The sequence below is a fragment of the Arachis ipaensis genome, chromosome B1, assembly GCF_059453495.1.
Source record: "Arachis ipaensis isolate K30076 ecotype BB chromosome B1, ASM5945349v1, whole genome shotgun sequence".
NCBI classification, from domain to species: domain Eukaryota; kingdom Viridiplantae; phylum Streptophyta; class Magnoliopsida; order Fabales; family Fabaceae; genus Arachis; species Arachis ipaensis.
Window position 1 is genome coordinate 22,815,315 of NC_142436.1, and position 72,089 is coordinate 22,887,403.

At 39.2% G+C, this 72,089-nt stretch overlaps 2 protein-coding genes and 2 non-coding genes across 4 annotated transcripts; 2 read left to right on the forward strand and 2 right to left on the reverse strand.

The window, feature by feature from the left end:
• Positions 1 to 1,650: 1,650 nt before the first annotated feature.
• On the reverse strand, positions 1,651 to 3,078 carry LOC107648226 (uncharacterized). Its single transcript, XM_016352191.1, has one exon. The coding sequence runs from the start codon at positions 3,076 to 3,078 to the stop codon at positions 1,651 to 1,653; it is 1,428 nt and encodes a 475-aa protein (XP_016207677.1).
• Positions 3,079 to 7,698: 4,620 nt separating this feature from the next.
• LOC107648237 (uncharacterized) lies at positions 7,699 to 8,739 on the forward strand. Its single transcript, XM_016352194.1, has one exon. It carries the CDS (start codon positions 7,699 to 7,701, stop codon positions 8,737 to 8,739), a length of 1,041 nt encoding a protein of 346 aa, XP_016207680.1.
• Positions 8,740 to 42,293: 33,554 nt separating this feature from the next.
• Positions 42,294 to 42,401, forward strand: LOC148575951 (small nucleolar RNA R71). The gene has a single exon (XR_015903121.1). It is a non-coding gene; the product is annotated as a small nucleolar RNA R71 (small nucleolar RNA).
• A 7,868-nt stretch (positions 42,402 to 50,269) lies between these two features.
• Positions 50,270 to 50,377, reverse strand: LOC148575952 (small nucleolar RNA R71). Its single transcript, XR_015904472.1, has one exon. It is a non-coding gene; the product is annotated as a small nucleolar RNA R71 (small nucleolar RNA).
• Positions 50,378 to 72,089: the final 21,712 nt, after the last annotated feature.

The following is a 72,089-nucleotide window of genomic DNA, read 5'->3' on the forward strand; positions in this document are numbered from 1 at the left end:
TTGATCTTTTACCTAAAAATGTCCTCTTACTTGCTGTACGACGAGCTGTGAGTCACAATAGACCTGGAGGTGTGTTATATTTAGTAATTGTGCTAGTCGTAACCCGGTGAGCAATGCCTCGTACTCGGCCTGGTTATTGCTTGTTTGGAATGAGAATCTGATTGATTGCTCGGTTTGAAGATCGTGTTTGTTGGTGAGGTATACACCTGCTCCTGATCCTTCCGCATTTAAGGCGCCGTCTACATATAGTTCCCAGGTATAGTCTTGGTTTGGCTGATCTGTAAGTTCTGCTAGGAAATCTGCTAAGAACTGAGCTTTGATAGCTGACCTTGGTTCGTAGATGATGTCAAATTCAGAAAGCTCTATGGACCATTTGGTGAGTCTTCCTGAGACCTCGGGTCTTGTGAGGATCTATCGCAGGGGCTAATTTGTTTTGACGATGATTTGGTTACTTTGAAAATAGTGCCTTAATCTCCTTGCTGTGAGTATTAATGTGTAAGCTAGCTTCTCCATTGGTGGGTACCTCAGTTCCATGTTTTGCAGTGATTTGCTGACGAAGTAAACTGGCTCTTTCTTTTCTTTGATTTCTGTCACAAGTACTGAGCTAACAGCATTAGAAGATACTAATAAATATAGGAGTAGGGGTTTACCTGAGCTTGGTTTCTGTAGGATCGGGGGAAAGGATAACATCGTCTTCAACTTTTGAAAAGCCGTTTCACATTATGTATTCCAATTAAATCATGTTTGCTTCTTGAGTGTGTTGAAGAAGTGTTGGGAGTGCGTGGATATTGCTGGTATGAATCGGGATAGTGCGGCTAGTCTCCCATTTAATTGATGTACTTCCTTTATTGACCGAGGACTCCTCATGTTGATAATCATCTCGCATTTCTCGGGGTTTGCCTCAATGCCTCTTGCTATTAGCATGAAGACTAGGAATTTTCCCCCCTTGACTCCGAAAGCACATTTCTCTGGGTTGAGTCTCATATTGTGTTCTCTTATCTATTTGAATACTTCTTCTAAGTCAGCGTCATGGATGTGGTCTTGTTGAGACTTGACGACCATGTCGTCAACGTATACCTCCAAATTCCTCCCTATTTTCTTGCTAAAAACCTTGTCCATTAGCCGTTGATAAGTAGCACCTGCATTCTTAAGTCCAAAAGGCATAACTTTATAACAATAGTTTCCTAGTTCGGTTATGAAAGCTCTTTTGTCCTTATCTTTTGGGTGCATTAGAATCTGGTTGTATCCAGAGTATGCATCTAGGAAACTCAAAATATTGTATCCTGATGCATTATCTACCAGTTTATCTATGCATGGGAGTGGGTAAGCATCCTTAGGACATGCTTTGTTTAGGTCAATGAAGTCTACACACATTCGTCACTTACCCGATGTTTTTCTTACCATGACCACGTTTGAGAGCCATGTTGTAAATCGTAGCTCCTCTATGAACATTGCTCGTAAGAGTTTTTGGGTTTCTTCCAAACACGCCGCTCTTTTCTCGTTACCCATGTTTCGCTTCTTTTGGGATACTGGCCGAGCTTTAGGATCAATTTGTAGTTTGTGGCATATGAGGCCTAGGTCAATTCCGGGCATATCCGCGGGTGTCCAAGCAAACAGGTCAGCATTGGCCCGAAGTAGTTTGATGATTTGTTATTTAGTTCCTGAAAGAAGAGAACAACTTATATAAGTAAAATGGTCGTTGTTGTTATCTAATTGTACCTTTTCAAGGTCGTCTGTTGGTGCGGGCCTGTCTTGAAGATCCTCTCTGGGATCGAGGTCGGTGACGCCGACGACGTTGGTGATATCATATATTCCCTTGTTGGGATTGGCTTTCTGATTGTTTTCCAATCTTATCTTCAGGCTCTCGTTGTAACATTGTCGGGCTTTGATGTGGTCGGAGTGTATAGTGGCTATCTCATCTCCTTGTACCTGAAATTTAACACAAAGATGAATGGTTGAAACAATAGCCCCAAAAGAATTTAAAAAAGGCCTGCCTAAGATGATATTATAGGGGTTGTTGCAGTTGACAACTGAGAACTGCACATCCTTAGTTTTGCTGAGGGGATGGTCTCCAATGGTTATTTGTAACCAAACGCTGCCGAGGATAGATACACGTTCTCCCAAAAATCCGACTAGCTCTCCGGAGGATGGTAGCATGGCTTGTTCGCTGAGCTTCATTTTCTTGAAAGTGGAGTAAAAAAGTATGTCGGCACTGCTGCCGGGGTCGAGTAGAACTTTCTTCACGAGGATATCTCCTGCTTGGATAGAGATTACGACCGGATCGTCTAGGTTATCCGTCCTCACTTGGTAGTCGGATTGTTTGAAAGATATGTTCGGTGTTTGTGGTTTGTGGGTTGTTGCCTCGTTTGTTTGTTGCATTGTTAGCATTTCTCGGAATCTGCGTTTGCATGCCGAGTTGGTTTGACCACCACTCGCAAATCCCCCTGAAATATAATTTATAACTCCCCTTGGCGGCGGAGGTTGTGTTCTGAGCTTGTCTGGTATATTGGGAGTTCGCTCTTGGTGTCGGTCACTTTGATTTTCTGAAGTTGGTCTTGCTTTGTCGCTTATGTATTTATCTAGGTGTCCTTGTCTCGCCAGTCTTTCCAGGAGGTCCTTGGCAATTACGCATTCATCGGTTGTATGCCCAAACTTTTGGTAAAAAATACAATGCTCTGATTTGTCAACAAACCTCTGGTCTTGGTATGAGCCGGCTCTGCTTGGTGGCTTTATTAGCTTGTTATGTAGTATTTCTTTTAGAATGTCTTCTCTTTTTGTATTGAATCTTGTGTATGAGTCAAACTTCGTAGTTAACCTGAAAGGTCTCTTAGAGTCCCTTGTCTGAGGTTTGTCCTCTTCCTTTCGGAGTGGTTGTTTCTCGTTCCTCCGAGTTTCATGCAGCTCTTCGATTTCGATATGCCCGATTGCTTTGTCTCGAAATTCCTCCAATGTCTTTGGTTTTGCGACGGCTATGGCCTCCTGGAACTTCCCTGGTCGGAGACCGCTCTTGATGGCATACAACTGTACCTCGGGATTGAGGTCGGGGATCTCCATGGCGGCTGTTGTAAAGCGTGTCATGTAATCTTCAAGCTTTCATATTGTCCTTGTCTAATCATGCTAAGGTAGTCCGAGTCTCGCACATAGATCTTAGAGGCTGCAAACTGATTGATGAACAACTTAGAGAAGTCGTCGAAGCTGGTTATTGACCCTGCAGGTAAATTAGAGAACCATAATAACGCAGCACCATCTAAAAAAGTGGGAAAAGACCGCCATAGAATAGGATCGGAGTCACTATTGAGGAACATCATAGATTCAAATTTTGTGACATGGACTTTAGGATCTTCGATCCCTTTGTACAGTGCCAAAGTCATAGGAAGTGTGAAGTTTTTAGGCATCTTAAAACTCCTAATTTCTTCAGAAAAAGGGTTAGTTCGTCGTCTCCCTGTTTTCGGGGGCGTTTTCCCTGTTTTCGCATTGGATTCTGATTGGTGCTCCTCATGTTGTTCGGTATTTGCTTCTTTGTTGACATTCTTCCTTTCGCCACCATTTGGTAGCATGGCTAACAATTCGGCCATGCGCTGATTCTCTGTGAGCAAAACAGCGTTGGCCGCCATAAGATTGGCATTGGTGCGAGGATGTGGTTGAGTATCCGACTGGTCCGTCATGCTTTGATTTCTGAAAAGAAAAATAGAGCACGAGGCATGTGAAACAGTGTTATTACTAGAAAGAGAAATGAGGGGGGTGGTCTCACGGTGGGCGCCAAATGTTCCTTGTGAGATAAAACTCCCGAAGTTTGATCGGCTACAGGATCTGTCAGGGGCTCGGAAGTATTCTCCTTGGAACTGGTGACCTCGGCGTGGAACCTGCAAAAAGGACTCCGACGCTCAAGTTAGTGCTGGATGAAGAACGAAACTCTCGCGCGATCTAGAATTTTTGCAAATAAATTTCCGTTGTAAGTATAGCTTCTAGATCGACAAGAATTCCTTTCTTACAAAAACTTTGGTTGTCACAAGTAACAAAACCCAATAAAATTTATAACCGAAGTATTTAAACCTCGGGTCGTCTCTCAAGGAATTGCAGGGCAGTATGATTTATTATTGGTTATGGAAAATTGTATGTTTTTGGGTTTTCGAAATAAGGAGCAGGTAATTTAAATGACAAGAAAATAAATTAATAATTATAAAAATCTCTTGGCAAGGTGTAAGAAATTGAGGTCCTATCCTAACTATCCTTATCAGGTGTGATGAGAATTGGATTTTGCTCCCACTTTAATTAACCCTTGCTAAACAAAGGAAAGTCAAGTGAACAAATTAATTTGATCCTCAGGTCCTAGTCAACTCCTATGGAATGACTAGAGTTATTGGAGTACAAATTAATCAGCAAAGAATTCCAATATCAATCAACAGCTGAGTTTGATAACTCAAGTGTTACTAATTACTTAACCAAGGTCAAAAGGGAAAAATATCTTAAATTAAATTAAAATCATTCATAAATAAATTAAAGTAAAATCAAATCTGAAATACCTCAAATTGCATTTAAACATAAATTCAAATCCTAACATGGAAAGTTTGTAAATCAATAATGAAAAGATAAATGACAATTAAAGTAATGGAATAAATAAAAGTAGAAAATAAATTTAAGGAATATTGAACCTGTGATTGAAGAGATTATAGCTTAAACATAATAGAAATCCTAAATCCTAATCCTAAGAGAGAGGAGAGAGCCTCTCTCTCTAAAACTACATCTAATCCTAAAAATATCGATATTGTATCTATCACTCAGTTGTTAAGTTGTTTGATTCCTTCATTCTCTCGTTTATATCCTGTGTTTCTGACTTGGATTTGGGCTGAAAAAGGGTCCAGAAATCACTGGGGGCGTTTTCTGCAGATTCTTGTACGTGGCGTCAGTCACGCGTTCGCGTGGGTCACGCGTTCGCGTCATCTGGGAGTTTTTCTTGTCACGCATACGCGTCGATGCCATTTCGCGCTAGGCATGCGTTGCGTCGCTGGCTTTTCTTCAAAACTCCATTTTTGTGTTTTTCTTCCATTTTTGTATGTTTTCTTTCTGTCCTTTAAGCCATTCCTGCCTTATGAGACCTGAAAATACTTAACACACAAATCACGACATCGAATGGTAATAAAAGGTAATTAAAATTAATATTTTTAAAGCATAGGAAACATGTTTTTAACATATATCATAAAATAAGGAAGGAATAGTAAAACCATGCAATTTATATGAATAAGTGGGTGAAGAATTGATAGAAACACTCAATTTGAGCACAAATTATATCATAAAATATGGGTTTATCACTGGATTATATAAACTTTAACCAGTAAAAGTAAAAATAAAGGATTTGCAGGGTTGATGCTATGGAGTGATTTTCTCAGTAGCTTATGGTTTTCCTTCTCGCTTGCCCTAGACGAGGTTTGCTCGTCTGTTTAAATAGACTGCGTGGTAGGGGAAGCTGAACGTTTGAGTAATGTTTAGTTTTTCAGGGTTTGTTACCGGAAATCATCGTATGAGTTTGGTTAGTGCGAGATTCTTGGTGCCTGTGATGTGTTTGACTTGTTCTTGGTTATGAGTTTGTCAGCCGAGGATATCGGAAAGGTACACTATACATGACAGGGATACGGGAGAGTAGAATTGTTTTACAAATTTTCTTTCCAAAGTACCTTTCATCATGAATAAGCCATAAAAAAATTATTTTGTTAACTACAAAAATTAAACACATAATCTTTTGGTTTTAATATAGAATTCTGACCCAACGTGATATATTCGACTAACGAAAGTAAGTGGGCCAAAAATAAACGGGCATGTGAATGGCCATTGCGAAAAATACATATATATAAGAGACTCTGAAATCAAAATTAGCATGTATATGTGTAAAGTGTAAGTTACGTAAATTGAAAATGTTACCTGAGGAGTATTTATAAATAGTTTGTGGTTTGATGTTAATTTGTTGGAACTGTCCCGTTATTAGGTCATACAATAATTGCCGTTATTGGCAGCATAGTCAATCGTGTAGTGGGAGGTTAGAATCCCATTTGATGCTTAGGATCATCTCGTGATTAGAGAGATACGAATGCGTTCCCAAAATCGTAGGGGTGATCACGGATCGATTTGGTTCGAGTTTAAGGTGAAACTAAAACTGAACTGATCAAAATATAATTAGTTCGGTTTAGTTCGGATTTATATTTTTTTGTGTATGTACCCGAACTAAACCAAATCGATTAAGAACGGATTAGTTCGGTTTGGGTAATTGGGTACTCGATGACTTTGAAATTCATAAAAAAACCAAATTTTTATCTTAAAAATTCAACAAGTACAATAAATATGGAACATTAATATAAATAATCTAAACATCTTAAACACCAAATACATTAAAAACTAAACTCATTAAAATCCAAACATATTAATAGTGAATAATCTCACTAAAAGCCGCTAAAAGTCATATATATATTTTTATTTTTTTATTTAATTAATATATGATTGGGTTCACAGGTTGGTTCGGATTTCGCACCCCCAGAACCGATACCCAAACCAATCACTAACAAAGGCCATTGGTTTGGTTCGGGTTGGACCCGATTACCCGTTGGTTCCAGAACTAATTTAATTGGTTCGATTCGGGTTCGGATAGGTAATTGGGTACCCGCTACCCGTGCTCACCCCTACAAAATTGGGTCAAATGACGAGTCGACCATCTCCGAATGATACTTTGATAAGAAAAAGGAAAGATAAACAAAAACATGAATTGAAACTAAATAAAAAGAGTAATTACTCAAATCAATTTTTAAAAGTTCCAAAAATTTTAAAACACGATGGAGGGGCTGATGGGATACAAGGAGTTGTGGGCGCGGAACACTATTTAAAAAACGGACACAGTGATGTTGATGAATCTAAACAAAATAGTGAAGATAATGAAAAAATTGTTAAGTCAGGGTTGGGAATGGAAACAATTGTTGACAGAAATATTCCAATTCTTAATGACGGAGATGGATATGACGATGATGAAGACAACTTGGAGGATGCAGGTCAAACCAATGGTGATGAAGCCAGTGACAATGAGGGTTTAACATTGGAGGAGTAGCGTTTAGAAAACAAAAGAACTTGGGACTTAGCAAAGGAGTCTGGAGCAGTGCTGTATAATGAGGAAGACGATATTATGGCTATCCTCTAACAACAGAATGAAAAAATTACTCAGAAAAGAAGATTGGCGAAACAGAAGGCAAAAGCAAGGCAGAGCAAACCTAAAACTCTTAAAAAGGTGTGCAATAATTTATTGAAATAATTTTTAGTTATTGGAATGTAAAGGTGTCGAGGGGTGACGGGAAGTTGAGAATGGTAAAGGACCTGAAGAGAAAATATAGACTAAACATGTTAGGCTTGGTAGAAACTAAAAGACAGTTAGTGACTAAGTTTGATATATCAAAAATTTGGGGGAATAGTTGTGCAGGGTGGGACTATGTTGAGTCTGATGGTGCATCTGGTGGGTTGTTGTTAATCTAGGATGATAATTTTTTAAAAATAACAAATAGTTATAAAGGGGAGAGATGGTTGTGTGTTGAAGGGGAGTTGTTGAAGAATAATTTTAATTGTGCCTTTATTTTGGTCTATGGTACACATGCTAGAGATGAGAAACTTGTTGTGTGGGAGGAGTTGAGCTATATAGCTGGGTTATGCCAGGTTCCCTGTTGTTTCATGGGGGACTTTAATGAGATTGTACAAGTGGAAGAAAGACGCGGCACTGATAGTTTATCCTTGTCAGCTGAAGACTTCAAGAATTGGATACATGACATGGGGGTGGTAGACTTGCCGATTACTGACCACAAGTTTACATGGTTCAGAGGTCGATCCTGCAGCTCTATCGATAGGGTTCTAGTTAGCCTGGAATGGCTTGAGAAGTTTCCAGAGACTCGGTTACGAGGTGGTCCAAGGGGCTTGTCTGATCACTGTCCTATTATAGTGAAAGATAAGAGGCAGAGAGATGGGCCGAGGCCGTTCCGAAGTCTTGACTCGTGGTTTACACATGACGGTTTCCTCAGGATGGTCAAGGAGGAATGGAGAGGACTAGGTAACACGCAATTCACAGATAAATTGAAAGCCTTGTCAGTAGCCCTGGGAAGATGGCATAAAGATTATTTTGGTGATATGGACAAGAAAATCATGAAGTTTGAGGAAGAGATTAAGAAGACTGATGACATGGTGGGTGAGGGTGTTTATGATGGAACAATAGAGGCAAGAAGAAAGGCACTTGTGGTTTGCTGTGAGAAATGGTATGTAAGAAAGGAACTACATTGGAAGCAGATGTTGCGCTATAGACATGCGAAGGACATTGATAAGAACACGAGGTACTTCCACAACTTAGCTTTTGCGAGAAGGAGAAACAATAGGATTGATGCGCTGCTGATTAATGGAAGTTTGATAAGGAATCAAGGTAGAATTAAGATTGCGATTAGGGACTTTTATAAGAACTTGTATCATCAGGAAGAGTCTCCTTTGGTGGGGTTCAGGGACGGTCTGGTGGAAATGATTGGTGAAGAGGATGCTTTGGTTTTGGAGGTACAACCGACTCCTGAGGAGGTTAGAGAAGTAGTGTGGGATTGCGAATCATCCAAGGATCCAAGAAGTGATGGGTACAACATGAACTTCATAAAGAGGTGTTGGGCCAAAATTGGCGGTGAACTTACAACAGCAGTGTTGGATTTTTTTCCTCACTTCCAAGTTACTAGCGGATGCTAATCTCACTTGGGTGGCGCTGGCCCCTAAGTTCACTGGTGCAAAGGAAATCAAAGACTTGAGGCCAATCAGCATGGTAAGTTGCGTGTATAAAGTCATTTCGAAAGTGCTGGTTAGGAGGATGCGAGCAATTATGCCACGACTAGTAGGCGAGACACAGAGTGCTTTTGTGAAGGGGCGAAAGATTCATGACAGGGCTCGTATCGCATGTGAAACGGTTCAATGTATTAAAATGAGGAAGAAGGAAGCGGTGATAATAAAGCTAGACTTCCAGAAAGCATATGATAGAGTCAAGTGGAGCTTTGTATACCTTGTGTTGGAAAAGATGGGTTTTGGGCGAAGATGGAGGAGTTGGGTTATGGAGTGTGTAAGTACGTGTTCTATGTCAGTGCTGATAATCGGCTCACCATCTAAGGCATTTAAGATGGAAAGGGGTTTGCGACAGGGTGATCCACTGTCTCCATTTCTATTTGTACTTATCGTTGATGTTCTACATAGGTTGTTTGGGGAGGTAGTAAGAAATAGGCGCATCTCGCCGTTACTGGTGGGTAGAGATCATATTGAGTTGTTACATCTTCAGTTTGTGGATGATACTGTTCTTCTGCCCCTCAGAGGAAGAGACCATTAAGAACTACAGGAGGATCCTTCGTTGTTTTGAGTTAATGTCGGGGCTGAATATTAATTTTGATAAATCTAGCTTGATTCCAATTAAGTGTGATGATCAGTGGGTATATCGTATGTGTAGTGTGTTGGGCTATAAGGTAGCGTCTCTTCCTGTGAGATACTTGGGGATCCCCCTAGGAGCGAACCCGAGGCTGGTGAAGACTTCGAAACCCATTATAAAAAAAGTGTAGGAAAAGCTGAGCATATGGAAAGTCAAGGTTCTCAATAAAGCCGGTAAATTGGTGCTCATTAAATCTGTATTGACTAGCCTCCCTGTCTATTATTTAAGTTTATATAAAATGCCAAAGGCTGTTGCAGAGAAACTGATTTCTTTACAAAGAAGATTTTTGTGGAGTAAGGAGGATGGTAGGAATGGTATGGCAATGGTCAGGTAGGAGGTGGTACAGAATCCCAAAAAGTTTGGTGGATTGGGCGTTGGGGATGCTATGGTGTGTAACACAGCTCTCCTATTTAAGTGGTGGTGGCGATTTTCGAAGGAGGATTGTCCCCTATGGAAGAAGGTGGTTTGCTCTTGTAACAACCTGAACCCAAATGTGATGCTGTCATCCCAGGTGTTATCTCCCCGGGAGGGGGGGGGAGGGGATGGAAGGATATTTGCCATATACAGTTCAGGGACCAACAAGCAAGATAGGAGGTAATTAATGGGCTGTCTATGGAGATTGGTGACGGGAGAGGGACTCGGTTCTGGGAGGATGTATGGCTGCGTGGTGGTTCTCTGAAGGATCAATTTTTGAGGCTCTTCTTAGTTTCAAACCAAAGAGGATCTGTTATAGGGGATTGTGGGTTCTGGGATAGGTTAGAGTGGAGATGGACCTTCCAATGGAGGCAAGAGCTATTCCAATGGGAGTTGGACTTAGTAAACCAATTCCATGAAACTTTAAGACTGGTCAAACTTGTTTATGATAGAGAGGATAGAATTGTGTGAAAATTTGATAAACAAGGTATATTTTCTACTAACTCCTTTGTGTAGGTGATGCAGGTGGAAATCATTCCGGAGGATATAACAAGTTATAGCTTTACTAGGACAGTTTGGAAATGACTAGTGCCACCAAGAGTTGAACTGTTTGTCTGGTTTGTTTTGTCTGGAAGAGTCAATACGAAGGAGAGACTGAGTCAATTTAGGGTGGTTAGCTAGGAAGATGTTGTATGTGTGTTATGTAATAAAGGTGTTAAATATGGTTACCACTTGTTTCTTGGCTGTGATTTTTCTTGGCAGGTTTGGTGTGCATAGTTGTCTTTTGTTGGAAGGCAATGGTCGTGCCCAGGGACGCTAAATGAACATTTTCAAAGTTGGACTGAGCTATCAACTAGTAAGGAGGGGCGAAAGAGGTGGATGGTGCGTTTCTGTGCGATTATCTAGAACATTTGGCTAGAAAGGAATAGAAGGATTTTTCAGAATATAGGAAAAGGGGTTGAAGATATTGTTCATCAATCCTTTATGAACTATAAGGAATGGTTAGGTGTGGATCCTTTCTGTTGTTGATGGCAATGCCGAAGATGACAGGGGATATCTATCAGTGTTCTTTGCGTTGGTTGCTTTCTTTTAATTTGTTTGTTTGATTCAGTTTGTTGTCTTCTTATGCTCCACTTGTTGTGTTGAGCTTCTCCTTTCCAAAAAAAAAAAAAATTTAAAAGTAGATATTTTAGTCTTTAAAAAGAATTAATACACAAAAACATTTTTAAGATTTTATTCTGGTAGACAAATTAGTTTTCAGTTCATTTTTTGGTAGAATAATTATCCAAATCAATCATCAAGAATTTTAAAAATGAACATTTTAGTCCCCAAGAAAAATTAATACATAGATCAATCTCAAACATTTTTTTATCATTCTCAGGTCTATTTTCCAGTATGGCCCACTAAATTTTACAAATATTTATTAGAAAAAGAATATTAGTAGATATTATAATCAAATTAAATTTTAAGATTAGTGTTTTGGACAGATAGTAACATAACGGATGGCGACTAAAAGAGAACACTTTATGAATACACATTAAACACACCACAACGGCAACATTGCTAAGCATGAAACCATCGAGTCACGACATTAATGAAGAGTGAAGAGAACCATGGTGGTGACACACACACACACACACACACACACACACACACACACACAGAGAGAGAGAGAGAGAGAGAGAGAGAGAGAGAGAGAGAGAGAGAGAGAGAGAGAGAGAGAGAGAGAGAGAGGTTGGACTGATGGTGAATGAAGACCAGCGACTGACTGTTGGAGAGAGGTTGGACTGATGGTGAATGAAGAGAGGGGTTGGACTGTTGGAAACTTCCATGTTCCACCACAATGAACAAACCAAGACAGTTGTGCCTGAGCGCAACGGCTAACGGCAGAAGAATGGCTGAGCAGAGGACGACCAATAACTCACGGCATGCTCGAGAAAGATGCACCGATTATTGAATGAGGAAGAAGTGCGGAGCTATGAACGTAGGCTTGTTGAACAAAAGGCAGCTCTAAGTCTCTCCTTGTGACGGTGGAGGAGACTGTAACCTAGGGTCAAGAGTTGAGAGAGGAGAGACTGAAGATTGGGGGAATGGCTCAAGAGAGATTGAGCGGGGAGGATGAGGATCCGATTTTTTTATCCCTAAACATAAAACGAGTAAATGATGACGTTTCATAAGAACCAGCCGGATCCCATTCGATTTGACGATCGGTTCAACAGTTTAGAAGCAGTTTTGAGTTGGACGGTTTTTTATGTTAAACCAAACCGTATTGGCATCTAATTTGTAATTGAATTGGTCCGATCGGCCAGTTTAGTCCTATTTTCAAAACCATGACTAAAAGTCAATCATCAAAGTAGTTGTTATGTATTTTTATAAGTATATTTATATACGAGAAAAGGACAAATAGGTCCCTGATCTTTTGTCCCGCAGACATTTTCATCTCTGACCTTTGAAAAATACTTTTAAGTCCCTGACCTTCACAAAACATGGACAGATCAGTCCCTGACTGAGGCATTTGGACGGATCAGTCCCTGACGGAGGCATTTGGACGGAGGGACTGATCCGTCCAAGTTTTGTGAAGGTCAAAGACTTAAAAGTATTTTTCAATGGTCAGGAACAAAAATTTCATATATATTCAACAAAATAATTAATTATCAAAATAATTAAATATTTTAGGATAAAATAATTAAATCTTTTTATTGTAGTATAATTAAATGTTTTATAATTATTAAATATGTATTTTTATGCCGTAATTATTTTTTATGTTTATGGTTGTTATTTTATAGATAAATTCTATCCTATGCTCTTAATTATAAAAAGTAAGTTACCTCTTATAATATGTCATATTATTATTGAATAAAATAAGTTGACTTATCATAATTAATTTTAACTTTTTATCTGACTTAAATTTTGATAACTTAACCAATTAATCATGGTATATTTTTTTTTTTTTTACAATTTATAAAAATATTTAGAGAAGTCCCATTTTTCTTAAATCACATATCTATTAATCACATTTTCAACCATTTGAAAAGATTAAAAAAAAAGCAAATAAAAAATTTAAGAGAACCAAAAAATAAAAAATTCTCTTTCTTGATAATTCTCTCTCTTCATTTTTTCAAAAAAAAAAAAAAATTCATTCATCCCGGAAAATCTTTGTTATCATTTTAGCTATCCTTTCTTTTTTTTTCTCCGTGTGAAGAATTTATGTGTTGCATGAAGAAAAGCTATAAAATCTCATATAGCTGCCACTGAAAATATAAAATTTTCATTACATAGAGCCTATCGTATAACATCCTTTTTTTTTACTTTTTTTTCTTCTACTATTCATTTAATCTCTTTTTAATTCAATATGCATAATTTCTGTCTTATTATTGCGATAATATAAGGGTTTACCAAGTTATGATTTGTGCATTGATTTCTATTTAATTTATGTCTTATACCATGTTATTCTTCAAATTCCAAAAGAACTATACCATAGTTAATTAGTTAGGTTATTAAAATTTAAATTTGATAAAAGGTTAAAATTAAATATGATAAATTAATCCATTTCATTTAATAATAATGTGCCATGTTACAAAGAATAATTTATCTTTTAAATTGAAAAAGTTTGGTAGAATTTATCTATTTTATATGATAAGGTTTATAAATTAATTATTAAGCAAAATTAATGTAAAAGGTTGTAGTATGTATAATTTGAATTGAACTTTCGGTCTTATCTTTGCTGGCGTTGCCAATGTATAATTCAACTATTGATGGCAATGTAGTATTCTAGAGATATCACATGTAACGATGTAAGCAGAATTCTGGATATCTCAGCAAATAAAATGTCGATGTCAATTCCAATATTTTCCGTGTTGTTGTTCTTAATTGTTCATCTTTTAGTTTGAACTTTGAAGGTTGACTTGTCAACTACGAAATTTATTATAATAAGGAAAATTGAAGAGTTTTTTTTTTTTTTTTTTGTCAAATAGATTCAGCACAATTTTTAATTTTAAGTACCACAATACACTCACACTATATACAAGTATACAACACTAAAGGACTCATATTTAACACCATTCGCCAAAGTTTAAATAAACTACTCAGGTGCAGCATATTTCGAGACATGATTTTATCAAATTGATCTAGGTATATCACGTTAAAAGATGACCGTGGTAACGCGTATCAATTTAGGCCCAAGCATCTAAGGAATTAAGCTCAGGAGAAAAAAGAGTCAAAGTTCCATCAACCTCGAATCCCATTCCCACCTGATAAAGTGACAATCACTGAATCACGCGTTGGAGATCATGAGACCTCAGATTCTATTTAATTAAGGAATTTACGCAAGCTAATAAAGGCAAAATGTTATGTCACAAATATAATGCACCAAATTAAGATACCAATAAGACATTAAAAAAAGGTGTTTGTTCCGGTACGATCATAAATTTATACGTACCGATACGTTTAAAATATAGACAAATAACAATAAGTTATGTGAAATTTATTTTCCACATCAACATCTATTTTTTTTTAATATATATATATATATATATATATATATATATATATCACTAATTTTACTAAAATATCCTTATAATTTAATAAAAATAAAAAATATTTTTTATTTAATTTTTTAAAAGACTTAAATACCCTTTTTTAAATAATTATCTTTTTAAATTAATTAAATTGAATTAAATTGTTTAATTTTATAGTTTTAAAATTTAAATAATTTAAAAAACAAAAACAAAAACACATTTAATTATTTATCTATACTAAAAAAAATTATTTCAATCTTATTAACATCTTTCATAAACCTTAATCATTCGTTCGTACCAAAAAAAAAAAAAAAATTTAAAAAATACAAAAAAAATATCACTTTGTTCTTTCTTTTTCTGGGTTTCTCACCGAACCTTCGTATATCTTCTCTGTCTCCCTCTCTTCTCTTCACACTCTCTCTTCTCTCCAGTAAAAAAGACGAAGAAGCTTCCTCCACGGCGCCCTGTCACCACAGCATTCGTCGCGCGCCTCACCCAACCGAGGAGAACGTTGTCATGTCAGAGGACGTCGCCATCTTCCTGGTTCCAGAGAGCGTCTCCATCTTCCTCGTTCATCATCACCGTCGTCAGCCTCTCCCTTCCGGTAACATCCTCTCAGTAAGAAAGACTTTGACTTCAGAATTTGTGGCATGCATGAGTTGGCCCTCTTGTCTCTTTACAAATAATTTTGCATCGTTTGAGCTAAAAAAGACAAATACAATGCATAGTATGAACTAAAGTGTGTGATTGCATTATTATTATTCTTGTTTCTGAACAATCTAATTGACAAGGATGTATTTAGATATAAAGGTTGAATCTTAAGATACCGATGCCTAATTGGTGGTTAAAAATATGGAAGATGTTTTGTTTATTCTTTAAATTTGTTAACATCAATCAATTTCAAATAATCAAATATTGTTGACGATTTTATGATGTATGTGCAACAAGTTTCAGGTTCTAGTTCATGTAATTTTTCATGTTTATATAGTCTTTTAAACACTTTAATTTCTCTCGTTGTTGGATTAAGTAGAAAATAGAAGAAAAAGCATTCCCAAATTTGATGTGTTCTTGTTGCCTTTGAAGAAGGGGGTGGTGTAACTAGAAATTGAAACCATTATATTATGGATTTGGATACCTATAGACAAACTTCCTATGATGGTCTTGGCTTTGGTTAGATCTCTGATTCATTCTTTTTATTTATTTGTTGAGTGTGTAGAGGCTGAAAAGGGAGAAACTTTAAACCCTGACAATGCCAAACTTAACTACTCAAGGATGGCAGATAAGAAGAGCTCAGTTACTATTTTTGACTTTCAATTATTATAGGCCGCAACAAACAACTTTAGTAAAAATTAAATGGCTTTGTTGTTTAAATCCAACACGAAGTTTAGGTCTTGTGAAGAATTCTACATAAGTTGTGGTGGGTTTGGTTATTTGGATAGTGATTTTGCCACTTTCTGTATCTATAATATAAAATTACTGTAGACATATGCAAGACTTGCTAAGGGTGTTTTAGTAAAATTAGTGATATAATATATATATTTTTTTAAAAAATTAAATGTTGATGTGGAAAATAAATTTCACATAGCTTATTGTTATTTGTCCATATTTTAAACATATCGGTACGTATAAATTTATGATCGTACCGTAGCAAACACCTTAAAAAAAAAATGAAAAATTAAGATACGGATAATAGCAAATAAAGTTGCTACATAACTAAAAACTCTCAAAATAGTATAAAAGGAGAAATTTTACAAAAGGGTAAGAATAGTTTTTGCACAAAATTTTAAGATACTATTTGATCCTTGATGATTTAGGCATTGAAATGTTTTTCCAAATTATTTTTTCGACCTGATTTGCATTGGAGAAAGGAAGAAGTTTTTCGTTGTCACGTAAGTTTGGCAACGCAGCATGGCTTTCAAACAGGATGCGATCTTCTTTATTACGTTGGAGCACTGAATTTTCTTTTTCAAAAAGTTAGAAGCAAATTGTTTTATATTTATTTTATTTTTCTTTATTTAAAATTTGTTTGGACTAAGACTCTTTTGGTCTGTTTTGGTTCTATTTTATTTTGGAATTAATATCGAATTATTATAAAATTATTAAATTATTACTAAAACAAAAGAAAGTTTAAAAAATTTGGAAGTAATTTTAAAAAGACAAAAGTAGTCTTTTTGAAATTAATTTTGTTTACTTGTACTAGAAGTTAGAAATTAGAAATTTTAAATTTAATTTTAAAAAGACTAATTGTTAGGTACCAGACAAATAACACAGCAAAATATAGAGATGAAAAATTAGAAATTTGTATAAAACATATAAACAATTGAATAACTTTCATTGAGAATTACAACTCCTCTCTATCATAAGGAGATTACAATAACATTTTCTCTCAACAAAAGGAGAACACATTTCTCTCTCTATATATAGGAGAAAACTACTCAAAGAAATATTATGTTATTCTATCTAGATGACTTGATTGAAATGAATTAAAGAAAAAACTCAATTTATAGGTGAGTCTCTTCAATATGAACCATCTGTCAATTAGAGGTATATAATTCTTCTCTTTTTCAACCATTAAAATTCTAATGTTATAAATTAGGATTATTTATTACCTTTCATTTTATTTAATTATTATTTATTTATTTATTTTCTAAAATTAACTTTACTAATTTTCACAATCTCCCACTTAAAGCTCATTTTGATAAATTTTAAAATTCATGTTGCTCATGTATTCGACAGGCCATATGAGGATCTACACCATTCAAACTTTTCTATGTTAATTGGTTTTGTCATGGCATCTGCTAGTGTTCATACCCTGGGTCGAGCTATCCGACCTAGGTAGATCGAAGACAAAGCAACCGACCTCTTCAGGTCAGGACCCCGACCTCTTCTTTAAAAGAGTTCGGTCAAATCGACATGAGGGGTCCAAACAGGCCCAAATTAAGGGAGACAGCCCAATCTAAAGGCAGTTAAAGCCTAGAAAGATAAGGGCGGTTCCCCAGAAGATAAGATGACCTCGCTTAAAGATAAAAATAAGATAACTAACTTATCTTATCTAGAAAGGTCAGCCTACACTACTATAAATACACTAGAGCACCCAGGTATAACTCATACTCTGATTCTACTAAAAATCTGCTTAAAGCCCATGCTAACTTAAGCATCGAAGTGACTTGCAGGTACCACCATCCTCCGGTGACGAAGGATCAGCAGCACCATCAAGTCCAACAAGTCAGACACGACAGCTCCGGCCACCACAGCAGATCTCATCCGAGATCGACCTTCAGTTTCAGGTAACCCTCGGAACATTGGCGTCGTTGCCGGGAAACCTGGAAGTCATCCCCTCACCATGGCGGATGACCATAACAACGACCACGACTCTGGTTTGGTGGACAGAACACCAAACAAAAACGCGGACGCCACATCGAAAGAGGTGCCTTGGTGCACGAAATTGTGATCATCAACAATGGCGCCAAAGGACTTGGAGCTCTCAAACGTGAATCACACTTTGTCAAAATTCCGCACAACTAACCAGCAAGTGCACTAGGTCGTCCAAGTAATACCTTACGTGAGTAAGGGTCGATCCCACGGAGACTGTCGGCTTGAAGCAAGCTATGGTCACCTTGTAAATCTCAGTCAGGCGAATTCAGATGGTGATGGAGAATTGATAATTAAAATTTAAATAAAACATAAAATAAAGATAGAGATACTTATGTAATTCTTCAGTTGGAATTTCAGATAAGCGTATGAAGATGCTTTGTTCCCCTGAACCTCTGTTTTCCTATTGCCTTCTTCCAATCATTCATACTCCTTTCCATGGCAAGCTTTATGTTGGGCATCACCGTTGTCAATGGCTACTTCCCGTCCTCTCAGTGAAAACATTCCAAATGCGCTGTCACCGCACGGCTAATCATCTGTCGGTTCTCGATCATGTCGGAATAGGATTCATTGATCCTTTTGCGTCTGTCACACGCCCTATAATCGCGAGTTTGAAGCTCGTCACAGTCATCCCTTCCTAGATCCTACTCAGAATACCACAGACAAGGTTTAGACATTCCGGATCTCAGGAATGGCCGCCAATAATTCTAGCCTATACCACGAAGGTTCCAATCTTAGATTAGAAGCCCAAGAGATACGCATTCAAGCCATTGCTAGTAGAACAGAGGTGGTTGTCAGATACATGTTCATAGGTGAGAATGATGATGAGTGTCACGGATCATCACATTCATCAAGTTGAAGAACGAATGAATATCTTGGAGAAGAAATAGACTTGAGTTGAATAGAAAAATAATAGTACTTTGTATTAATTCATGAAGAACAGCAGAGCTCCACACCTTAATCTATGGTGTGTAGAAACTCTACCGTTGAGAATACATAAGAACAAGGTCTAGGCATGGCCGAATGGCCAGCCTTCAAACGTGTCTAAGATAGCATAAGACTTATCAAAGATGAAAATACAATAGTATAAGGTCCTATTTATAGAGAACTAGTAGCCTAGAGTTTACAGAAATCAGTAATTAATGCAGAAATCTTCTTCCGGGCCCACTTGGTGTGTGCTTGGGCTGAGCATTGAAGCTTTCATGTGTAGAGACTTTTCTTGGAGTTAAACGCTAGCTTTTGTGCCAGTTTTGGAGTTAAACGCCAGAATTCTTGAGCTGACTTGGAACGCCGGTTTGGGCCATCAAATCTCGGGAAAAATATGGACTATTATATATTGATGGAAAGCCCAGGATGTCTAATTTCCAATGCAATTGAGAGCGCGCCAATTGAGTTTTTGTAGCTCCAGAAAATCCACTTTGAGTGCAGGGAGGTCAGAATCCAACAGCATCTGCAGTCCTTTTTGAGCCTCTGAATCAGATTTTTGCTCAGGTCCCTCAATTTCAGCCAGAAAATACCTGAAATCACAAAAAAACACACAAACTCATAGTAAAGTCCATAAGAGTGATTTTTATTTAAAAACTAATAAAAATATAATAAAAACTAATTAAAATATACTAAAAACATACTAAAAACAATGCCAAAAAGCGTATAAATTATCCGCTCATCACAACACCAAACTTAAATTGTTGCTTGTCTCCAAGCAACTGAAAATCAAATAGGATAAAAAGAAGAGAATATACAATGAATTCCAAAAACATCTATGAAGATCAGTATTAATTATATGAGCGGGGCTTTTAGCTTTTTGCTTCTGAACAGTTTTGGCATCTCACTTTATTCCTTGAAGTTCAAAATGATTGGCATCTATAGGAACTCAGAATCCGAATAGTGTTATTGATTCTCCTAGTTAAGTATGTTGATTCTTGAACACAGCTACTTTATGAGTCTTGGCCGTGACCCTAAGCACTTTGTTTTCCAGTATTACCACTGGATACATAAATGCCACAGACACATAACTGGGTGAACCTTTTCAGATTGTGACTCAGCTTTGCTAGAGTCCCCAATTAGAGGTGTCCAGAGCTCTTAAGCACACTCTTTTTGCTTTTGGACCACGACTTTAACCGCTCAGTCTCAAGTTTTCACTTGACACCTTCACACCACAAGCACATGGTTAGGGACAGCTTGGTTTAGCCGCTTAGGCCAGGATTCTATTCCTGTGGGCCCTCCTATCCACTGATGCTCAAAGACTTGGATCCCCTTTTTTATTTTACCCTTGCCTTTTGGTTTAAAGGGCTATTGACTTTTTCTGCTTGCTTTTTCTTTTTCTTTCTTTTTCTCTTCCTTTTTTTTCCTGCAAGCTTTTCACTGCTTTTTCTTGCTTCAAGAATCAATTTTATGATTTTTCAGATCATCAGATAACATTTTTCCTTTTTCCATCATTCTTTCAAGAGCCAACATTTTTAACATTCTTTAAACAACAAATTCAAAAATATGCACTGTTCAAGCATTCATTCAGAAGAACAATAGTATTGCCACCACATCAAAATAATTAAACTGTTTTAAAATTTGAAATTCATGTACTTCTTTTTCTTTTTCAATTAAAAACATTTTTTATTTAAGAAAGGTGATGGATTCATTTTCATAGCTTTAAGGCATAGACACTTAGACACTAATGATCATGTAATAAAGACATAAACATAAATAACATAAGCATAAAAATTCAAAAAACAGGAAAATAAAGAACGGGTCCACCTTAGTGATGGATGCTTGTTCTTCCTCTTGAAGATCTTATGGAGTGCTTGAGCTCCTGATGCGGGCAGAAATTAGCGAATTAAAAATTATTAAAATATATACGTTGCGAGTATAGTTCTTAATTCACCAGAAATCCGCCTATCAATTTAGAAAAGTGTCACAGAAAATTGAATTTAAAATACTGGGAGTATGAATCCCAGGTCGTCTCCCAACGAGTTGCAGAAAAGTGTGCTATTCTATTAATCAGAGGTTTTCAAAAAGATTTGAATTGGGCAAACAGGAAATTAAATTGATGAATTTGAATAATGTGAATAAAAGCCTTGACTAGGAATTGATTAGTTGGAATCCCTATTATTGTTGGAATGCTCTCAGGATTAATTGACAATTAAAGGTTATCCTGTTTAGTTATCCTTCACTAGGTGAGGAAAAGTCAAACGAGTTGGAATGCTACGTCCGTTCACAAGTTGCAATCCACTTAATTAAAAGGGATTGGTGTTAATGAATAGGAAGCAATCCAACTATAAACCCAATTACAATTTTTCTTTCAAGCCTTCCAACTCAAGGGTTCCTTTCAATCAATTCCCCATCAAGTTAGGGAACTACTCACTCATTGTAAAGGTAAAATTCATAGCATATGAAAAGGAATTAAAGAAAGACATTGTAAATAAAAATTAAAATAGTCAATTAAAAATAAAAGTGATCCTTGTATTAAATAATCCTAAGAGTATTCCAATGGTAAAATTAACAAAGCAAAGAACATGGAAGAGTAAACCAAGTAAAGAAAATGAACTAGAATGACGAAGTCTTGATGATGTAATAACTCTTCTCAGTGTTCCAATGCCAAAAAAAAAAGAGAAACTAAAATCCTAAGAACTATGAATGTGTAGAGTGAAAACCTAGAGGAAGAGTAAAACTAGATCTAAAAACTAAAACTATGTAGAATGAATGTTGTCTTTGGTTTCTGCATGTTCTCTGGCTCTAGTCTGCTGTTCTGGGCCAAAACTTGGGTCAAAAATAGGGTCCAAAATCGCCCCCAGCGATTCTGCAAATTATGCAGATCGCGCATGCCACGCGATCGCGTCGCTCATGCAGACGCGTCATTCGCGTTTCGCTTCACCACGCGGGCGCGTCGTCCACGCCTCTGCGTCGCTCGTGCTTTTCCATTTTGTGCGGTCACGTCATCCATGCGGCCGCGTCACTGCGATTTGATCTTCTCCGTGCGGTCGCGTCGTCCATGTGGCCGCGTCGCTTCTCGCTGGTCATCTCCTCAATTTCTTGTGTTCCTTCTATTTTTGCTAGCTTCCTTTCCAATCTCCAACTCATTCTTGCCCTATAAAGCCTGAAATGCTTAACACACAGATCACGGCATCGAATGGAATAAAGGAGATGTAAAATGTATAATTAATTGTCTCTAGGAAGCAGTTTTCACTCATGTAATAATTTCAGGAAGGAAATATAAATGCATGCTATTTTAATGAATAAGTGGGTCAGGATCACGATAAAACCACACAATTAAACACAATATAAACCATAAAATAGTGGTTTATCAACCTCCCCACACTTAAACATTAGCATGTCCTCATGTTTAATTGAAGGAGATAAAGTAAATAGGTATGAACATGCAGAAATTCATGCAATGCAATGCAATGCAATCCTATATATATGAATGCAACTATATGATTCTTGCCCACTTGATCAAAAGTAAATAAGCTCTTCAAAACAATTACAAATCAAATTCCACTAATTCTATCATTATACAGTAAGATAGATAAAAGTGCAAGAAGATAGCTTATGAAAGCAGGGAACATGAAAATTCAAGCATTGAACCCTCACTGATGATATATATACGCTCTAATCTCTCTAGTGTATAGGGTAATCACTCTATCCTTCTCTAATCATGCTCTCTAACTTTTGTTCTTCTCCTAACCAATCAACAACAGTTAATATACCAATGCAAATATCATGAGGTCTTTTCAAGGTTGTAATGGGGCCAAGGTAGGTAGGGATACATGTATGGTCAAGTGAGCTTATAAATTGAATCTTTAATTAACCCAAGCTTCAACCTAACCTGTATAACTTGCATAACCTTAGAATTCATACCTAGCTACCCATAATTCCCCTTTTACATTCCATACTCATGTATCAACTTTTTATTTTAATTTTTATCATATGTGCATTGATATTTGAATTCTCAATTCAGCATTGGGGTAATTTTGTCCCCTTATTTATTTATTAAAAATAATTTTTTTTAATTTTTTTATGGAAGCAAAAATAAACATAGCTTATCAATGCACCTAGATTTTTAATTCTTATAGTTTCACATGAGTAGGTATCCAAATTCCCATTAAATTATCACGACACATTCCCTTAATAACTTTTGTTCCCACAATTTTCCATATTTAATTGGCACACACAATTCTATCTCAAGCTAACCAAAGATTCAATTTGGGACATACAATTGTTTTTCCGCTTAAGGCTAGTGATGTGGTGAAATATAGAACAAATGGGAATTAAAGGGTCAAAGTGGTTAAGAAAGGTAGTTGAAAAAGGGTAGGCTTAATTTGGGTAAGTGAGTTTAAACAAATAATGGCCTCAATCATATGCAAGCATACAAATATAATAAATATTAGACATATAAGATAAAACAAAATATAGATTACAATCATAGAGAAGTAAACACACAAGAATAAAATAATTATAGTTAAATAATGTAACCATGCATAAAGGCTCAAATCTTTACAGGTTATGTATTCTTTAGCTCAAACATCATGTTCCAAATACAACTTCAAGCAAATTTATCATAAAAATTTTAAAAATTAGTGAAATTTTGTTCCAAAGATAGAGTCTTAGAAGAAACTTATTGTCTTTTCAATCAAGTAGAGCATGCATGCAACTAACCTATTACTATGCAATTTATCCTATTCTATAAAAGAAAGAAAAACTAACTAAAATATCCTAATTTATTGGTGCTAGGGAAGAGAAAATTACCTCCGGAAATCAGGTACTGACCGACCTCCCCACACTTAAGGCTTTGCACCGTCCTCGGTGCCATCTGTCAGGAACAGGGGTGGGCTGGTAGCAGTATCTCCACAGTTAGGACCATCATGGCTCCTTGTGCTGGTAAAAGAAGTGGAGTCCGGGGTGTCTGAGTCCTTGAAGTGTCCCTTGAGTAGCTCCTTGAGGTGTTTGAATCGGCGCTCGTTACGGCGCTCTCTTAACTTCGCTTTCTGTTCTTGCCGATCTAATCTTTTGATTATCTGCTGGAGCAATTCATCTGTTGTAGGTGCTTGTGATGTTGAAGAAGGGATATCTTCAACCGGAGCAGTAGGAAGGCTTGTAGTGGCTGCTGAAAGTCTGAGGTACTTCCCATTGGGGACCATACTGATCATCCCGTGGAAGCATGACTTTGGTGTCTCCAGCTCTGTAGGAAACACCGGCTGCTGAGACAAGATCTGAGACCAAGGCGGGAAAAGGTAAGTTCCCACAATTTGTACGTGTCCCATGGCATTCCGGATATGTCTTGGTAGATTCAGAGGCTGGTCTGTAAGGATGCACCATAGTAGAACGGCCATGTCTGCAGTGAAGGAGGACTCGTGAGTGCTCGGAAAGACGTAATGGGACATGATCTGTGCCCAAACATGAGCCTCCAAGGTAAGTGCGGAAGCTGATATTCCCTTAGGGTGGGTACGATGGTATCCGTAGATCCAACGGCTGCCAGGTAGTGCGATAACTCTGAGAACAGCTTCCCAGTCAAATTGGTACATCTGGCGCTTGAGTGCAGCTTCTTGAAAAGCGTCCAATCCTTCTGGAATAGGGGGAAGACTCAAAGCTTGTTGAATAGCCTCTTCTGTAATGGGGACTTACTTCTGACGAACAAAGACAGATTGCAGGATAGGCAGGTAGAAGTTAGAGTAGAACTCGACTACCCAAGAAAGATTGACCTGCTTCTGTTGTCGCTGTAGAAAACCCCATTGTCTTCGTTCAATTTGCGGCTCAACAAAAGTAGCAATATTAGGCGGGAGGATAAGAAGGTGATCGTTGTTGTAACTCCTTTCAGCCAGGATGGGGAACATATGCTCACAGTAGCGATTTGGAAATCGCGCAGTGTCCTTTGCTAGAAAGGCTTTCTCCTTTTCATCAACCTTGATAATCCTCTTAACCCTTTTTGTTGAGGGCTTGACTGCAGTTGAAGAAGGCTCTGCCACTAGTGCTCTTTTAGTTCCTCTTCTTGCTGGTGGTTTGGGAGTAGCTTTCTCTTTTCCTTTCTTGGTGGCCATCCTGAAAAGGGAAGAGAGAGTAGATTGAATTCAAAGAGATATATAGCAATGAAGAGAACGAAAAAGGATGGTCGTAAACACACATTAAAAGGTAAATGATGTCAACACACGCTCATGAGTACATGTGAAAGATCATTAATGGAAAATAGTTAGTGCATATGATGACAAGTGAATGCAAGGTGTTTATTGGCATGCCGGCAAAGGGCATGAGTAGCATAGACCAAGCATTACTTTGTAACAAACCATCACGTTTGTATTGACAATTAAATTCAATTAATATAATAGTAAAGGGAAGTTGTGAAAAGCAAGCATTGAATAGTAGAATAACATAGAGAAGTGCATAATGCCATATGGGCTTTTTCACAAACACATAGCATGCATGGGGAAGAAGGTATAGAAAGTATTAAAGTGAACATGCAAGCAACCCTTTAAAGAAAATAATATATAATTGTCAAACAATTTGCAACAATTCACAAGCATATAATAAAAAATAATGACTCAAATAAAATTCTAACACCATGTAAAAAGGAAAGAAGAAGGAAGAAAATATGAATAATGAAAAGAAAATAACATAAAAAAATAAGAATGATAGAAAAGAGAAGGATGAAGAAGAAAATAAAACCTTGTTAATAGAGGTGAGGGAGAGAGAGTGAAAGGTGAGATAGAAGGAAGCGGGGAGGAGGAAGAGATAAGGAGGGAAAAGAAAAAGTAGGATTTGGAGAAGAAAAAGATATGATAATTGGCAAAATTAGGTTGAGCTGTGCGGTGCAAGCGACGCAATCGCATGGGGCACGCGGTCGCGCGACTTGCGCTTAAGGTGAGGGACGCGGTCGCGTCGGTCACACAGTCGCGTGACCCAGTTTGTGCCAGTGGCGCGAGGGTTGCCTCGCACTCGCACAACTCTCTGTTCAAAATCATTAAATGCCAACTTTTAGGTGACGCGATCGCATGGGGCATGCGATCGCGTGAGTGGGAAGTTTATGGGGTACGACGTGGCCGCGTGGGGCACGCGGTCGCGTGAGGGGGACTGCGCGTCCAGCGCCAGTCCAGCACCACTCTAGCACAACTTTCAGCTGTGCACTCTTTCTACGTCAAAAATCAGGGCACGCGGTCGCGTGAGAGGTCATTATGCCCATACGACTCGGACGCATCGGCGACGTGGTCGTGTAGGCTGATTTGTGCCACTGGCACTCCTCCAGCCACGCTCCAGCATGACTCTCTATTCGTTTTTAATTTTTCTCTCCTCTCCTTGCCACGCGGACGCGTCACATGGCACTTTCCCCCTTTTTTTTTTTTAAATATACAGATGCAGATGCACGAAAGTACTGATAAAGAGAAGAGTTATTGAATATGAAAAACTAAAAATAAAGAAAAGAACGATCATACCATGGTGGGTTGTCTCCCACCTAGCACTTTGCTTTAACGTCCGTAAGTTGGACGCTCCACTAGCTCAATCTTCTGCTATGTGGGGATCTTCCAAGAGGAAGATCTCAAGCTCCTTGTTTTTCTGCATCTTCTCGCCATGGTATAGCTTTAGGCGTTGTCCATTAACTTTGATAAGTTCAGAACTTGAAGGATGACTTAGGTGATAAACTCCGTACGATTCGGCCTTCTCTACTCTGTATGGACCTTCCCATCTGGATCTCAACTTGCCTGGCATGAGCCTCAGATGAGATTTGTAAAGGAGGACTAAATCCCCAGGTTGGAACTCTTTCCTCTTGATGTGTTGATCATGTGCAGCCTTCATCTTTTCCTTGTATAGTCTTGAGTTCTCATAAGCTTCTAGGCGAAGGCTTTCTAGTTCTTGCAGTTGCAACTTCTTTTCAGCTCCGGCGTTCTCCATCCCCATGTTGCACTCCTTGACTGCCCAAAAGGCTTTGTGCTCTACCTCAACAGGGAGATGACAAGCTTTTCCATAAACTAAGCAGAACGGACTCATCCCAATGGGTGTTTTGTATGCTGTTCTGTACGCCCAGAGTGCATCTTGTAGCCTGGTGCTCTAGTCTTTTCTATGAGGTTTGACTATCTTCTGCAAGATACGCTTTATCTCTCTGTTTGATACCTCGGCTTGCCCATTGGTTTGAGGATGGTATGCTGTTGCAACCTTATGAATTATCCCATGCCTCTTCATTAATCCTGTTAGTCTCCTGTTACAAAAATGGGTGCCTTGATCGCTCACGATTGCTCGTGGTGATCCAAAGCGACAAATAACGTGGTTTCTCACAAAGGAAACAACAGTGTTAGCATCATCAGTGCGGGTAGGAATTGCTTCCACCCATTTGGAAACATAGTCCACAGCTAATAATATGTAAAAATAACCATTTGAATTTGGAAATGGACCCATGAAGTCAATGCCCCAAACATAAAAAATTTCACAGAAAAGCATAATTTGTTGAGGCATCTCATCCCTCCTGGATATATTACCAAATTTTTGGCATGGGGGGCAAGATTTACAAAATTCAGCAGCGTCTCTAAAAAGAGTAGGCCACCAGAATCCACAGTCCAAGATTTTTCTAGCAGTTCTTTGAGGGCCAAAATGTCTTCCACTCTCAGATGAATGACATTCCTCTAAGATGGACTGGAATTCTGATTGAGGCACACACCGTCTAATTACCTGATCAGTGCCACATCTCCATAAATATGGGTCATCCCATATATAATATTTAGACTCGCTTTTCAGCTTGTCTCTTTGATGCTTAGAAAAGTTAGGAGGAAATGTGTGGCTAACTAGATAATTAGCTACAGATGCATACCAGGGAGATACCTCAGATACTGCTTGCAGGTTATCAAATGGAAAATTATCATCTATAGGAGTAGAATCATCCTTAATGTGCTCAAGGCGACTCAAGTGGTCTGCCACTAAATTCTGGTTACCACTCATATCCTTTATTTCTAAATCAAATTCTTGTAATAGTAGTATCCAACGTATGAGCCTTGGTTTGTGTTCCTTTTTAGATAATAAATACTTTAAAGCTGCATGGTCCGAATACACTACTACTCTAGTACCAAGTAAATAAGCTCGGAATTTATCCAGAGCAAAAACAATAGCAAGAAGCTCTTTTTCAGTAGTAGTATAATTGGACTGGGCAGCGTCTAAAGTCTTAGACGCGTAAGCAATAACAAAAGGATCCTTACCTTCGCGCTGAGCCAGCGCTGCTCCTACTGCATGGTTGGAAGCATCGCACATGATTTCAAACGGCTGGCTCCAGTCTGGTCCTCTCACAATTGGAGCTTAAGTCAGGGCGGCCTTCAGCTTATCAAATGCTTGCTTGTAATCTTCACTGAACTTGAACTCAATATCCTTCTGTAGTAATCTGGATAAGGGAAGTGCTACCTTACTAAAGTCCTTAATAAATCTCCTGTAAAAACCTGCATGGCCAAGGAACGAACGGACTTCCCTCACAGAAGAGGGGTAAGGTAAACTAGAAATAATATTCACCTTTGCTGGGTCTACAGAAATGCCAGTATTAGATACCACATGTCCTAATACAATCCCTTGTTTCACCATAAAATGACAGTTTTCAAAATTCAATACAAGGTTTGTATTAACACATCTATCTAATACTCTAGATAATCCATCTAAGCAAATGCTAAAAGAATTACCATAAATGCTAAAATCATCCATAAAAACCTCCATACAGTCCTCAATAAGATCAGAGAAAAGACTCATCATACACCTTTGAAAAGTAGTTGGTGCATTGCACAAGCCAAAGGGCATTCTCTTGTAAGCATAAGTCCCAAAAGGACATGTAAAAGTGGTCTTTTCCTGATCCTCAGGAGCTATATGAATCTGGAAATAACCTGTGTAACCATCTAAAAGGCAATAATGTGATTTACCTGACAGGCGATCCAGCATTTGATCAATAAATGGAAGTGGGTAGTGATCCTTACGGGTAGCTTGGTTGAGACGCCTGTAATCAATGCAAACTCTCCAAGCATTCTGAACTCTAGTTGCTATGAGCTCTCCATGCTCATTCTTCACTGTAGTGACTCCAGACTTCTTGGGAACCACTTGTACTGGGCTAACCCATTCACTGTCTGAAATGGGATAGATGATACCTGCTTCCAATAGTCTGGTCACTTCCTTTTTGACAACCTCCAAGATAGTGGGATCCAATCTTCTTTGGGGTTGACGGACAGGTCTTGCTCCCTCTTCTAAAAATATTCTGTGCTCACATACTTGAGGGTTGATGCCTACTATGTCTGCCAAACTCCACCAATTGCCTTCTTGTGCCTCCTCAGTACATCAAGTAACTGCTCTTCTTGTTGAGAAGTAAGTTCCCTTGCAATGATAACCGGAAACTGATGCCAAGGCATCTTAGGCTAGTTTCACTAGCATTTTTCTGTTAGTTTTAGTTGTTTTATGCATTTTCTTGAGCTTAAAGTAACCAAGAATGGTTAAATGAATAACAAAGCAATGAACCATCCAAACAGTATGATTTTGATGCAAATTCCATGAGTTTTTAGTTATATTACTTGAATGCTATGAATGGAAGATTTCTCATGAAATTTTGCAAGACTTTGATGCAATTGTTTGGATGATTTCAGGGAAGAAGAGGCTAGGCAAGGAAGCAACAAAATCAATAAAGGAAGCTTGAATATCACATGTGGAGTTTAAGTTCCAGTTTAAGCTTAAACTGGAACTTAAACTACCAAACCATATAATGCTGGAAATGGCGTTTAAGTTCCAGTTTAAGCCTAAACTGGAGCTTAAACGCCAGAATCATGAAGGCTAAGAAATGCTGGAACTGGCGTTTAACCTCCAGTTTAACCTTAAACTGGAAGTTAAACGCCAGAATGAGAATTTCACCAAGGGAGCATTTCCACGTTTAAGCTCCAGTTTAACCTTAAACTGGAGCTTAAACGTGTTCGACACATTTCTCACCAGGAAGCATTTCCACGTTTAACCTCCAGTTTAACCTTAAACTGGAGGTTAAACGCCAGAAGTAAGAAAGGCACCAGGAGCATTTCCACGTTTAAGCTCCAGTTTAAGGTTAAACTGGAGCTTAAACGTGTTCGACTATTTCTCTCCTCCAGGGTTGCTTTCTCATTTCCACGTTTAAGCTTCAGTTTAACCTTAAACTGAAGCTTAAACGTGTTCGACATTTCACACTCCTGGGTTGCTTTCTTCCATTTCCACGTTTAAGTTTCAGTTTAACCTTAAACTAAAACTTAAACTTCAACTTAAACGCCACTTTTTGAAAGGATTTCTGGGCCAAATATATTGAAGTTTAAGTTAGCATTTGAGCACAAACATTAACTTAAACGTATTATGGTATGAAACCCAATTGAATATCATGGTTATGGGATTGGGCCTGAAGAATTGATGAGTCTGGAGCTTCAATTTGTTGAGTCTTGTGTCATTACTTGTTTATCACTATGTTTGCTCAATGAATGTTACAGAAGTGGATCACAGCCTCATCAGGATTATGGACCATAAACCCAAAGCAAAAGGAAATCAGGGAAAGGCCTCAAAGCCCAAGAAACACAACAGAAGCTCAATTTAGAAAGTGTATAAATAGGATAGAATTTAAGTTAGTTGACACTTTTTTGAGGGGGGAGAACTTGGATGATTTTCTTTTAGTTTTGTAATTGAATTCAGAGCTATGACTCACTAAACCCCTTTCATTGGGTTAGGGAGCTCTATTGTAATTCAATGAATCAATAATAGTTTTATCTTCTTCTTCAATCTTTTCTCTTGAATTTTGTTAGGAAGCTTCTCGATCTAATTCCATTGGGTAGTTGTCTTGGGAAAGAAACTACTCATAATTGGAATCCTTCGGAACCTTGGGAAAGGAATGAAGGATTCATGCTAGAGAAGCTTTCTCACAGTGAATTGGATTGGGGTTTGGATGGATATTGTGACATGTAATCCTACCAAATTGTGGTTCATGAAACTGTGTGGTATAATCAGTGATCGAGCATCATCTCTTCTTATGAACATTTAAACCAAGGGATTGGGAATTTGTTTGTTTTTAGAGAGAATTGGTGAGCCAAGGGATTGGGATCCAATCATCTAAGATTGCCAAGCAAAATTCAATGAATGCATTGGTTGAGGAAGGGATAAAAGTTGTTTTGATTCGGAGATCTCAATATCTCCTAACACCAATGAACTCCCCATTTCTGATTTACCACTTTCTCTTTACATTCTGCAATTAAATTCCTGCAATCACCCCCATCCCTTTTAATTTCAGCAATTTAGCTTCTCGCTCTTTAATTCATGCAATTTTACATTCCGCAATTCTCATCTAAATCTTGATTCCGCTCAACTAGAACATACTTCTAATCCGAATTGCTCACTCAACCAATCCTTGTGGGATTCGACCTCACTCTATTGTGAGTTTTTACTTGACGATAACCGGTGCACTTGCCGGAAGGAATTTTGCCGATCGTGCAATTTCCTAAATCGTAGCATATCAAGTTTATGCACATCAGAAACTTCTGCTCATCTTTAAGATAAGCATATTTGAGATGTGGAGGGAGGGGTTTCAACTCTAACTTCTGATCATGGGCAGGCTCTGGATTATCTGGAGCTTGTGAAAATGGCGAAGTGCCCTCATTGTCAGTTAAGAGGGTCCCCACACTTGGACCTTGTCCAATGTGCTTCTCTTCTAACTCTTCCTTGTGAACTTCAGCTACATTTTCATCTATGACATCACACTAGAAGATAGAATGATCTTCTGGAGGGTTGTTTATGACTCCATTCAGATTGAAGATTACTATTCGGCCATCTATTTCAAAAGAGTATGTTCCTGAAAAAACATCCAATTTGAATTTTGATGTCTTCAGGAATGGTCTTCCAAGTAGGATTGATGATGGCTTATCTGAGTCATTATGGGGCATCTCCAAGATATAAAAATCAGTGGGAAATGTAAGCCCTTTAATGTTCACTAAAACATCTTCAGCAACTCCAGCCACTGTAATAATGCTTTTATCTGCTAACACAAAACGAGCTACCGACCTTTTTAAGGGAGGGAGCCTCAAAATATCATATATAGACAAGGCATTATACTAACACAGGCTCCTAAATCACACATGCAATCATAAATTACTACTCCACCAATAGTACAACTAACTATACAAGGACCTGGGTCACTACACTTCTCAGGTAATCCTCCCATTAAAGCAGATATGGAACTACCTAAAGGAATAGTTTCTAATCATGAATTTTGTCCTTATGTATACATAAATCTTTTAGAAACTTTGCATATTTAGGTACTTGTTGAATAACATAAAAAAGAGGAACGATTACCTCAACCTTTTTGAATATTTCTACCATTTTGGGATCGTGTTCCAGTTGCTTCCTGGGCTTCCTTGCAAGTTGTGAAAATGGAATGGGAGTGGTGTTTTCTGCAGTGTCTGCACCTCTTGGTACTTCCTCCTGTGGTTGGGTTTCTTCTTTTTCAGTTATGTCCTGTATGTCCTCTTCCTCTTCAACATCTTCTATTTCTACGACCTCTTCATCTGAGGCGTGTTCTGGTGGGCTTGGCTCCTCCTGATTCCTCTCCTGCAGTGTGGTTCCGGACCTTAGGGTGACGACATTAATGCCCCCTTTCGGATTGGGTAATGGTTGAGAGGGAATTCCAGTGGAACTTGAAGATTGGTTATTGGAATTTTGCATTGATCCAATCTGTGAGACAAGAGCTTGCAAAGTAGCGGTCAGACCATTCAGACTGGCATTAATGTTATTTTCCATGGTCTGTTGACTTCGCACAAAAAATTTTAGTAACTCTTCATTAGGAGATGAAGAAGGGTGAGTAAATTAAGAGGTCTGCTGTTGGGTATTCTGTGGTCCTTGGGACTGCCTCAGGTGAGGTGCTCTGTAAGGTTGGTTCTGCTGCCTGTTGTTATTATTATTCCACCTCTGATTTCCCTGATTATCTCTGCCTCCTCTATTATTGTTGTCCCTCCAATTCTGGTTAGAATTGTCCTGCCATCCATGGTTATTATTTCCACCTTGATTGTACCCTTGGTTGGGGCGGTCATAGAAGTTATGAGTGGATGCCACCATGTTGTCTTCCTGCTGGAGTTGCGAGCATTCATCAGTATAATGGCTATAATCAGCACAAATTTCGCAAACTCTCTGTGGGACTAACTGTTGGTTTTGCTGTGGTGAAGGAGGTTGAGCTTGCTGAACTTATTGTTGATTCAATTGCATCTGCTTCAGCAAGTTGGTCATTTCACAGATACTTTGGGTTAGAGCAGCAGTCTCTCTGCTAGAGGATACTTCTGCAACAGCTTTTGAACGGCCTTGCTTCTGTCTGTGGTTCCTAGTAGATTCAGCTAAGTCGCTGATCAATTGACATGCCTCATCAGTGGTCTTGTACTTTTTCATAGACCCATTGCTAGCACTTTCCAATGTGGTCTTATCTTGGGGCCTCATACCCTGTGTGATATAGCTGAGTAACACTATCTTGTCGATCATGTGGTGGGGGCATGCTTCCAGAAGACTATTGAAGCGCTCCCAGTATTCAAAGAGAGTCTCGTTGTCATCTTGAACAATTGCGGAAATGTCTTTCCTTAGTTTATCAGTAACTTCAGATGGAAAGAATTTCTCCAAAAACTCTTTTTTGAGCGTATCCCAGTTGGATACATTTGCTAGGGGTTGAGTGTAGTACCACTCTCTTGCTTTTCCCTCAAGAGAAAACGGGAAAGCTTTTAGCAGAATTGAAGTTTCATCTGTACCATCTCGCTTGACAGTAGAACAGGCTGCCTGGAAATCTCTCAGGTGCTTGATAGGCTCTTGAGCAGGTAAGCCATGAAACTTGGGTATCAAATTGAGCAGTGCGGTCTTTATTTCGAAATTTGTAGCCACTGTTGAGTGATGCACTTGAAAAGGTTGCATTGTAAAATTAGGGGCTCCTTCTTCCTGGATGGTAACTCTCCTAGGTTCTGCCATGTCTTCTACATGTGAATCAACCGAATCAATAGAACGGGAGCTGGTTTCTTCCTCAAGTTCACTTTCAGATCCGCCCTCAGAGCGGACTAACCGATGCCAAGCTCGCCTTATTCGTGAAATAGTCCTTTCTATTTCAGGATCGAATATTAGCAAGCATGGATCAGGAAGTGAACGCGTCATTTGACGAAAGAAACAGGAAGCTCATAGTAGCAAAATAAAATAAAATGCAAATAAATAAATTCTAATTAATAACTTTAGCACTCTATTGCAACGCCCCGGCAACGGCGCCAAAAATTGATGCGGGCAGAAATTAGCGAATTAAAAATTATTAAAATATATATGTTGCGAGTATAGTTCTTAATTCGCCAGAAATCCGCCTATCAATTTAGAAAGGTATCACAGAAAATTGAATTTAAAATACTGAGAGTATGAATCACAGGTCGTCTCCCAACGAGTTGCAGAAAAGTGTGCTATTCTATTAATCAGAGGTTTTCAAAAAGATTTGAATTGGGCAAACAGGAAATTAAATTGATGAATTTGAATAATGTGAATAAAAGCCTTGACTGGGAATTGATTAGTTGGAATCCCTATTATTGTTGGAATGCTCTCAGGATTAATTGACAATTAAAGGTTATCCTGTTTAGTTATCCTTCACTAGGTGAGGGAAAGTCAAACGAGTTGGAATGCTACGTCCGTTCACAAGTTGCAATCCACTTAATTAAAAGGGATTGGTGTTAATGATTAGGAAGCAATCCAACCATAAACCCAATTACAATTTTTCTTTCAAGCCTTCCAACTCAAGGGTTCCTTTCAATCAATTTCCCATCAAGTTAGGGAACTACTCACTCATTGTAAAGGTAAAATTCATAGCATATGAAAAGGAATTAAAGAAAGACATTGTAAATAAAAATTAAAATAGTCAATTAAAAATAAAAGTGATCCTTGTATTAAATAATCCTAAGAGTATTCCAATGGTAAAATTAACAAAGCAAAGAACATGGAAGAGTAAACCAAGTAAAGAAAACGAACTAGAATGACGAAGTCTTGATGAGGTAATAACTCTTCTCAGTGTTCCAATGCCAAAAAAAAAAGAGAAACTAAAATCCTAAGAACTATGAATGTGTAGAGAGAAAACCTAGAGGAAGAGTAAAACTAGATCTAAAAGCTAAAACTATGTAGAATGAATGTTGTCTTTGGTTTCTGCATGTTCTCTGGCTCTAGTCTGCTGTTCTGGGCCAAAACTTGGGTCAAAAATAGGGTCCAAAATCGCCCCCAGCGATTCTGCAAATTATGCAGATCGCGCATGCCACGCGATCGCGTCGCTCATGCAGACGCGTCATTCGCGTTTCGCTTCACCACGTGGGCGCGTCGTCCACGCCTCCGCGTCGCTCGTGCTTTTCCATTTCGCGCGGTCGCGTCATCCATGCGGCCGCATCACTGCGATTTGATCTTCTCCACGCGGTCGCGTCGTCCATGCGGCCGCGTCGCTTCTCGCTGGTCATCTCCTCAATTTCTTGTGTTCCTTCCATTTTTGCTAGCTTCCTTTCCAATCTCCAACTCATTCTTACCCTATAAAGCCTGAAACGCTTAACACACAGATCACGGCATCGAATGGAATAAAGAAGATGTAAAATGTCTAATTAATCATCTCTAGGAAGCAGTTTTCACTCATGTAATAATTTCAGGAAGGAAATATAAATGCATGCTATTTTAATGAATAAGTGGGTCAGGATCATGATAAAATCACACAATTAAACATAATATAAACCATAAAATAGTGGTTTACCAGCTCCTCAATGTCTCCTCCTTGCCTTTGTTGCTCCTCTCTCATGGTTCTTTGGTCTTCTCTAATTTCATGGAGGAGGATGGAATGCTCTTGTTGCTCCACCCTTAGTTGTCCCATGTTGGAACTTAATTCTCCTAGGGAGGTATTGATTTGCTCCCAATAGTTTTGTGGAGGAAAATGCATCCCTTGAGGCATCTCAGGGATTTCATGATGAGGAGTTTCCTCATGCTCTTGGTGAGGTTCTCTCACTTGCTCCATCCTTTTCTTAGTGATAGGCTTTTCCTCATCAATGAGGATGTCTTCCTCTATGTCAATTCCAGCTGAATTGCAGAGGTGACAAATGAGATGAGGGAAGGCTAACCTTACCACAGTGGAGGACTTGTCCGCCACCTTGTAGAGTTCTTGGGATATAACCTCATGAACTTCTACTTCCTCTCTAATCATGATGCTATGAATCATGATAGCCCGGTCTATAGTAACTTCAGACCGGTTGCTAGTAGGAATGATTGAGCGTTGGATGAACTCCAACCATCCCCTAGCCACGGGCTTGAGGTCATGCCTTCTTAGTTGAACCGGCTTCCGTCTTGAATCTTTCTTCCATTGAGCGCCCTCTTCACAGATGTCCATGAGGACTTGGTCCAACCTTTGATCAAAGTTGACCCTTCTAGTGTATGGGTGTGCATCTCCTTGCATCATAGGCAAGTTGAATGCCAACCTTACATTTTCCGGACTAAAATTTAAGTATTTTCCTAGGACCATTTTAAGCCAATTCTTAGGATCCGGGTTCACACTTTGATCATGGTTCTTGGTGATCCATGCATTGGCATAGAACTCTTGAACCATTAAGATTCCGACTTGTTGAATGGGGTTGGTGAGAAATTCCCAACCTCTTCTTCGGATCTGATGTCGGATCTCCGGATATTCGCCCTTTTTGAGCTTAAAAGGGACCTCGGGGATCACCTTCTTCTTGTCCACAACTTCATAGAAGTGGTCTTGATGCACCCTTGAGAGGAATCTCTCCATCTTCCATGACTCGGAGGTGGAAGCTTTTGCCTTCCCTTTCCTCTTTCTAGAGGTTTCTCCGGCCTTTTGTGCCATAAATGGTTATGGAAAAACAAAAAGCTTTAGCTTTTACCACACCAAACTTAGAAGGTTGCTCGTCCGCGAGCAAAAGAATAAAGAAGAGAGTAGAAGAAGAAGAAATAGAGGAGATGGAGGGGGCTTTGTGTTTTGGCCAAGGGGGATGGGTAGTGTGTATGTTGTGTGAAAATGAAGGAGTGAAGATGGGTTTATATAGCAGTGGAGAGGGGGGGTATGGTTCGGCCATTATGGGTGGGTTTGGGTGGGAAAGTGGTTTGAATTTGAATGGTGAGGTAGGTGGGGTTTTATGAAAGATGGATGTGAGTGGTGAAGAGAATGGTAGGATTTGATAGGTGAGGGGTTTTTGGGGAAGAGGTATTGAGGTGATTGGTGAATGGTTGAAGAAGAGAGAGAGAGGTGGGGTAGGTGGGGATCCTGTGGGGTCCACAGATCCTGAGGTGTCAAGAATTTCTTATCCCTACACCATGTGGCGTGCAAAGCGCCCCTTGCTGCCAATCCTGGCGTTAAACGCCAGGCTGCTGCCCATTTTTGGCGTTTAACGCCAGCTTCTTGCCCATTCCTGGCATTAAACGCCAGTCTGGTGCCCATTTCTGGCGTTAAACGCCCAAAATGATGCCAGACTAGGCGTTAAACGCCCATTCTGCTACCCTTACTGGCGTTTAAACGCCAGTAAGTTTCTCCTCCAGGGTGTTCTTTTTTTTATTCTGTTTTTCTTTCTGTTTTTGCTTTTTCAATTGTTTTTGTGACTTCACATGATCATCAACCTACAGAAAACATAAAATAACAAAAGAAAATAGAAATTTAACATCGATAAGTAAAAATTGGGTTGCCTCCCAACAAGCGCTTCTTTAATGTCAATAGCTTGACAGTGGGCTCTCCTGGAGCCTCACAGATGTTCAGAGCAATGTTGGAACCTCCCAACACCAAACTTAGAGTTTGAATATGGGGGTTCAACACCAAACTTAAAGTTTGGTTGTGGCCTCCCAACACCAAACTTAGAGTTTGACTGTGGGGGCTCTGTTTGACTCTGTATTGAGAGAAGCTCTTCATGCTTCCTCTCCATGGTGATAGAGGGATATCCTTGAGCTTTAAACACAAGGGAGTCTCCATTCACTTGAATGATCAATTCTCCTCTGTCAACAGCAATCACAGCTTTGGCTGTGGCTAGGAAGGGTCTGCCAAGGATAATAGATTCATCCATACACTTCCCAGTCTCTAGAATTATGAAGTTAGCAGGGATGTAGTGGCTGATGAGCGGATAATTTATACGCTTTTTGACATTGTTTTTAGTATGTTTTTAGTAGGATCTAGTTACTTTTAGGGATGTTTTTAATAGATTTTGTGTTAAATTCACATTTCTGGACTTTACTATGAGTTTGTGTGTTTTTCTGTGATTTCAGGTATTTTCTGGCTGAAATTGAGGGACTTGAGCAGAAATCAGATTCAGAGGTTGAAAAAGGACTGCTGATGCTGTTGGATTCTGACCTCCCTGCACTCAAAGTGGATTTTCTGGAGCTACAGAACTCGAAATGGCACGCTTCCAATTGCGTTGGAAAGTAGACATCCAGGGCTTTCCAGCAATATATAATAGTCCATACTTTGGCCAAGAATTGATGACGTAAACTGGCGTTCAACGCCAGCCTTCTGCCCAAATCTGGCGTCCAGCGCCAGAAAAGGATCCAAAACCAGAGTTGAACGCCCAAACTAGCACAAAAACTGGCGTTCAACTCCACAAATGGCCTCTGCACGTGCAACACTTAAGCTCAGACCAAACACACACCAAGTGGGCCCCGGAAGTGGATTTATACATCAAATACTTACTCATGTAAACCCTAGTAGCTAGTTTATTATAAATAGGACCTCTTACTATTGTATTAGGCATCTTTGGATTACCTTATGATCCTTTGATCACGCTTTAGGGGGCTGGCCATCTCGGCCATGCCTGGACCTTCCACTTATGTATTTTCAACGGTAGAGTTTCTACACTCCATAGATTAAGGTGTGGAGCTCTGCTGTTCCTCAAAGATTAATGCAAGTACTACTGTTTTCTATTCAATTCATCTTATTTCGCTTCTAAGATATCCATTCGCACCCAAGAACGTGATGAAGGTGATGATTATGTGTGACGCTCATCATCCTTCTCCCTTATGAACGCGTGCCTGACAAACACTTCTGTTCTACATGAATTAAGCTAGAGTGAATATCTCTTAGATCTCCTAACCAGAATCTTCGTGGCGTAAGCTAGAATGATGGCGGCATTCAAGAGAATCCGGAAGGTCTAAACCTTGTCTGTGGTATTCTGAGTAGGATTCAATGATTGAATGACTGTGACGAGCTTCAAACTCGCGATTGTTGGGCGTTAGTGACAGACGCAAAAGGAGGGTGAATCCTATTCCAGCATGATCGAGAACCGACAGATGAATAGCCGTGCCGTGACAGGGTGCGTGAGCATATTATTCACTGAGAGGAGGGGATGTAGCCACTGACAACGGTGATGCCCTTGCATAAAGCCAGCCATGGAAAGGAGTAAGACGGATTGGATGAAGATAGCAGGAAAGCAGAGGTTCAGAGGAACGAAAAGCATCTCCATTCGCTTATCTGAAATTCCTACCAATGATTTACATAAGTATCTCTATCCCTATTCTATTATTTATTATTCGAAAACTCCATGATTATGTTATATCCGCCTGATTGAGATTTACAAGGTAACCATAGCTTGCTTCATACCTACAATCTCCGTGGGATTCGACCCTTACTCACGTAAGGTATTACTTGGACGACCCAGTGCACTTGCTGGTTAGTTGTATCGAAGTTGTGACAATTATGAATTAAGATCAAAGCACCAAGCTTTGGAGCCATTACCAGGGATTGTTCGAGCCTGGACATCACAATTTCGTGCACCAGTGACCTTCAACCTTTACCAAGACATCCTCTACAAGTCCATAAGCCTGTTTCTTTGAATTGTCTGCCATCTCCAATGAGATTCTTACAGCTTGTACCTCAATGATCCCTAGTTTCTCCATTACAGAGAGAGGCATGAGGTTTATGCTTGACCCTAGGTCACACAGAGCCTTCTCAAAGGTCATGGTGCCTATGGTACAAGGTATTGAGAACTTTCCAGGATGTTGTCTCTTCAGAGGTAATCTCTGCCTAGTCAAGTCATCCAGTTCTTTGATGAGCAAAGGGGGTTCTTCCTCCCAAGTCTCATTACCAAATAACTTGGCATTTAGCTTCATGATTGCTCCAAGATACTTAGCAACTTGCTCTTCAGTAACATCTTCATCCTCTTTAGAGGATGAATACTCATCAGAGCTCATGAATGGCAAAAGTAAATTTAATGGAATCTCTATGGTCTCAGTCTGAGCCTCAGATTCCCATGGTTCCTTGATAAACCACTATTTTATGGTTTATATTGTGTTTAATTGTGTGGTTTTATCATGATCCTTACCCACTTATTCATTAAATTAGCATGAAATTATAATTCCTTCCTGAATTTATAACATGTTTGAAAACTGCTTCTTAGAGACTTTAATTATGTATTTTTAATTCTCCTTTATTCCATTCGATGTCGTGATCTGTGTGTTGAATGTTTCAAACTTTATAGGGCATGAATGAGTTGGAGATTGGAAAGGAAGCTAGCAAAAATGGAAGGAACACAAGAATTTGAGGAGATAACCAGCGAGAAGTGACGCGGTCGCATGGCTCACGCAACCGCGCGAAGGAGAGCAAATCGCAGTGACGTGGCCGTATGGCTCACGCGGCCGCGCGGATTGGAAAAGCACAGTCGACGCGGTAGCGTGGACGACGCGAACGCGTGGCAAGGAAAAGCACGAATGACGCGATCGCGTGACATGTACGATCTGCATAATCTGCAGAATTCGCTGGGGGCGATTTTGGACCTTATTTCGACCCAGTTTTCGGCCCGGAATAGCAGACTAGAGCCAGAGAATATGCAGAAACAAGAGACAACATTTATTCTACACAGTTTTCAGTTTTAGATCTAGTTTTACTCCCTTACGTTTCTCTCTCTAGGTTTAAGAATTTTAATTTTCAATTGGTCTTAGCATTGGAACATTGAGAAGAGTTATTTTCCTCATCAAGACTTCGTCATTCTAGTTCGTTCTCTTAACTTGGTTTTATTCTTCCATGTTCTTCGCTTTGTTCAATTTTGTTATTTGAATACTTTCATGATTATTTAATACAAGGATTATTTCTTCCATTTTAATTTATTTTTCCATTCCAATAATCATGTCTTCTTTTAATTCCCTTTCATGTGTTATGGATTTATTATTTACAATGAGTGAGTAGTTCCCTCACTTGATGGGGAGTTGATTGAAAGGAACTATTGAGTTGGAAGGATTGAAAGAAAATTTGTAATTGGGTTAACTGTTGGATTGTTATCTAATCACTAACACCAATCCCTTTGAACTAAGTGGGTTGCAACTCGTGAATAGATCTAGCATTCCAACTTGTTTGACTTTCCTTTACCTAGTAAAGGATAACTAAACAGAACAACCATTAATTATAAATTAATCTTGAGATCATTCCATCAATAATAGAGATTCCAACTAATCAAATCCCAGTCAAGGCTTTTATTCATATTATTTGAATTTTCTCAATTTAATTTTCCACCTACTTAACTCAACTTCTTGGAACATCTGATTAATAAAATAGCACACTTTTCTGCAACTCGTTGGGAGACGACCTGGGACTTAAACTCCCAGTAATTTTTAATTTAAACTCTCTGTGACATATTTCTAAATTGATAGGAATATTTTCGGTGAGTTAAGAGCTATACTTGCAACGTAACTATTCTAATAATTTTTAATTCACCAACTTCTGTGTCTCATCATTCCTCATTAGGGAACTCCTTGGAGGCCAGTGGGCGTCCATTGAGGTCTTCCTCAGTGGAGATCACTGCCTCTTCCTCCTCTCCAGGTTCGGCCATGTGAGACATGTTTATGGCCTTGCACTCTCTCTTTGGATTCTCTTATGTATTGCTTGGGAGAGTACTAAGAGGGAGTTCAGTAATTTTCTTACTCAGCTGACCCACTTGTGCCTCCAAATTTCTAATGGAGGACCTTGTTTCAGTCATGAAACTTTGAGTGGTTTTGATTAGATCAGAGACAATGGTTGCTAAGTCAGAGTGGCTTTGCTTAGAATTCTCTGTCTGTTGCTGAGAAGGTGATGGAAAAGGCTTGCTATTGCTAAACCTGTTTCTTCCACCATTATTGTTGTTGAAACCTTGTTGAGGTCTCTGTTGATCCTTCCATGAGAGATTTGGATGATTTCTCCATCAAGGATTATAGGTGTTTCCATAGGGTTCTCCTATGTAATTCACCTCTTCCATTGCTGGGTTCTCAGGATCATAAGCTTCTTCTTCAGAGGAAGCTTCCTTAGTACTGCCTGTTGCTGCTTGCATTCCAGACAGACTCTGAGAAATCATATTGACTTGTTGGGTCAATATTTTATTCTGAGCCAATATGGCATTCAGAGTATCAATCTCAAGAACTCATTTCTTCTGAGCTATCCCATTATTCACAGGATTTCTTTCAGAAGTGTACATGAATTGGTTATTTGCAACCATTTCAATGAGTTTCTGAGCTTCTGCAGGAGTCTTCTTCAGATGAAGAGATCCTCCAGCAGAGCTATCCAATGACATCTTGGATAGTTCAGATAGACCATCATAGAAAATACCTATGATGCTCCATTCTGAAAGCATGTCAGAAGGGCATCTTCTGATCAATTGCTTGTATCTTTCCCAAGCTTCATAGAGGGGTTCACCTTCCTTCTGTCTGAAGGTTTGGACTTCCACTCTAAGCTTGCTCAATTTTTGAGGTGGAAAGAACTTTGCCAAGAAGGCATTGACTAACTTTTCCCAAGAGTTCAGGCTTTCTTTAGGTTGTGAATCCAACCATGTCCTAGCTCTGTCTCTTACAGCAAAAGGAAAAAGCATAAGTCTGTAGACTTCAGGGTCAACCCCATTGGTCTTGACAGTGTCACAGATTTGCAAGAATCCAGCTAAGAACTGATGAGGATCTTCCAATGGAAGTCCATGAAACTTGCAATTCTGTTGCATTAGAGAAACTAATTGAGGCTTAAGCTCAAAGTTGTTTGCTCCAATGGCAGGGATTGAGATGCTTCTCCCATAGAAGTCGGGAGTAGGTGCAGTAAAGTCACCAAGCACCTTCCTTGCATTGTTGGCATTATTGTTTTCGGCTGCCATGGTATCTTCTTCCTTGAAGAGTTCTGTTAGGCCTTCTAAAGAGAACTGTGCTTTAGCTTCTCTTAGCTTTCTCTTCAAGGTCCTTTCAGGTTCAGGATCAGCTTGAACAAGTATGCCTTTATCTTTGCTCCTGCTCATATGAAAGAGAAGAGAACAAGAAAGTAGGAAATCCTCTATGTCACAGTATAGAGATTCTTTGAGGTGTCAGAGGAAAAGAAGAATAGAAGGAGGAGGTAGATAGAAGAGAATTCGAACTTATTAAGAGGAATAGAGTTCGAATTATACCTTGAGGAGGAGTGTTAGTCCCTTAAATAGAAGGATGTGAGAAGAGGGGAAGAATTTTCGAAAATAAATTAAAAAGCTTTTGAAATAATTAAAAAGAAATTTGAAAATTTGATTGAGATTTTCGAAAACTAAGATTGGGAAAGAAATAAAGTGATTTTTGAAAAAGATTTTGAAATTAGAAATTAAAAAGATATGATTGAAAAATTAATTTTGAAAAAGATGTGATTGAAAAGATATGATTGAAAAGATATGATTGAAAATCAAATAAAAAAAGAGAAAGTTTTAAAATTAAAGTTGATTACTTGACTAATAAGAAATTAAAAGATATGATTCTTAAAATTTAAAATTTGATCCTTTCTTAATATGCAAGTAACAACTTGAAAATTTTGAAGTAAATTATTAATTTTAGCAAGGATTTTCAAAAATAGTAAAAAAAAATGGAAAGAAATTGATTTTGAAGAGATATTATTGAAAAGATATAATTTGAAAAAGATTTGATTTTGAAAAATTATGAAGATTTAAAAAAAATCTGAATTAAAAACAAAATCTTCCCTCTAATGTCATCCTGGCATTAAACGCCGAGAATGGCATCCATTCTGGCGTTTAACGGCCAAAACTCTACCTTTTTGGGCGTTAAACGCCCAGTCAGGTACCCTGGCTGGCGTTTAAACGCCAGTTTGCCTTCTTCACTGTGCGTTTTGAACGCCCAGCTTTTTCTGTTTGATTCCTCTGCTGAATGTTCTGAATCTTCAATTCTCTATATTATTGACTTCAAAAGACATAGTTTTAAAAATATTTTTTGAATTTTTGATGATGAGAAACAATAAAAATGCAACTAAGATCAAGTAAACAATGCATGCAAGACACCAAACTTAGAAATTTTCATACTAGAGACACTAACAAATTGAAAATGCCTATTAAAAACAACAAAACACACAAAACAAGAGTATTTAAAGATCAGAACAAGTAAATCATCAAGAACAACTTGAAGATTAATGAACATAATGCATGTATTCGAAAAATGCAAGAAGAATAAAAACATGCAATTGACACCAAACTTAAAAATTGATACTAGACTCAAACAAGAAACACAAAATATTTTTTATTTTTATGGTTTTATAAATTTTTTTGTGATTTTTGAAACTTATATGGAAAAGAAAATAAAGAGAATCAAAACTTTTAATAAGAATTCCAGGAATCATGCAATGTTAGTCTAAGACTCCGGTCCAGGAATTAGACATGGCTTATTAGCCAGCCAAGCTTTCAATGAAAGCTCCGGTCCAAAACACTAGACATGGCCAATGGCCAGCCAAGCTTTAGCAGATCATTGCTCTCAATAGCAAAATTGATAGAAATCAACAAGCTCTTGTGATGATAAGTTGAAACCTCGGTCCAAAAGATTAGACATGGCTTCTCAGCCAGCCAGACTTCAACAAATCATCATGAAACTCTAGACTTCATTCTTAAAAACTCTGAAGAACAAAATAGAAAATCTTTTTGTATTTTTGAAATTTTTTTTCGAAAAATAAAAAGGAAAAGTACCTAATCTAAGCAACAAGATGAACCGTCAGTTGTCCAAACTCGAACAATCCCCGACAACGGCGCCAAAAACTTGGTGCACGAAATTGTGATCATCAACAATGGCGCCAAAAGAACTTGGAGCTCTCAAACGTGAATCACACTTTGTCACAATTCCGCACAACTAACCAGCAAGTGCACTGGGTCGTCCAAGTAATACCTTACGTGAGTAAGGGTCGATCCCACGGAGACTGTCAGCTTGAAGCAAGCTATGGTCACCTTGTAAATCTAAGTCAGGCAAATTCAGATGGTGATGGAGAATTGATAATTAAAATTTAAATAAAACATAAAATAAAGATAGAGATACTTATGTAATTCTTCGGTTGGAATTTCAGATAAGCGTATGAAGATGCTTTGTTCCCCCTGAACCTCTGCTTTCCTATTGCCTTCTTCCAATCATTCATACTCCTTTCCATGGCAAGCTTTATGTTGGGCATCACCGTTGTCAATGGCTACTTCCCGTCCTCTCAGTGAAAACGTTCCAAATGCGCTGTCACCGCACGGCTAATCATCTGTCGGTTCTCGATCATGTCGGAATAGGATCCATTGATCCTTTTGCGTCTGTCACACGCCCCACAATCGCGAGTTTGAAGCTCGTCACAGTCATCCCTTCCCAGATCCTACTCAGAATACCACAGACAAGGTTTAGACGTTCTGGATCTCAGGAATGGCCGCCAATAATTCTAGCCTATACCACGAAGGTTCCAATCTTAGATTAGAAGCCCAAGAGATACGCATTCAAGCCATTGCTAGTAGAACAGAGGTGGTTGTCAGACACATGTTCATAGGTGAGAATGATGATGAGTGTCACGGATCATCACATTCATCAAGTTGAAGAACGAATGAATATCTTGGAGAAGAAATAGACTTGAGTTGAATAGAAAAATAATAGTACTTTGTATTAATTCATGAAGAACAGCAGAGCTCCACACCTTAATCTATGGTGTGTAGAAACTCCACCATTGAGAATACATAAGAACAAGGTCTAGGCATGGCTGAATGGCCAGCCTTCAAACGTGTCTAAGATAGCATAAGACTTATCAAAGATGAAAATACAATAGTATAAGGTCCTATTTATAGAGAACTAGTAGCCTAGGGTTTACAGAAATCAGTAATTAATGCAGAAATCTTCTTCCGGGCCCACTTGGTGTGTGCTGGGGCTGAGCATTGATGCTTCCATGTGTAGAGACTTTTCTTGGAGTTAAACGCCAGCTTTTGTGCCAGTTTTGGAGTTAAACGCCAGAATTCTTGAGCTGACTTGGAACGCCGGTTTGAGCCATTAAATCTTGGGAAAAGTATAGACTATTATATATTTCTGGAAAGTCCAGGATGTCTACGTTCCAACGCAATTGAGAGCACACCAATTGGGCTTCTGTAGCTCCAGCATGCCTCAAAACAAGGGGGATAAACAACCTTCCAACCCAAACACAGAAATATTGGAAGCCATCCGAGAACAACAAGAACGCCTCAAACAGCTCGAACAAGAGGCTAAACACCAGCGAGGAGCTGAAAGAGACCTCCGCAGAGAAACCAGGCGACGACAAGATCTAGAGGATAATCTTCTAAAGCTAGAAGCCGACCTCAAGACCAGAACTACTCACTCTAAACATGAGGATAACTCCCAAAAAGACCAAGACCCGTTCAGCAAAGAGATCATGAAAGCTAAAGTTCCAAAAGATTTAAACCTTCAAACCTGACGTCATACGACGGTACCTCGGATCCCAGCCATCATCTCAGCAATTTTAAGAGTAGAATGTATCTTACCGATGCCTCGGACGCCGTTCGATGCAAAGTCTTTCCGACAACCCTGACAAAAACAGCCATAAAATGGTTTGACAGTTTGCTCCCCCAGGTCCATCACAAGTTTTGATGACCTAACCAAAAAGTTCCTTGCCAGATTCACCATTCGAAAGGACAAAGCCAAACACGCCCCGAGCCTGTTAGGAATCAAGCAGGGAGAACAGGAAAGTCTCCGCAACTACATGGAAAGATTCAACACAAAGCATGTCTGGACATACAAAGTCTGCCAACAGAAATAGCTATCATGGGTCTCATCAATGGCCTAAGAGAAGGGCTTTTTAGCCACACCATATAAAAAAACATCCGACGTCCTTGAATAAGGTACAAGAGCGAGCAGAAAAGTATATTAACATGGAGGAAAACTCACGACTAGGAGAGACCTCAAAATATGGATTCCCTTACCCATCTAGGGACAAGGACAAAGAATCCAAGAAGAAAGAAGACCAGCCCAGTGGGAAGCCAAGAAAGTACCACAACTACACCCTACTTCAGGTGTCCTTTGTAGATGTTTATCGAGAAATATGCAACACTGAGAAGATCCCTCCACCTCGCCCAATCAAAAGAAAAAAGGAGGGGGAAATTGGACAGAGTACTGTGAGTACTACCGAATTTACAGACATCTCACCAATGAATGCTTCGACCTGAAGAATGTCATAGAAAAATCGGCCAGAGAAGGTCGACTAGATCGGTACTTAGCTAACAAGATGGAGGAACCAAGAAAAAGGAGAAGGGATGAAGAGGTCGGGCGAACTGAACGACCACCTCACATTCCCGAGAGACATGTCCACATGATAAACAGAGGATTCGCAGGAGAAGAAATCTCTAAATCATCTCGGAAAAGACACCTTAAAGAAGTATATCATGTCGGGGAAGGAGAGAGGTCAATCGACCTCCCCACAATTACCTTTACTAAAGAAGATGAAATAGGTGTCATCGCAGGACATGATGATCCCATGGTCATTACAATCATATTGGCCAACGCAAATCTTCACAGAACATTAGTGGATCGAGGAAGTTCTGCAGACATCTTGTTCAAATTTGCCTTCGACAAACTCGGCCTACAAGAAAAAGAGCTCAGAGCATATCCGAACAGCTTATTCAGGCTAGGAGATACCCCAATCCAACCACTTGGATATATCTCGATACATACAACCTTCGGAAAAGAAACCCGGTCAACGACACTCAACATAGATTACATAGTAGTCGACGTGAGCTCAGCCTACAATGCCCTAATAGGTCGGATAACATTAAACCAGCTCGCGGCAGTAGTTTCAACTCCACATCTGTGTATGAAGTTCCCAACTTCAGAAGGGATCGCAACAATAAAAGGAGACCAAAAAATTGTGCGACGCTGTTACAATGAAAGTTTGAACCTCAAAGGCAACCCCAAAGGAGAGGAAGTCAACACCATTGAACTTGGGGGAATTCGAACTCGCGAGGAATTCCACCCACAACCTGAAGGCGAAACGGAAGAGGTCCAAATTGGTGATGATCAGGACAAAACAACAAATATTGGGGTAACCTTGAAAAGAGAGCTAAAGGAATCTCTGATACAGTTCCTAAAGGAAAACGTTGATCTCTTTGCATGAAAGGCCGCAGACATGTGATAAACCATTATTTTATGATTTATATTGTGTTTAATTGATTGGTTTTATCAAGTCTTTACCTACTTATTCATATGGAATGCATGATTTTATAATTCCTTCCTAGTATTGTTTATGGTTGAAAACTTGCTTCCTAGAGACCTTTAATTTATACATTTTAACTCTCCTTTATCCCATTCAATACCGTGATCTGTGTGTTAAGTGTTTCAGGCTTCATAGGGCAGGAATAGCTTGGAGAACGGAGAGGAAGCTTGCAAAAATGGAAGGAACACAAGAAACTAAGGAGATGACCAGCGAACACTGACGCGAGCGCATGGCACACGCGAGCGCGCGGAATGAAGAAATCACAACGACACGAATGCGTGCCTGACGCAAACGCGTGGACGACGCGAACACGTGACAAGGAAAAACGCTGAATGACGCGAACGCGTAGACGACGCATACGCGTGACCTGCGCGATCTGCAAAAATAACAGAATACGCTGGGGGCGATTTTGGGCTGCGTTTTGACCCAGTGTTCGGCCCAGAAACACAGACTAAAGCTAGGGAACATGCAGAGACTCAATACGCATCCACACACATTCAGATACACTGATATTAGGATTACTTTTAGTTTTAAATCTGAATCTAGATTAGTTTTTACATTGATAGTTTATGCTTTCGCTTTGGATTTTGGATCCTGAAGAGTCATTACCTCCGTGAAGACATCACTTTAGTTTGTTTCCTTATTCCTTTACTCTTTTTATGTTGATCATTGACCCTATTCAAATAAGTATGTTGCATTTTGGATTTATTAATATATAGAGTTACTTTTATTTTTAATTAATTTTAAATCTCTATTTTATTTCATTTAATTATGTCTTCTTATATTTTTATGAGTATTAATTCCATGTCAATGGAGTAAATTTTCTACTTGACATGGAGGTTGATTAAGAGGAGACACTTGAGTTGGAATGCTCAAGTGCTCAGTTAAATTGGACGTTGTTGGCTAATTCTGTACCTACTAATGCTGGACCTTCCCAAGGGAGAGGACTAGGATTTGCGGATAAGAGTTATCTCAATCACTTGACTTTCCTTTATTTAGTAAGGGTTAATTAAGTGAAAACAACAACCTCTTTACACTACACTTGAGAAGATTCCAACAAGGATAGAACTTCCAATTAATCATTCCCCCAGTCAAGGCCTTTTATTTAGAATATCAATAATTGTTCTTAGTTTATTTTTATTGTTTTAATTTACAATTAATTTTACTCATTATAAAAACTCAACTTTTCTGGAAAACTTCTAGTTAATAAAATAGCACGCTTTCCTATAACTCGTTGGGAGAAGACTTGGGACTCATACTCCCAGTATTTTTAATTCTAAAATTTGTGACAACCCTTTTTAAATTGGTGAGGCAGACTTTAGCTGGTTAAGGGCTATACTTGCAATGCAATTCTCTATTTAAGAATCTCTTAATTGGTCTAACCTCTGCCACGTATCAATTTTTGGCGCCGTTGCCGGGGAGTTGCAATAGTGTGCTAGATTATTAATTAGTGTACTTTTTTTATTTTATTTGCATATTTTATTTTTATTTTTGTTACCATGAGCTATATGTCTTTCTCATTGAATGACGCGTTCATTGCCTGATCCGAGCTTAGCTGCTTTTGATAATGAAATTGAAAGAACTCTTTCACGTATTAGGTGAGCTCGACGTCGGTTAGCCTCTGAGGGAGGTGAAGTGATTGTTATCGATTCACCAGTCTCCTCTGAGGACGAATCTGAACCGCCATCTGAGAGCGAGACAAGCTCCTTTACTACTGATCCAGTTGATTCATGTGCAGGTAACATGGCAGAACTTAGGAGGATTACTCTCCAGGAAGCTGGAGCCCCAAATTTCACATTGCAACCTTATCAAGTGCATCATCCAAATCTGGATGCAGATTTTGAATTGAAGACTACACTAATCAACTTGATGCCTAAGTTTCATGGCTTACCTGCTCAAGAGCCTATTAAGCACCTTAGGGATTTCTAGACAGCCTGTTCTACTGTCAGGCGTAATGGTGCAGATAAAACTTCTATTCTGTTAACTGCCTTCCTATTTTCTCTTGAGGGAAAGGCAAGGGAATGGTACTACTCCCAACCTGAAGCGATTGTTACCAACTGGGATACACTCAGAAGAGAATTTTTGGAAGAATACTTCCCAGCTGAAGTCACAGATAGACTGAGAAAAGAGATCTCCTGTATTGTTCAAGGTGATTCAGAGACTCTCTATGAATATTGGGAGCGTTTTAAGAACCTTCTAGATGCATGCCCCCATCACATGATTGACAGACTAGTGTTGATCAGCTACTTCACTCAAGGCATGAACCCCTAGGATAAGACTACACTGGATGGTGCTAGTAATGGTTCTATGAAAAAGTACAAAACCGCAGGTGAAGCATGGCAACTGATCAGCGACTTAGCTGAATCCGCTAGGAATCACAGGCAGAGGTGCAGCCACTCAAAAACTATTACAGAGGTTTCCTCTAGCATTGAGACTACTACTCTTACACAGAGTATATGTGAAATGACCAACCTACTGAAGCAAATGCAGTTGAACCAATAACAACAAGCTCAGCCTCACCCACCACAACAGAGCCAACAGTTAGTTTCCCAAAGAGTATGCGAAATCTGTGCTTATTATAGTCATTATACTGATGAATGTCTGCAGCTCCAACAGGAAGACAATGCTGTGGCAGCTACTCATAACTTCTATGACCGCCCGAATCAATGATACAATCAACAAGGCGACAATTACAACCAAGGTAGAAACCATAACCAAGGATGGAAGGATAACTCCAATCAAGGTTGGAGAGATAATTCTTACCATAATTGGAGGGACAACTATAACAGAGGAGGCAGAGATAACAATGGAAACCAGAGGTGGAATAACAACAACAGACAGCAGAATCAGAACCAGCCTTATAGAGCACCTCACCTGAGATAATCTCAAGGATTCCAGCACAACCAACAACAGGTTCCTCAGATCACTTATTCCAATTCCTCATCAAATGACAAGATGCTCCGTTCTCTTGCACAAGGACAACAAGACATGTAGACACAGCTGAACTCTACTTTAAATGGTCTGATTGCTACTTTACAAGCTCTCGTCTCCCGGTTAGATTCATCACCTAATTCCACCAATCAACCTTCAAGCTCCAGTGGAATTCCTTCTCAACCCCTACCTAATCCCAAGGGTGAAATTAATGCCATCACTTTAAAGTCCGGAACCACATTGCAAGAGAGGAACCAGGAGGAGCCAAGCCTACCAGAACACGTCCCAGCTGAGGATGTAGTGGAAGTGGAAGATGCTGAAGAGGAAGAGGACGTACAAAACATAGTTGAAGAAGAAGCAGCTCAACCACAGAATGAAACACCAAGGGATGTAGAAGCTGCAAGTAACGCCCTTCCTATTCCATTCCCACAACTTGCAAGGAAGCCCAGAAAGCATATGGAACTTGATCCCAAAATGGTAGAAATATTCAAAAAGATTGAGATAACTATTCCCCTTTTTGATGTTATTCAGTAGGTACCTAAATATGCAAAGTTTCTAGAAGATTTATGCATACATAAACATAAAATTAATGAATTAGAAACTATTCCTTTAGGTAGTTCTATATCTGCCTTGATGGGAGGTATACCTGAAAAATGTAGTGATCCAGGTCCATGTATGGTTAACTGTACCATTGGAGGTGTGATATTTTATGACTGCATGTGTGATTTAGGAGCATGTGTTAGTATAATGCCATTGTCTATATATGATACTTTGAGGCTCCCTCCCTTAAAAAAGTCGGCAGCTCGTTTTGTGTTAGCAGATAAAAGCATTATTACAGTAGTTGGAATTGCTGAAGACGTATTAGTGAGCATTAAGGGGCTCACATTTCCCATTGACTTCTATATCCTGGAAATGCCCCCTAATGACTCAGAAAGACCATCATCAATCCTGCTTGGAAGACCATTCCTGAAGACTTCAAAGTTCAAGCTGGATGCATTCTCGGGAACTTACTCATTTGAGATAGATGACAGAACAGTGAAATTCATTTTAAATGAAGCTATGAAGCATCCTCTAGAAGATCATTCTATCTTCCAATGCGACATTATTGATGAAACTGTAGCTGAAGTTCACGAGGAAGCATTAGAAGAGAAGTACATGGAGCAGGGTCCAAGTGTGGGGACACTTTTTGAAAACAATGAAGACACTTTACCATTATCACCAGCCCCGGATGATTCAGAGCCTAGCTATGAGCAGAAATTAGAATTAAAGCCCCTCCCTCCACACCTCAAGTATGCTTACCTTGAGGATAAGCAGAAGTTCCTAGTTATCATTGCACGGGAACTCACCTCTCAACAAGAAGAGCAACTGCTCAGTGTGCTGAGAAAATATAAGAAAGCAATTGGATGGAGCTTGGCGGATATAGTAGGTATCAGCCCTCAAGTTTGTGAGCACAGAATATTCTTGGAAGATTGAGCAAAGCCTGTCCGTCAGCCTCAAAGAAGATTGAATCCCACCATCTTAGAAGTTGTCAAGAAAGAAGTAACCAGACTACTTGAAGCAGATATCATTTACCCCATATCAGACAGTGAATGGGTCAGTCTAGTACAAGTGGTGCCCAAGAAGTCTGGAGTCACAACAGTAAGAAATGAGCATGGAGAACTCCTGACAACTAGAGTGCAGAACTCATGGAGAGTTTGCATTGACTATAGGCATCTCAACCAAGCCACTCGCAAGGATCACTACCCCTTGCCATTCATTGATCAAATGCTTGATCGCCTGTCAAGTAAATCCCATTATTACTTTTTAGATGGCTATACAGGATACTTTCAAATTCATATAGGTCCTGAGGATCATGAGAAGACTACTTTTACATGCCCCTTTGGAACTTATGCTTATAAAAGAATGCCTTTTGGCTTGTGTAATGCACCAGCTACTTTCCAAAGATGCATGATGAGTCTTTTCTCTGATCTCATTGAGAACTGTATGGAGGTTTTTATGGATGATTTTACCGTATATGATGATTCATTTAGCCTTTGCTTGGATAGTTTATCTAGAGTATTAGACAGGTGTGTTGGTACCAACCTTGTATTAAATTTTGAGAAATGTCACTTTATGGTAAAACAGGGAATTGTACTAGGACATGTTGTATCTAATACTGGCATTTCTGTAGATCCAGCAAAGGTGGATGTTATTTCTAGTTTACCTTACCCCTCCTCTGTGAGGGAAGTCTGTTTGTTCTTTGGCCATGCAGATTTTTACAGAAAATTCATTAAGGACTTCAGTAAGGTAGCATTGCCTTTATCCAGATTGCTGCAGAAAGATATTGAGTTCGAGTTCAGTGAGGATTGTATGCAAGCATTTGATAAGCTGAAGATTGCCCTGACTCAAGCCCCAATTGTGAGAGGACCAGACTGGAGCCAGCCATTTGAAATTATGTGTGATGCTTCCAACCATGCAATAGGAGCGGCGCTGGCTCAGCGCGAAGGTAAAGATCCCTTTGTAATTGCTTATTCATCTAAGACTTTAGATGCCGCTCAATCTAATTATACTACTACTGAAAAAGAGCTTCTAGCTATTGTTTTTGCTCTGGATAAATTCCAAGCCTATTTACTTGGTACTAAGGTAGTAGTGTACTCAGACCATGCAGCTCTAAAATATTTATTAGCTAAAAAGGAGTCCAAACCAAGGCTAATACGTTGGATACTGCTACTGCAAGAATTTGATTTAGAAATTAAGGATATGAGTGGTAACCAGAATTTAGTGGCAGACCACTTGAGTCGCCTTGAGCACATTAAAGACAACTCCACTCCTATAAATGATAATTTCCCATTTGATAGCTTACATGCAGTATCTGAAGTAGTTCCTTGGTATGCACCTGTAGCTAATTATCTAGTTAGCCACACTTTTCCTCGAAATTTTACTAAGCATCAAAGAGACAAGCTGAAAAGCGAGTCCAAATATTATATATGGGATAATCCATATTTATGGAGGTGTGGTGCTGACCAGATAATTAGACAGTGTGTGCCTCAATCAGAATTTCAGTCCATTTTAGAGGCCTACCACTCATCTGAGAGTGGAGGACATTTTGGCCCTCAAAGAACAGCTAAAAAAATTCTAGACTGTGGATTCTGGTGGCCTACTCTTTTTAAAGACGCTGCTGAATTTTGTAAATCTTGTTCTCCTTGCCAAAGGTTTGGTAATATATCAAAGAGGGATGAGATGCCTCAACAGATTATGCTTTTCTGTGAAATTTTTGATGTTTGGGGCATTGACTTCATGGGTCCATTTCCAAATTCTAATGGTTACTTTTATATACTGTTAGCTGTAGATTATGTTTCTAAATGGGTGGAAGCAATTCCTACCCGTACTGATGATGTTAACACTGTTGTTTCCTTTGTTGGAAATCATATTATTTGTCACTTTGGATCACCACGAGCAATCGTGAGCGATCAAGGCACTCACTTTTGTAACAGGAGACTAACAGGATTACTGAAGAGGCATGGGATAGTTCATAAAGTAGCAACAACTTACCATCCACAGACCAATGGGCAAGCAGAAGTCTCTAACAGAGAGATTAAACGCATTATTTTATGATTTATATTATGTTTAATTGAGTGGTTTTATCAAGTCTTTACCTACTTATTCATATGGATTGCATGATTTTATAATTCCTTCCTAGTATTGTTTATAGTTGAAAACTTGCTTCCTAGAGACCTTTAATTTATACATTTTAACTCTCCTTTATCCCATTCGATGCAGTGATCTGTGTGTTAAGTGTTTCAGACTTCATAGGGCAGGAATGGCTTGGAGAATGGAGAGGAAGCTTGCAAAAATAGAAGGAACACAAGAAACTAAGGAGATGACCAGCGAACACTGACGCGAGCACATGGCTCACGTGAGCGCGCGAAATGAAGAAATCGCAACGACGTGAACGCGTGCCTGATGCAAACGCATGGAGTGGAATCTGCACGAATGACGCGTGCGCGTGGACGACGCGAATGCGTGACAAGGAAAAAACGCTGAATGACACGAACGCATGGACGACGCGTACGTGTGACCTGCGCGATCTGCAAAAATAACAGAATACGCTGGGGGCAATTTTGGGCCGCGTTTTGACCTAGTGTTTGGCCCAGAAACACAGACTAAAGCTAGGGAACATGTAGAGACTCAATACGCATCCACACACATTCAGATACATTGATATTAGGATTACTTTTAGTTTTAGATCTGAATCTAGATTAGTTTTTACATTGATAGTTTATGCTTTCGCTTTGGATTTTGGATGCTGAAGAGTCATTACCTCCGTAAAGACATCACTTTAGTTTGTTTCCTTATTCCTTTACTCTTTTTATGTTGATCATTGACCATATTCAAATAAGTATGTTGCATTTTGGATTTATTAATATATAGAGTTACTTTTATTTTTAATTAATTTTAAATCTCTATTTTATTTCATTTAATTATGTCTTTTTATATTTTTATGAGTATTAATTCCATGTCAATGGAGTAAATTTTCTACTTGACATGGGGATTGATTAAGAGGAGACACTTGAGTTGGAATGCTCAAGTGCTCAGTTAAATTGGACGTTGTTGGCTAATTCAGTACCTACTAATGCTGGACCTTCCTAAGGGAGAGGACTAGGATTTGCGGGTAAGAGTTAGCTCAATCACTTGACTTTCCTTTATTTAGTAAGGGCTAACTAAGTGAAAACAGCAACCTCTTTACACTACACTTGAGAAGATTCCAACAAGGATAGAACTTCCAATTAATCATTCCCCCAGTCAAGGCCTTTATTTAGAATATCAATAATTGTTCTTAGTTTATTTTTATTTTTTAATTTACAATTAATTTTACTCATTTTCAAAACTCAACTTTTCTGGAAAACTTCTAGTTAATAAAATAGCACGCTTTCCTGCAACTCGTTGGGAGACGACCTGGGACTCACTCCCAGTATTTTTAATTCTAAAATTTGTGACAACCCTTTTTAAATTGGTGAGGCAGACTTTAGCTAGTTAAAGGCTATACTTGCAACGCAATTCTCTATTTAAGAATCTCTTAATTGGTCTAACCTCTGCCACACATCAACATGCCCGGTATAGATCCCAAACTAATGTGCCATACACTGGCGGTATACCCTGGATCTTGGCCAGTGCAGCAGAAGCGTAGGAAGCTCGGACCAGAAAAGTCCCAAGCTGTGGAAGAGCAGGTGCAAGCCCTACTGGAGGTAGGATTCATAAGGGAAGTCAAATACCCACTATGGCTAGCTAACGTTGTCTTGGTAAAAAAGTCAAATGGGAAGTGGCAGATGTGTACTGACTACACCGATCTCAATAAAGCTTGCCCGAAAGATCCATACCCACTACCAAGTATAGACGCTCTAGTAGATGCATCTTCAGGATACAACTACCTCTCCTTCATGGATGCTTATTCAGGATACAACCAAATCCCGATGTATCCACCTGACCAAGAAAGACCTCGTTTTTAACTCCCAAAGCAAATTACTGCTACATCATCATACCGTTCGGACTCAAGAACGCAGGAGCTACCTATCAAAGATTAATGAATAAAGTCTTTGCAGAACACATCGGGAAACTAATGGAGGTCTACGTCGACGATATGCTAGTAAAAACACAAAATGAGGAATCCTTGCTGACTGACCTTGCAAAAGTGTTCGACACCATCAGAAAGCATGGTATGCAGCTCAATCCTGCAAAATGTACCTTTGCGGTAGAAGCTGGCAAATTCCTGGGCTTCATGATCACACAGAGAGGAATTGAAGCAAACCCAGATAAATGCCGGGCTATACTCAACATGAAAAGTCCGACCTGTGTTAAAGAAGTACAACAGCTCAACGGAAGATTGGCAGCTCTGTCCAGGTTCTTAGCCGGTTCGGCCATAAGATCCCTCCCCTTTTATGCCACATTAAGGAAGGGAAAGAGGTTTGAATGGACTGAAGAGTGAGAAAATGCTTTCCAAGATTTCAAGAGTTTCTTGGGGCAACCACCCGTTCTTACCCGACCACAGGAGGGAGAAGCACTCATACTATACCTGGCAGTAGGAAATCGGGCAATAGCTTCAGCACTAGTTAGAGAAGATGAAAGCGGACAACAACCCATCTACTTCATCAGCAAAGCCCTACAAGGGGCCGAGCTAAACTATCAAAAGATAGAGAGTTTTGCCTACGCCCTCATACTCACTTACCGACGACTTTGCCCATACTTTCAAGCACACACCATGAAGGTACGGACTAGTCAGCCCATAAAAGGCATTCTACAGACAGACTTAGCTGAGAGAATACTACAGTGGGCAGTCGAGCTGTCCGAATTCGATTTGCAATATGAAGCTTGGACCACAATTAAATTACAGTATCTGGCCGACTTCATTACTGAGTACACTGATACCCCGAGAACTCCCACAAAATGGAATCTTTACGTAGATGGATCCTCAAACAAAGCTAGGAATGGGGTAGGAGTAATAATAAAAAGCGATCAGGGAACCCAAATCGAACTCTTGCTAAAGTTTAAATTCCCTGCTTCAAATAATCAAGCCGAATACGAAGCTTTATTGGCTGGTTTGAGGCTGGCTAAGGAGGTAGGAGTTCAAAAGTTTACCATCTTCAGTGATTCTCAAATAGTTACCTCACAAATAGAAGGGAAGTATCAAGCTAAAGATCCCACCATGAAGAAATATCTGGACAAGACTAGAGAACAACTCGGACAACTCGGGGAATATGAGATCCAACATATACCTCAGGAACAGAATGCTCGAGCTGATGCACTCTCAAAACTAGCCAGCACCAAACCAGGGGGCAATAATAGAAGCCTCGTCCAGGAAACATTACAAAACCCATCAATCTTAGAAGAAGAAAGGGTCCTAACATTATCAGGTCAGGATCAGGGGTAGATGACCCCCATAATCAAATACCTCAAAACAAAAACACTCCCCATAGACAAGAAAGAGGCAAAGCGTCAAAGACAAGAAGCACAATACTACACCATGGTGGGCGACATCTTATACAAGAGAGGGTTCTCAAACACCCCTCCTGAAATGCGTACCATCCTCCAATACAAAAGAAGTCCTGAAAGAAGTACACAGTGGCATATGTGGTAACCACTTGGGGGCACGAGCTCTCTTTAAAAAGGTACTCCGAGCTGGATTCTTCTGGCCGACCTTGCAAAAGGAAGCAACAGAGTTCGTCAAGACATGTCCACCATGTCAAAAGCATGCTAACTTCCACATCGCCCCACCAGAAAAACTCATCAGTGTAACATCACCCTGGCCATGTGCAAAATGGAGGCTAGACCTCCTCGGACCCTTTCCCCAAGGATCGGGACAAGTAAAATTCCTCATTGTAGGGGTGGACTACTTCACAAAATGGATTGAGGCAGAACCCCTAGCCAATGCCACTACCCAAAGAAGTCAAAAATTTCTATACAGGAACATCATTATGAGGTTTGGAACCCCTTACTCCATTACCACAGATAATGGTACGCAATTTACTGATACAAGCTTTAGGAACTTGGTAGCCGACCTGAAAATAAAGCACCAATTCACATCCGTAGAACACCCATAAGCTAATGGACAGGCAGAAGCCACCAACAAAGTCATACTAGCCGGGTTAAAACGGAGACTACAGGATGCAAAGGGAGCTTAGGCAGAAGAGCTCCCGCAAGTCCTATGGACATATCGAACAACTCCGCACTCCACCACAGGAGAATCACCCTTCCGACTTGCTTACGGAATGGAGGCAATGATCCCAGTGGAGAGAGAGGAAGGATCCCCCAGAACAATCCTCTACAATGAAGAATTCAACTCCCAAAACCAAAGGGAAGATCTTGACCTACTACCCGAGGTCCGAGAAAGAGTTCGGATTAGAGAGGAAGCACTAAAGCGTCGAATGACTTCAAGATATAATCAGAAGGTAATCCAACGAAGCTTCGCCAACCATGATCTCATCTTAATCCGAAACGACATCAGAGCAGGTCGATCAGGAGAGGGGAAGCTAGCAGCAAATTGGAAAGGAGCTTACCGAGTTGTAGAGGTACTGGGAAAAGGTTACTAGAAGGTGTACGATCTTGAAGGGCGAGAACTACGATGGTCATGGCATGCCTGTAACCTAAGAAGGTACTATAGTTAGAAAGTGATAAAGATCTTATGTTAAGGTGCACTCTTTTTCCTGAAAAGGTTTTTTAATAAGGCGCCAAGCCGAGATCTACAAAATTGACCGACTTAGAAGAGTAAGAACTTATATGTATATACTCTTGTCTATTTTATATTTCTACTCGAATAAAGCTTTTCAGATTCCATAAAAAGGTTATTTACCAAGACGTATTAATCTGTGTACAAGAATTCACCATCCGAACACGACAAGGTCGGCAAGATGAAAACCAAATTCATCGCCCGATCACGACAAAATCAGCAAGATGAGAACCAAACTTATCGCCCGATTACAAGGAAGTCGGCAAGGTGAAAATAACAAAAATAGGTTAATGCAGGAAGTTATAAAAAGTAATCCATAAAAAGTGGCCTGACGAGGTCTTACTAAAAATGGATTACTAAAAATAAGAAGATTCGACAAGAAGAAGTCGGATCAAGGCAATCAACAAAAGTTATAAAAAGCAATCCATAAAAAGTGGCCTGACGTGGTCTTACTAAAAATAGATTACTAAAAAAAACTTAAGAAGATTCGACAAAAGAGAAGTCGGACCAAGCAAAGCGACAAAAGTTATAAAAAGTAATCCATAGAAAGAGACCTGGCGAGGTCTGAGTAAAAATGGATTACCAAAAAATAACTTAAGATGATTCGACATCAAACCCACTAACGCAAAAAAAGTTATAAAAAGTAAAACCATAGAAAAAGGCCTGGCAAGGTCTGAATAAAAATGGATTACTAAAAAACAACTTAAGAGGGTTCAACAAGAGAAGTCGACCAATGAAAGTGGTATCTCAAACCAACAAAGTCGACCATCCAAAGCATGCAGCCCTGTCCAGAAAACCACAAAATTGTTTCGAGGCTAACTAGAAAGGTTCTGTCAGAATACTAAAAAGTTGTCGAGCAAGTTAGCCACAAGGGCCACCTCGCCCAACCAGAAGACAGATAAAAGGTCTAAACAAAAAGAGGTCGGACAAATAGAGTACCGGCACTCTATAAAGATCTACAAAGTCACAAAGTTGCAAAAGAACAATCAGCAATCATTCAGAAGGCAACCTGAAAGAAGGCCTCAAGGGTTCAGAAGCACTTTGTTTTTCTACTAAGTTGCATAAGAAGCAACCAACAGTCAAAGAAAACCAAATCATAAACATAATTACAAAAAATAGAGTTTCAAAAGCCCACAAGTCAGGCTATGGAGATAAAACACATCAATTATAAGGGGTGCAAAGTTTCCCCAGTTGCAGCATCAGTAGTAGAAGGAGGAGGAATGATATTCACAGGGACAGCATCCACGGTCCCATTCTCACGATTAAGAATTTCACAATCCGGATCAGGTTGAGAACGGTCGACCTCAGCAGAAGGATTTGAAGAAGTCATGGCTGCAGAAGCTTTGGCTGGAGGTGCAGGAGGAGGCCCATCATCTTCATCTTCTGAAGCAAGCACTATCTTCCCATCCTCCACAACATTGTCCAGGCTAAAAAGAGTCAGGTCGAGTTCAGGAGCAAGAACTCGGACCTATGCCTTTAAATTCTCATAAGCACTTGTCACAGTATCTACAAGATGTCCCTGGAGGTCGGCATAGTCCACGTGGGCAGTCTCAACCCTCCTCCTCAGCTCTAACACCTCGCCATAAGTGCGGGTAGTGGTGTTAGGCGAAGAAGCCCGCCCTGCCCCGCCCCACCCCGCCTATTCAGGCGGTCCCAAAATCCTAGCCCGCCCCGCCTAATGGCGGGCTAGCAGGCTGGCGGGCTAAGCCCGCCTAAACTTCTTTTTTTTTATAAGGACATATCTTCTATTTAAGTCAATATAAATGCAAATATTAAATATAAATAGTCTCCAAAATAAATAAACATAATCCAAAATACAAAAACATAGTTATAAATAGTCCCAAAGACAAAATAAATATAATCCAAAATCCAAAAACATAATTATAAATAGTCTTCAAAGAAAATTAAACATAATTCGAAACACTTAATTTTCATCTTCATCTTCATGTAAGTCAATAATATCATTGGAACCAACTTCTGAAGAATAGCCTTCTCCTTTTGCAATATCTTCCTCATCTTTATCTTCCTCTAGAAAAAAATAAATAAATATATTAGAAAAATAGTACATAATAATGTTCAAAATTACTCAAGTATGTATGTCATAAATATAATTATACCAAAATCATCATATCCACGTATCCAATTTCTGGTGCAAATCACCGCTTCAACATTATCTGACAACAAACGACTTTTATACTTATTCAAAACATGAGAACCCATGCTAAATGCAGATTCTGAAGCCACGGTAGTAATAGGAATGCTCAACAAATCTCGTGCCATTAGTGATAGTGTTGGAAAACGATGATGGTTGTCTTTCTACCATTGCAAAACATCAATGATTGCATTATTGCAAAATAATGTTGCCTCACTCAAATAAATATCAAGTTGGTTCTTTCCACTTTTTACTTCAGCTTCTTGATTACGGGACATCAAATACTTTGCATTGCAAACAATATATGAATCAAAAAGTATGAAAAATAAAAAATACATATAACCAAGTAGATAAAAATACTTACACCAACAATTTTAATAAGCTGAGTTCCAATTGCAGAAGATGTTGCTTGAGAAAAATTACTTAGAAGTTGGGAAGAACTCTCTACAGTTGTAGAGGAATTGTGGTCATAAACCTCAAAGAGCTTGTATAACTTACTCTTCACATGCTCCACTTTGTCTTTAGCACTAATAGGATCAATCTCATTATAGCAATGAACCAAAGTGTTGGGTTTAAATCTAGGATCAAGAACTGCCCCAAATGCAAGTACAACACTGTATTCCTCCCAATATTTCTTGAACTTAATCATTATTTTTTCTCCCATGTTCCTTATAAGCACTTCATCATTCTTCAAACTATTCATTAAAATAAGCTGGATTTGCCAAACTTGTAAAAAATACAAGTTGGATATTGGGTAAGAAGTTCCAGACATCAACTTGGTAGTTTCGTAAAATGATAACAAGTAATCACATATCTTTTCAGTTCTTCTCCACTCATCTGATGAAGGACAATACTCCCTAAATCCAGCATCTTTTACTTTATACATTTCAAAAGCTTTCTTATATGGAATAGTACTTACAAGCATTGCATAAAGTGAATTCCACCTAGTAGGAACATCTAAACATAATGCAGTCGTATACTCAAGTCCCTCAATATCTTCAAAACATTCTTTAAACTTAACCATTCGACTTTCAGATTTTCTCAGATACTTAATAGAATCTCTAATCTTATGCACTGCATCACCACATATTCTCATTCCATCTTGGACAATAAGATTTAAAATATGAGCAGAGCAACGAACATGAAAGAATTCACCATCACACAACAATGAATCATGCACATCCAAAGTACTTTTCAAGTGTTCAACACAAGTATCATTAAAATAAGCATTATCTAAAGTAATGGAAAAAATATTTTTATCAATTTTCCACCCAGTCAAAATCGTAAAGATTTTAGAAGACAACTCAAATCCTGTGTGAGGAGGAGGCATATGACAAAAATTGAGAATTTTACTCTGTAATTTTCAGTTCTCATCAACAAAATGTGCAGTCAAACATATAAACCCCTCATTGGTACTGGAAGTCCAAAGATTAGATGTTAAGCAAATTCTATTTGGAATGGAAACTAAAATTTTTTTAAGTTTTGCAGCTTCTCTCTTGTGAACTTTCACTATGTCAGCCTTAACCGTATTCCTAGAAGGAAGTTTCAAAGTTGGACTAATATATTTCACCCAATTTCTAAATCTCTTATCATCAACCATATTGAATGGCTTATCCCCAGCAACTACATAAGAAGCAAACATATCTCTAGCCACTCCTGAATCAATCTTAAGTGAAACCATTTTAAGTTGCAATTCTGCTATAGTTTGACCAATATCTTCATGCTTAATTTGAGTACAACTATCAAGATGTCGTTTTAAAGTAGAAGTGTCATATCGCTTACCTCCAGCTTTAAACACCTTCTTGCATCCTTTACACTCAGAACGTTCTACTCCATCCTTATCTGGACCGAGCTTTTTGAAAAAATTCCAAACATCGGATGTTGCTCGTCTCAGCCTTTTCGAACTAGGTTCATCAACCTCGATCGGAGCAGCCTCAGAACCAACTCCAGCAGTAACAAGGTTACTCACAGTTTCAGAATTCATATTTTCTGAAATAAAAGCAAATGTAAATTATTTATATGAATCTGAAATAAAACAAGTATCAACTCATCTGATTTAATCAAAACTCAACCATTAGCAAACCACACAAAAAACAGCTAACAATTTCTGAATCTGCATCAGATCCAACCAAATATCGACCATTATCAACCATACTCAAAACTCAACCATTATCAAACAACACAAAAAACAGCAAACAATTTTTGAATCTACATCAGATTTAACCAAATATCAACCATTATCAACCATAATCAGAACTCAACTATTATCAAACAACACAAAAAATAGCAAACAATTTCTGAATCTGCATCAGATTGAACCAAATATCAACCATTATCAACCATAATCAAAACTCAACCATTATCAAACAACACAAAAAATAGCAAACAATTTCTGAATACACAACAAACCTATATCAAACAACAAACAAGCAAACCCTAAGCCAGAAAACTAATTTACCTATATCAGAAAACCCACTGCATCAGATATAATCAAATAACCATTATCAACCATAAACCCTAATTTACCTATATCAAACAACACAAAACACAACAAACAAACCTAAATTTCTGATCTCAAACCCTAAGCCAGAAAACTAACCAGAGGAGGCGAGGACCAGGACAGAGAAGGCAAGGAGCAGCCATGTCGCGGTGATGAAGACAAACAAGGAGACCCAGAGAGTGAGACCAGCAGTGAGAGGACAAGACCCAGGAGCCCAGGACCGAGACCAGCAGCGACGACGGCTAGACAGAGCAGCAGCAGTGGCTAGAACCCACGAGGACTGAAGATCGACGATGACTGCGACTCAACGAGCATCAGGGGTGAGGGCAAAAATCCGACTCAGCGAGTGTGAGGGCTGAGGTCGACGAAAGTGCGATCTTGAGTGAGACTGACTATGGTCTATGGGTGGAGAGTGGAGAGTGGAGAGTGGAGAAGCTGAAGGTTGAAGGCTGAAGCTCTGTCCTCTGTGTTGACAACCGAGGGAGTGACCGAGTGAGAGACTGAGAGTGACGGTGAGGATTGAGGTAGAGGAAGCTGCAAATCTGAAATTGGAATTAGGGATTCAGTAGGGTTTCATTGGGGAGTTGGGTCGGGTCGGGGTTAATTGGGTTAATGGGTTCTGGATCTGGGCTAAAACAATCAGCCCTATAACAAAAAAACGCTCCAGCCCGCCGGGAAAGCCCGCCCCGCCCCGCCAAAGCCCACGGTTTAAGCGGTGTGGGTTAGGCGGGCTTTTGTCTTTCGGCGGTCCCAAATTTCCAGCCCGGCCTGCCTTTTTATGGCGGGTTACGCGGGCTGGCCCGGTGGGTTTAGGCCCGTTTGCCACCCCTAAGTGCGGGTATAACTCTCCTTGTGCTTTTTTGCCATCTCCTCTGCTAAATTTGAAGCTGCTTTAGCCCTGACCACTCGCAACTTCTCCTTCTCCAAGTCTAACTCCAGCTTAATCACCCTAGCGTCAAGCTCATCCTTCAATCCTTTGATTCTATCAAATTCCGACTTTGCATCCTCCAAGAATTCCTTAGTAGCATTAACAGGGGAACCTTGGATAGTTCGAAACAAAGCCACACCCATATGAGCCATCTGGATGCTGTTATGGGTGATAAAATTCAAGTGATGAAGAATGGACACGTCGTCCATAGGAAGTCGACCATAAGGGGCAATTTGGTTATCAACAAACCCCATGGCATCAAAATCAGGGGCATCCAAGTCAAAAGGATCCACAGTTTTTTGTTTGTCCACAGTTTTCTGTTTTTTGGGAGCAGCACCAGAAGCAGCACCAGAAGTTGAAGGCGGAGGATCAGAGGGAACCAAGCAAACCTGGGGAGTCGGGATGACTTTCCGTAACTTCGCAGTGTCCGAGTTTAGCTTCTTCAGAGAAGCCTGAGTTGATCCCTTTCCAGAAGTCTGGGCCGAAATGTTCAGAGCAGCCGTTGCCTTCTTGGCCCTGCAAAAATGCCTCATAGAATTCGAAGACTTAACCATCAACTCGAAGAAGGGAGGGATCCCTTAGAAACTTCTTTGTATCATGATGTGGGGGCTCCCCCTAGTTTTCCTCCAACACATTTACAAAAGCCTGCTTAACCTCATCTAGACTTTTCCAGGAATACCTGGATACTACCACGTTCTTTTGCCAACACAAAGGGAAAGTGGGTTTATCATTCTCATCCAAAAAGAAGGGCTGAGCTCCCTCAATAGCTCGGACCTTGAAATAATAATTTTTAAAGTCCCTAAAGGACTCGTCATACATAGAGAAAACATTTTTGCCTTGAGTAGATCGGAAAGAAACACAGGAGGCTTTCTTCTTCGCTACCCCAGGCTTCGTTAGTATGAAAAGATAAAGAAAAAGAGTTTGGGTGGGACGGATATCTAACTCCTGACACAACAACAGGAAGATTTTAATAAAGCCCCAAGAGTTCGGGTGGAGCTGAGAAGGAGCTACATTGCAAGACCATATCAACTCGGTCTCAAAAGGAGTGAAAGGAATGGTAATATTCAACTGACTAAAGAAAGATTCATAAGCATAGAAGAAGGGACGTTCCCCTTGAACCAAAGAGGAAAAACTGACTCTCTCTTCAGGATCAGGCGACACTAACTCATAGTTCTTCTCTTGATCCCTATCACTACAAATCCTATGGTGTCTCCTAAGCCGCACGCAATATTCAGAGTCGGCAACTGTAACACACATCAGAACAACGAAATCCAGCCAATCTAATATGCCATCCGGGATCTTAGAGGACATTGCAACAATGTTTTTGGGATGTGACATGGGTCAACTATTCCTACATTAAGAAAAAATAAAACGAGTTACTACCAGACAACTCGGACAAATAAGGAAACAACTCGGACAATAACATATGAAAATTAAGAAGTCAGTAAAAGGTAAACCCCAGGACTCACACCAAAATCCCAGGGGCACCCTTTGGAGGCAATAACAAGGTAAGAACCAGGAAAAAGGAAATCGACAACCTACGCTCTAAACATCTCGAAGAAGAAATCATCACCACCAGCAAAAAGCACCAAAAGTCACAAATTCTCTTACTAACAGTTTATCATCAAAAGAGTGCTAAGCTAGAAGCAAAAGCCAAAAACAATGATACAAGAACAGCAACGAAGTCCCTGAACAAGATCACCGGAAGGCGCACATTCTTCGCTAAAAAAAGCAAGCAACAAAGAAAAATCACAAGTCGTGATCAAGACACAAAAAGAGACAATCTTTTCACAGAAGAATCAAAGTTTTTCAAAGAGCAAAAGCGAGATACAAAAGTCAAAACCCTACATCAAAGCATGCACAGCTGTCGAAAGCGAAAAAGAGAAAAAGATAGAGAACGCTAACCTGCAAGGAAGAAAGTAGTAACAAAGAACAACATAAAGTCCACACCAAACAGTCGCTTCAAAGGCAGGGAAAGTTGGAAGGCCTGAAAATGTGAAAATACGAAGACGAAGCACAACAGTAAGGAAAAGAGATTAGGGGCAAGTCAAGGAAAGCACAACACTAATTAAAAAATGCAACCTTTAGCAAAAAAGATCTAGCCTTTCAAAACAGATTCTTCATATACCAGAACGGGTCATCAAAATGAAAGAAGATACCAACCTGAAGAAGAAGAAGAAAGCAATAAACATTTTAGAGATCGTTGAGGAAGATCAGAAAGGGACGACGAACAAGACTCACGCCAAACGAACTTCTCCGAAGAGAGATGTGAAACAGAAGGGTGCAAAGGGAGTGAAAACGTCGCGAGTAGGAGGAAGAGCGAAAGGAAAGGAAAGAGAAACTGAAAAAGGGCTTAAAAATTAAAAATGAAGTGAAAAGAAGGAAACAGCAAAAGGAGTCAATGAGCATTTAATCCTCGCACGTTCCCAAGAAAAGTGCAACCCGCGCTACAATTAAAAAAGAGGAGGAAAATGCTTCGCATTCAAGAGAATCCAGCAGAAGTTATATACTGCTCAAGCTCGACTTTCTCCAAGAAAGGGTCGAAAACTGAAGACACAACCCTAAAAAAGTAAAGATCGAGCTCAAGCAGGGGCATTGTTCATACTCTGGGTCGAGCTATCCGACCTAGGGAGATCAAAGACAAAGCAACCGACCTCTTCAGGTCAGGACCCCGACCTCTTCTTTAAAAGAGTTCGGTCAAATCAACATGAGGGGCCCAAACAGGCCCAAATGAAGGGATACAGCCCAATCTAAAGGCAGTTAAAGCCTATAAAGATAAGGCCGGTTCCTCAGAAGATAAGATGACCTCACTTAAAGATAAAGAGAAGATAACTAACTTATCTTATCTAGAAAGGCCAGCCTACACTACTATAAATACACTGGAGCACCCAGGTATAACTCATACTCTGATTCTACTAAAAATCTGCTTAAAGCCCATGCTAACTTAAGCATCGGAGTGACTTTCAGGTACCACCACCCTCCGGTGACGAAGGATCAGCAGCACCATCAAGTCCAACAAGTCGGACAAGACAGCTTCGGCCACCACAGCGGATCTCATCCGAGATCGACCTTCAGTTTCAGGTAACCCTTGGAACAGCTAGGTTATCTTTCGTGTGAATCTTCTGCATATCAACACTTCCTTCTTCTACTGCTTCCCAAACAAAGTGATATTGTACTCCAATATGTTTTGTTCTTGAATGAAAGGCAAGATTCCTTGCAATGTGCAAGGCACTCTGACTGTCACAATACACAGAAATCTTTTGTTATTTGTGCCCGAGTTCTTCCATCAACTTTTGGATCCAAATAACTTCCTTTCATGCTTGTGTAGCTGCCATATATTCATCTTCTATAGTAGATAAAGCTACAACAGTCTGTAATTTAGATAGCCAGCTCACAGCTCCTCCTGCAAGCATGAACATATATCTTGTAGTAGATTTTTGTTTATCAAGATCACCTACAAAATCTGAATCAACATATCCATTGACAATGAATTCCGATTCTCCAAAATATAATGCAACATTCGAGGTCCCTTTCATGTATCTCAAGATCCTCTTAACAACATTCCAATACTCTTTACCCGAATCTGCCATAAATCGACTTACCACCGCAACTGCTTGAGCAATATATGGCCTTGTACAAATCATGGCATACATAAGGCTTCCCATCATTGATGCATACGGTACTCGAGACATTTTCATCCTCTCTGCTTTACTTAGGGCACATACTTGAGGATAATTTGAAATTCATAGGAAGTGGGATTGAAATTGGCTTACATTCTTGCATATTGAAGCGTTGTAAGATCTTCTTTAAATATTTCTTTTGCGATAGCCAAATCTTTCTATCCCTTTTGTCTCGGTGGATTTGCATCCCTAAAATCTTGTTTGCTGGTCCCAAGTCTTTCATATCAAAATCCCTAGCTAACTGTGCCTTCAATTCTTGGATTCGATCTTTGTTGGGACCTACCACCAACATGTCATCCACATACAACAACAGAATGATGAAATCATTATCACCAGACCTCTTGTAATAGGTACAATGATTTGAACTAAGTCTGTTGTATCCAAGGCTAATAATGAAAGAATCAAATCTCTTGTACCAACACCTTGGCGCCTGCTTTAGACCGTACGGAGATTTAGTTAACCTGCAAACCAAGTTTTCTTTTCTTTGTTCTTCAAAACCTTTTGGTTGGAGCATATATATCTCTTCTTTAAGTTCTCCATGAAGAAAAGCAGTGTTTACATCTAATTGCTCTAGATGTGAATCAAATACAGCACACATAGCAAAAACTACTCTAATAGTAGTTAGTCTCACCACTGGAGAAAATATTTCATTGAAGTCAACACCTTCTTTTTGAGCATATCCCTTGACAACCAATCTTGCATGATATCATTCCACCTGATCATTACTATCTTGTTTGATCTTGTAAACCCATTTGTTACCAATGGCTTTTCCGACCTGCTGAAAGTTCAACAAGTTTCCAGGTATGGTTCCTATGTAATGCCTTAATTTATTCTTGCATTGTTGTCATCCACATAGAAGCATCTGGATTGCGCATAGTCTCTATAAAAGTTGGTGGCTTTCCATCTTCTGTCAAAAGACAATATGCATCATGGTTTGTCAAAACATAATTTGAGTGCCATTATGGTGTTCTTCTTTGTCAAGTGGATCGACAAACTTCTATGTCATTGGCCTCTGCTTCTTGTTCTTTGTGCTGTGGTTCTGCTTCAGAAAGATCACCTTCTCTGCATTTTTCATCTATTTGAACAGTGGTTATCTCTTTAATAGTGCTGTCATTTTCTTGTTCTTTTTGCAATTCATCTTCTGCAAATATCACATCTCTACTGACAATTACCTTGCAGGTAGTGGGATCCCATAGGCGATACCCCTTAACTCCGTCAGCATAAACCAAGAATATACATTTTCTAGACTTTGGGTCCAACTTTGTTCTTTCCTGGGAATTGTACATCACGTACACTAGACAATCAAATATATGTAAAGAAGAATAATTAGGTGGCTTACCTTGCCACATCTCCATTGGTGTCTTCAACCCAATTGCAGTTGATGGTGACCGATTTATCACATAACAGGTGGTTTTAACAGCTTTTGCCCAAAAAGACTTGGCTAAACCTGCAGTTTGCAACATAGCTCGTGCTCTTTCTAGGAGAGTCCTATTCATTCGCTCTGCTACACCATTTTGCTGAGGAGTATATGCAACTGTGAATTTTCGTTGAATACCTGCTTGCTTGCAAAATGTTAGAAAATCACCATCGACATATTCTCCTCCATTATCTGTCCTTAAACACTTAATCTTCTTTCAAGATTCAAGTTCTAACTTTGCTTTGAACTCTTTGAACATCACAAACACGTCTGACTTCTTCTTGATTGGGTACACCCATAGCCTCCTAGAGTAATCATTAATAAATGATACAAGATATTTTGCTCCTCCTAGGGACATCTCCGGTGATTCCCACACATCAGAATGAATCAACTCCAATATGTGTTTTCTCCGAGCAGTTGATCTACCAAATTTCAATCTATGTTGTTTGCTTGTAACGCAGTGCTTACAAAACGGTAAATTTACCGATTTGAACCTGGAAATGAGATTATGTTCTACAAGAATCTTCAAGCTTTGTTCTGACATGTGGCCCAGTTTGCAATGCCATATCATCGTCATTTCTTCTTGGCTTGCTGAAGCAACTGATGCCCCTGCCTCTTGCAAAGTATCTCCTACAAGTATGTATAGATTTGCTGTAATCTTTTCAGTTTTTTTACCACAAGAGCTCCTTTAACAACTTTTAAGATCCCACTTTCAATATGGGTCTTGAAACCAAGTTTATCCAGTTGCCCAATCAACAACAAATTCTTCTTCAAGCCTTTCACGTGTCTTACCCCTCGAAGTGAACGAATAGAACCATCAAATATTTTTATTTTGACAGTACCTATTTCAACAATTTCTAAGGCATGATCGTTTCCCATAAACACCAATCCTTCCAAGACAGGTTCATATGTACAAAACCAATCACGATGAGGAGTCAAGTGCCATGTTGCTCCTGAATCAACAATCCAAACATCAGTAAGTTGTTTACTGCCTTTAGAACCAATTGTTGCTTTACCATACAGGATTTCTCCATCATCAGAGGTGCTCACAATACATCCTTGAGAACTTGATCTTTTTGGAGCCTTCTCTATACTCTTCTTATTCTAATAATCTTTCTTGAAGTGCCTTTTCTTATTACAATTATAGTATTTGACCAGCTTCTTATTTTGTGAATTTGGTCTACTTGACTCCCACTGGAACCACGCTCCATTGATCTCCCTCTTGTCATCAACAAAGCCTCTGCTTGTTTTGAGTTCTCTAATCTATCTTTCTTATTCTTGCGCCTAGATTCTTCTTCAAGAACCACAACAGCCATGTCATCAAAAGAAAGATAATCAGTCAAAACATTATTAGTTAAGTTAATAATAAGATGATCATATGAATCTGGTAGACTTTGAAGTAAGAGCTCTGCAAGTTCATTTTTTGCTATGGTATATTCCAACGATGAGAGTTTGGAAAATAGCGTATTTAGATTGTTGATGTGATTCGTTGCCGATGTGGACTCACTCATTCAAAGAGTATAAAGTCTTCTCTTCAAGAATATCTTGTTGTGTAGTGACTTGACTTCATATAATTTGGTGAGAGCATCAAAAATTTTTTTTGCTGTCTTTTTTCTGCTACACTTGATAAAACTGAGTTTGTGGTGCGGAATTTATAACCCACAAACTAATCGGCAAGTACACCGGGTCGTACCAAGTAGTACCTCAAGTGAATGAGGGTCAATCCCACGAGGATTGATAGACTAAGCAACAATAATTGCGTGATTTACTTAGTTAGACAAATATAAAATTGTGGTTTGAGAGTTCAAAAGCATTAACAGTAAATTCAGAGTATCAGAAAGTAAGCAGTAAATTGGTGTGAATAATATGGGAGAAAACAGTTAAGGTTTCAGTGATATTTATCTTCCGGATTAACTTTTCTTACCAACTATTTTAATCATGCAAGATTCAATTCATGGCAAACTATATGTGACTAAACCCTAATTCCTTAGACTTTTTTAGTCTCCTCTAACCTTCATCAACCGCCAATTCCTTGGTCACTTGATTCCAATTAGAGGGTTAAGTTCAATTCTAGTTTATATGCCACAAAAATCCTAATTATCCAAATATAAGAGGATTATATGTCAC

Bases quoted from the DNA above. Each gene is read 5' to 3' on its own strand.
- LOC107648226 (XM_016352191.1), bottom strand. From the start codon at position 3,078: ATGACACGCTTTACAACAGCCGCCATGGAGATCCCCGACCTCAATCCC.
- LOC107648237 (XM_016352194.1), top strand. From the start codon at position 7,699: ATGGGGGACTTTAATGAGATTGTACAAGTGGAAGAAAGACGCGGCACT.